Here is a 72,089-nt window from a genome sequence, read left to right on the forward strand (position 1 = left end):
TGCTAGAATTGAGTTTTCAAAAGTATAATGTCCAGACCCTGTTTTTAAGAAGTGCACTAAGGTAGAAAGAAACAGTGAAAATGGTGGCCTGTACTATAATGGATGAATTAGACCAGCGCAGGGGACAGAATTCGAGGGGAGATATTTCTGCAATGTCTCATCTTGAGAGGAAGAATTTATGTGATGAAAATGATTACCCATTTACCATATTTATGTGACAATATTAATTTTAAGATAATAATTGGTTTGCAATTTCAAAATTTTCATCAATAGTCCAGGTCTCTGGAAATTTCTTTTTGGTGTTAGCGACTTGTGTTTTGAAATGGGCTCTTTGTACCTAAACTCAAGGAATGCCTTGAAGGGAATCAGACAAACGGTGTCTTCCTTTGGCTGCTAAATTGCATAAAATAATAAACCAGAGAGTTATGAGGGATTTGCTGTTGTTCGGCAAAGTTAGGATTAGTAGCTGATGAAAATAAAATAAGCACTGACTTGCACAGAGCTACTCCCTCCTCCTGCGGGACTCGGATTCTTGGATGCCCAATCCTGGTCTCCCTAAAGGGAAGGAGCTGTAACTCAAAGCTGAAGTCTATTTATCCCCCAAATAATAATCTGTAATCTTTAAAAACATTTCAAAATGTGTTATATGATACTTTCATTGAAATTCTTATCAAAAGGAAACCTGCCTATGCCAAATGAGACATGTCACCTGTTCCATGTTCTTGGTTTCTTGATTTTTATTAAGACAATGAATTCCAGGGTGATGAAATTACTTGCTCAAGGTTATACAGGTATTTTCTTTTAAAGCAAAAGTTAGAGCACATTTCCCAACACTGAGTCCAGTGTCTTCCCCACTACACTTTGCTTCCTCTCCACATACTGCACTTTGTCATCTTTTTTGAATAAATGGAGCTTGGAAAGGGTCCAAAGGCAAATGCACCTTCAGCTCCATTTCGAGAGTTCATCCTGTAATTGTCACACGTGATCTCTGTCCCAGTGCCTGAACCCAATCACTGGGGATAATTTGAATCGACTCAAGCTCCTTGAGTCTGTGCATGTTGCTGTTGACCCTCCTCATTCAAACGCCACCATTGTGATAGGCAAGGTTGGCCACTGCCACTTTAAATTAGTGGTTTATCTTGAGTCCTGGAGAAAGGAAGTCCTTTCAGGGAGAAAGGATGATGAATCACACAGCAGGGAACAAATGTAACTGTGATTAATGGGACATTACACAGCAACAAAAAAATAGAGCCAACTGTGTGCAGAGATAACTGGAACCACAAAGACCAACTTATTGTCTCAAGTGATGTAATTAACTTCAAGCCCCTCCATAGCTTGGATGGCTGATTCCAGTGAGCCTTGCCATTGTGCTGGTAATAATGACAAGGTTGTGCCTTCTTATTTTAAATACTATCCTATTAAAGACCATTTTTCTCCAATGCATGGCACTGATAAAATGTCAAAGACTAAGATATGGCAATTTGCAGTAGCGCGATTTTAAGCAACTGCAGATTCATTCAACTTTCCTTCTTTCCCACGTAAGACAATGGAAGAAAAGACCAAACGTCTGACTTATGATATATGAGCTTCTTCAAATATTCCCATGCAAAAAGGGCTCACTGATGATCTTTTTCATTTTTTATTTATTTATTTATTTATTTAAGTTGCTCTGGGTAAAGAGAAAAGAAGTTTTCAGAAAATGCTGTATTATAGTAACCATGATGAAGAAAGACTTCTTTTTGCTTCTCACCACCTGATAGGGTAGCTTGTCCTATTCATGCAAGTGCATTTCTCTCATTCATAGAAAATAAAAAATTGCTTGGTCTATTAGATAGAATGGTTGACTTGGATTTTTGTGAAAGTATTATGAATTCAGAAATTGTGCATTTTAAATAGGGAAAATAAGTATTGTGGATATTTTCATCCATTGCAATCTTGTCCACATTCTTCAGTTAGCAAAGTTGGAATGAAAGTCTGAATTTAAAAATGCTTGCCAATCGCTTTGCCAAGTTTGGAGGCTTTCCAAATATTTGATACCTGTTTCATTTCATGTTTTTAGAATCGTTTGGCTACTCCCACAGCTAACGGAATCACAAAAACTTCCTCTAAAATTCTGAGATATGATATATCGGGGATGCCAACTTTGTTCCCAATTGTCAGGTGTGTTTTCCTCTTCCTGACTTTGAAGTAATAATAACATCTTTTATTTTTATAGTGTGTTTATTTTTACAAATAACATTCACCCGCTTGATTCTACTGGGGTAGATGTTAAGATTAGAGACATGCTGTGTGTGAAACTGGGTGGACTCTGGGGTCATCTACAGTATGACTTTCAGCTCATGTAACTATTCACATCGATATTAGATAACTTATTTTCTCCCTCTGAACTTGACTTTTCTTGTCCATTAACACAGGGTAATAATACTTCACACAAGCATGTGAAGAATGACTGTATGTATGTGTGGTGTGCTAGGAAAACACTTAATCACCCTTTCTTTCCACAACTTCTCCTTCTTTAATAGAAGAAAGTATTATGTCCTATTTACATTTGTGCTTCCCAGGAGAGGAGAAAGAAAGGATGTAATATAGGCTTTATTAGAAACCTACCACGATTCATGATCTGTTATAACTCGTTTCAGATACATCAGAGTATTCAGAAGGGATTATCTCAATGTTTGCAAATAAAGGAATCAGATGTTGGGAATATTAAAAACAAAAATGGCTGAGAAATGAAGTGCCCAGGCCAGTGCCTTAGTTTAATAAATACTTTTTGAAGTCAACCATGAAATACAAGTGTGACATCTGAGACATTAGGGGAGAGCATTCTCTAATCTGTACCTCCATCACGCTGCCGTGCTGACCTTCAGAGCAGGCATGAGGCCCTGCATAAGCAGGTGCTCTGGGCACGTGGGTGGTGCCCCCTCCTTAGTTTTACCTGAATCATACGCACTCTCTCCTCTTTTTTCCCTGTATCCGATTCCTCTCTATACTGACTCCACTGCCATCAGTCTTCCTCCTCATTCTTCATCTTCCATACTCACTTGGCTCTTTGCTCTTGACAGTGACCCCCAACCCCTGAGCTATAATTTTTATTCTTATCCATGATTCCAGTCTTCACCAAACTCTCTGCATCAATGACTGCTGTAGACCAGCATCTTTCCAGACTTGAACTGTTTTGACGATCTTCTTAACTTTACTTCTCCTTTAGTTAAGATTCACATCCAATGGATCTTGGCAGTGTAAAAAAGAACTGGTGTCAAAGAAAAATTATTCAGTGGTCCCTGTTAAAGCACAGTTTAGAAGACTTTATTCATCATGGTGGGTATGAGGACAGCTGTGATGGAATTTTACAATGAGTTCGCAGCATGTGCAAGGGGGAAGTCATAGTCAAGGGGCAAAATGAGGGTCAGTGAAGGAAAACTAACAAGAGGAAATTTCAGGGGTAGGGAAGATTCTGGCTCAAGTCATCTAATAGGATTCTTGGTGAAGATAAGCCAGGGTGATCAGATGTTGCCTTGAGAGTGGTGGTGGTGAGGAAGCCCTATTAGACCTTGAGTATGATCAAGTCTTGAGGGTGTGAATTCTGGTTTAACTGGCTCATCGGAATCCTTGCTGCAACTGGACGATGCCAAGAGGAACACAGGAGTCCAAAAGTCAGGACTAGTTGGAAAAGAGTCCAGGGAGCCTGAGTAGAGCCTGGTCAGTGAGAGAAGGTTTGTCACTAGACAGATGAGGAAGCGGCGTGAAATAAGAATGGCTTGCCTCAAGTCGCACACTTAGTTCTGGAATTAGGTCTGGTTTCTGGGGCAACCAGATCTACTGCCATTCCCACTAGACCACTGGTTTTCAGTAGGGGGTGATTTTGTACCTCAGAGGACATTTGGCAATATCTGGGGATATCTTTGGTTGTCATGTTACTGGCATCTATTAGGTAGAGCACGAAGGTGCTGTTAATATCCTGCAGTGCACAGAACCCCTTTCGAACAAAGTATTCCCTGGCCCCAAGTGTCTACGGTGTCACTGTCGACAAACCCTACCCTGGATTAAAGTACTGAATCATGAGGAAGCGGGAAGAAGTCTCCCTCAAGTGACTTTACTGCTTTTCATGCATGTGAGAACAACTTTGTGTAGCCATGATTAAAAATGCAAGTCACGAGTCTAGAGTTTTCTTTACATGTTTACCATTGATTTACTTTGTGGCTTCCTGGTCATCACTTCACCCCCAGCCACAAACATTTGCAGAGAAGCCCATGTGTGTAACTACAAAGAAGGGGTGAGGAAGCAGGGGTGTTCCATATCAGCACTGACCACTTGTGCACCAGGAGACACTATTCACCTCAGTGCTCATTTGACCTTTGTAGATACAAAGCAAAATACATATTCTCTGATTTCCCTTTTACATTAGAGCCATAACATCCACTGAAATAGTATCTAAGTGCTCTATGTGCTATTGGCCAAGTATTAAATAATGCAGTATAAATTAATAATGTATTGTAATAAAATGTTCTTTACCACCATTATATTTATACTCCTTTATTAATCTTTCTTTTGCTGGCTTGCTTTATTCTTTTCTTTCTGCCAGCCACCTGGCCACAAATGTTATTCTGATCACCTGCCAAATCTCAGTTACTATCCCTCACTTCTTTCTACTTGATTTTTCTTTTCTTTTCTCAGTTCCAACTCTCTGTTATCTTAATTTTAAACTGGCATTTTTTGGTGTCTCTTTTATCCCCTCTTCAATTACCGTAGTCCCCTCTTATCTGTGGGGATCCATTCCAAGACCCCCAGTGATGCCTGATGCTGTAGAAAGTACTGAACCCTATAGATACTCTTTTTTTCCCTCTATATGCATAACTATGATCAAGTTTAATTTATAAATTAGGCTCAGTAGATTAAAAATAGCTGATAATAAAATAGAAAAAATTATAAGAATGCACTGCAATAAAAATCACGTGACTGGTTTCTCTCTCCCTCTCAAAATATCTTTTTTTTAATTTATTTTTTTTATTTTAATTTTTTTTATTGTATTATGTTAGTCACCATACAGTACATCCCTATTTTTTGATGTAAAGTTCGATGATTCATTAGTTGCGTATAACACCCAGTGTACCATGCAATACGTGCCCTCCTTACTACCCATCACCAGTCTATCCCATTCCCCCATCCCCTTCCCCTCTGAAGCCCTCAGTTTGTTCTCAGAGTCCATAGTCTCTCATGCTTCAATATCTCATTGCACTGTGTTTGCCCTTCTTTTTGTGCTGATGTGAGATAACAAAATGCCTATGCGAGGAGATACAGCCAAGCAAGGGACACAAGCATTGTGATGCGGTGTTGTGCTCCTTTTGACCTCCTGATGATAGGTCAGAAGGAGAATCATCTGCTTCTGGGTTGTGGTTGATGGTGAGTAACTGAGACCACGAAGAGCACAACTGTGGATAAGGGGTGGGGGCTACTGGAGTCTCCTTTCTCTCCTGTCTTGCTAAGTCTCTTTTCCTCTTATGACAAAATGTCCCCAGAGCAGTTATAAAAGAACAGAGAGAAATGGAAAAAGGGAGATGATGGGCAATCTTGTGGAGCCACTTCCTTCAGCTCTCTTTTGCAGAATTACTGCTGCATTTCCAAGGACTAGACAATGAGGACAACCTGACAGCCCCGACCTTAAGGAAGCAGGGAGGCTTACAGAAACCGTGTTCCCCTCAGGGCATGCAGCAGAAGACTGTGTGGCTGCTAGGTAGGGGACGCCTTGGAGATTCAGTACAACATTGACTAAGGAAAATGTAAACATGAAAGTGGATCTTGCCACTGCGGGGCTCCTCACTGCCTTCGGAATAAGGCTAGTCAAGGTTTGGCTCTTACCTCTTTATTCTACTCACTTCCATTTTAGACCCAAATGCTCTGCAGCCGGAGGAGACGTGTCATTCCTTGAACACATCATGCTGGTTCTGATTCTTTATGTGTTTACCCCCTGTGTTCTTCTCTGTTAGGACCCCCTTTTTCTGGTTCTCTGCCTAGAATTCATTTCTGTTTGTTCGTAACAATTTAGCTCAGAAAGGTCTGCTCCTCCCAATTCATTCTGGCTTAAGCAGGCAGCCTCCATTGTGTTTCCACGTGCCAACTACTTATCTCAATTATATGGATGCATTTGTCTGATGTTTTTTCTTCCTTACCATTTAATGAACTTTTAGTGGGGAATGGGGCAGTGGCTTTCTCCTTTTATCTCTTGTACTAGTTACATGGTTTTGCAAAGTAGATGGACAATAAATAGCTGCTGATCAAATAAATGGATGACAATAAAATGGGTAAAAAAAAAAAAATGCCAAGAAGAAGGGAGGCCCAAATGGGATGCACTCTTGTTGTACAAAATATTGCAGCAATGGAAAAATAACGATATTCATTTCCCGCAAGATATCTTCATGTACCTGGGAAAGCATAATATACCAACTAGCTAGGAATTGTGGAAGGAAACTTCTGTGATTTCATTTTTTTCCCCAACACTTAGACATTTAATGGTTCATTGATTTGTTTTGGTTGAATAAAATCATTGCTTCTTCTAAGATAATTTCTTTATCATTATTAAACATGGGTCTTCTAAAGGGAATTAGAACTTTAACTCTATTTATGTACAATTTATGTATTGTTTGAGCTGGACTTGGTCCTGTGTCACTTTATTCTTTCTCACCCATGTCTTCCCAAAGCAATTTACTGGAGTTGATTTTCTCTCCTTGGATGATATTAAAAGAAAAGAAAAAGTTTTCTGGTTATTTTCAAGCAATGAAAAATAGTCTATTTCTTTCCATTGTATTTAAAAGGAGTCCCTCTCAACATAATATCAAACCATAGATTACTCACCCAATTTTAAAAAAAAATTAAAAATTTAAAGCTTAGGCCTGACTTAAACCAGAAAACTTGGAATGGGGAAGGGTCTGTGGTTTGTTTCTTTCTTTTCCACTCCTTTTCTTCTCTAATCATCAGTTGCTGTTTTGGGTTCCTTCTGAGCAGGAATAAATGAAGAGAGGAGAGTTAAGGGAAAGAAAAAGTCTCTTATGAATTTTTATTTGACCCAAATGTTCAAAATATGTGGCTAATTCCTTCCTTTATGCTGTATTTTAGTGGGGGCTATATGAAGTGCTTACTCATTTGCTCTCAGTTCCAGTTTTCTTCATTTAGGCAATAACTCCTCACAGTCACTGACAACTTGACTCAAGCCCTCACCTCCCATCACCCTTATCATAGTTGGGGGCACCTTAGCCCTCTAGGCTGCCCTCTTGGGTAAACTCCTCAGGACCACTCTGTCTACCCCTACCTCCACAGGGTCCACATCTGGCCCAACCACGAATGCTTTTGCTGTCTTATCTCTTATCACAGACTGTTTGTTCTCAATGTATCCCATGTCTCTTCTATGCTGTTGGCAGAAGGGACTTCTCAAAGCAAGTGTCAAATTCCATTTGCTATATCCCTCCTCTTCCTGACAATATACATCAAGCTTTCTAAATGGTCACTTGGCTGGAGTAACAAGAGTGTTCCTCATCTTCTATTCTGTGTTGGTGTTGGCCAATGGCAGCTGGGCAATGGCACTTTGGTGATTAATTTCAAAGAAATCCTGTTGTCCTAAGTCACTGATGTTCACCATTGGGTGCAAAGGGATGTTTTCTTATTATCAGCTCTACTCTTTAATCTTTTTAGTGAGATGACCTGGCTGCAACAGATCATCCTTTGCTGGTGACCAGAGAGTGGCATATTTTGCATTTCCAGTGGCACTAATGTCAGATTTCAACCTGAGTGGGAGCTGCCATCTTAGAAGGGCATTGTTCCTCTCTTTAGGCTTTTAGTTGGGCAGAGCCTCACATGTTAGTAGTCAATAATCTAGCAAACAAGAACATTTTTTAATAGTGCTGAAGAAGACTGAATATCTACTAGCTCCTGCTACATAACAAACTCCCCTAAAAGTTACGGCTTAACTGAACAACCATTGTTTGGCCCACAATTGTAGATTAGCAATTTGGACTGGGTTTGGCCAGGCCATTTTTCTAGTCCATGGGACTCACTCATGCAGCTCTGATCAGCTACCAGTTTTGTTGTGGCATCTCGATTGGGATGACTCATCTTTGTTCCATGTGACATTGCACCCTCTGGAACACTAGACTGGACTTCTTCTTGTGGTGGGGACAAGAGTCCAAGAGAAAGCAGAAGGAGAATAGATGCATGCCACTCCCCTAGAGCTAACGTTCAAAACTGACACATTGCCCCTTTCCTTGCATTCTCTTGCCCAGTCATAGAGGTAAACTGGATTTTAGGGGAGTGGAACTAGATAGGGCTTTGTGATAGGGTATGGATACAGGAAGGGGAATAATTGCAGCTATTTTGTAAGCAATCTATTACAGACTGTCACAGACTGTCTACAATATCTCCCTTTAGCCTGTCTGGATATCCATATATTCCTTTATCATCGGATATGAAATCTACTGGCCAGAATTATGAATGGGCAAGTAATGTTTTTATATGAGATGTAAAACCCACTCAGATTATCTGAGGGCTCATTTAACAAAAAAGGGAGATAAAAGCTCAAATGGGGGCTGTGATAAGACAATCTCTAATGTTCTGTGGTTATGTTTTCTGTGAGTCTAGTTTTGAAACAATGGATCTTGAATATTGTTTTATGGTTATTATGTGGTTATTTCCATATCTCTCCCTCTAAAATTGTAATTTTCTTACAATTCTCAGATTATGGGAATTGGTTTTACTTGTCCTGAGAAAATGTTCAATACAGTGTAGCTATCAAATATAAGATATCAACATATCTAAGGAGTTTAGCGATTGAAATGTGCCTGTAAGTTATCTTTTTTGTTTCTCTTTACATCTTAGATTAGAAAATCCCCAAATATAGGATTTTACATTCACATTCCTCTGACTGCTCTTTTGTTTAAGAAGATTTCTATATGCATTTTGCATGTACCAAATTCTCCTACGATAACACATCACCAATAAACCACTTACTGGCAATATTTCTGTGCTGTAGTTATTGCATTATTAATTGGCAAAAGATTATAAACATGATTTACGAGTGATTTAAAAAGTATGTCTATTGGCAAGGGAGAAATTTGAATGCAGGTAATGCAAAAATATATATGAGTTCCAGTTTGTGCATGTCATCATTTGGGGAAACTCTCTTTGAAATATATAATGGGTGGAATGACCTTTTACAAGATACAGATATCTGGCACTTTCACTGTATTATGAAAAAACCCTTAGAATTCAAATCATGGTAGAATATTGACAAGTAATGTAAGATTTGTAAGCATATTGCATATTACTTTTCCTATCAAATTAGTAAAGTGTTTTTTAAAACACGAGTTAACAGAAGAGATATAGTGTTCTATTATCAGTGTGTTTATGCTATAAAAGATAGAAAAATAAATTATTCTAGTCTGGAAATATAGAAAAAAATCCTAAGATTACTCTTGATATTGCATTTTGGTTGAAGGAATTACAAATAAAGCTACCCATCTTCTTTACCCATCTTCTTTCTTAACCAACTTAGAAATAAAAGAATGGATTCAACAGATGAGGGACAAGATACTACTCTTACTGTTCTCAAAAGATAGGTTGAAGACATAGTTCATTTGGCTAGGCAGTCAGGATTCTTAATGTTTGCTAATATTGGATTCCAGAATCATAGAATCTTATCAAACTAGTCATAGGTAACAAAGCTTTTCTCTGTAATTGCAGCAGAGGACAAGAATTTATACCAGCCTAGGGCACTGTCCTATCAAAGTTAACTCAGCCCTGGAGCATGGTCAGACAGTGGGAGGCAAGGCCACCAAGCTGACTCCAGTAGACCTATCTTGAAGTGAACCATGATAGGGTGAAATGGCCCTGCAGCAGCAGCTGGGAAAAGATAAGAGCTGGATGGAGGAGATGTCAGACGATAATGTCTATACCTTGCAAAACTGAATCTAGCCTGAAGGCAAGCAAGGCCTGCAGGAATAAGTAGCTGAAAGGAGGAGGATAGAGAAGGTGTCTGAGAGGCTACAAATTTTTTATGCAATAGTTTGAACAAAAAATACATGGGACGTACTGACATGATCAAATTCCCTATGTTTTACTACATTCAGTAATTAAATAATTAATTAATTAAGTAATTAAATAATGATCTTCCAACATATAGATGAGTAGCTTAGAATGGAGCGACAAAAAACTAAACAGCTTACATGTATAAGAACAACAAATTTGAAATATGACTTAAACTTTGGGACCATACTATGCCAGCTTTTTAGAAAGAACATTCCATTAGAAATCAGGAGTCTTATATTTAAAATTTAGTTTATCTACCAAATAGTTGTGTGGTCTTGGGAAATAGCCTTAGTCATAATATTCCAAAGTTGCTCCTCCTCCTTTTTTTTTTTTAAGTAGGGAATTGGCCTAAATGATTTTTAAGGACCTATCTTATAATCCTAGACACTGTTTTTAACATAGCTCTAATATAAGCCCATGCTATAATAGTAAACAGTACTTTCTCATTCACATCGATAATTCTTGTTTATTAAATTGGACCTTTATTTATATCTAATTTATAGTGACCTATATTCAAATAGATGTCAATTTCTAAGTTGGCAACAAATCCATATTTCTGCAAAATATTTCTTCTTGAGAAAATTAAAAATGGTCAAAAGGAGCGTGTCAAAATCTAGACCAAAAGAATCTCTTTTTATTCCTCATGCAATTCTTTCTACTAAATCACTTCTAAACTAACTTGTATACCTATCCTTCTACCTCCAGTGTCCCATGCCCATACACTTAGAAGAGTTAAGTCACGGGAGAACCTCCGTTTAGTAAGTAAAACATACAGTGGACAATTCCAACTATGGCGTTGAAGCTCAATAGCATGCCATTGACTTACTTGGGTGCCTTTTTTTTTTTTAAATACTTAGTATTCTGGGTTATTTATTGCTTTGACCTTAAACAACCAACCCAAACCTCAAACATTCTCTGACCACTGACTCTTGACCATAACCTTCATCCATAAGAATTACTTAGATCCTCAAATGTACTGAAAATCTTAGTGCCATCTGGTTCATAATGCCATTGGGATCTAGATGGTTATCAAGAAGTAATGCTTCCATATTCTTCTCTATTTTGATCCAATTGAGCAGTCCTTAAGAGTTCCTAGAATGCAGAAATGCCATTGATCGACAGTAATTGGGAGAGAGAACACACAAAGGTCTCTTCACAACAAATCCATGGAGAGTCTCTTGGCATGATTCAGCCAGGGAAGGGGATTTTCCAACCGTGTAAACATTTTTTACTAGAATGGAAATTTTGGATCTTCAATGAATGGATAAACTTATTTTGCCTTGCTTAGGACATTAAAGAATGCAATATTCCATAATTCAAAATAAAAAAAAAATAGGCAAGATTGCAAAACAAATATACTTTAAACAAGAGGGTTTCAGATCACAAGTTTTCTACTTTGTTGTACATTTGGAAATGTCTCAGCAACTCTGGCATTCATTCCTAAAGACCAAAGTTTATATTTCGTATGTCTTATTTGACCTTGTGAAAAGGCACAATCATTATACAGTGAGAGGTGTGAGGTTCCATTTGGATACTTTCCCGGATTACTCCATAATATAATATTGAGGTAGACTTTCTTTCTACACAAAGCATTACTTCTCACTTGTGTAAAATTTTGTGCCTCTTAACCTTTAGATGCTTTGGGGAATGTGATACTTTGGGAAACTTGATGGTGCCTCCTTTCATTAGCCTCTTTAATTCCAGTTTTGGAAGATTTGACTTTATCTTGGAGAAATGCAATAAAACTTAGATACAATTACAATTATTAGCAGTAGAGAGGTCCATAAAATTCTCAGCATCATATCAATCTGACAACAACCCCTTTTGAGTGTGCTTGGGTATGTTCATCTAAATGCATTAGCTAATTAGGTTGCATCATTTAGGTAAAGGAACAATTAATTACATTTGCACATAAGGACATTTACTCTGCTCGAGATGTGTTGAACTATGAGTGGGGATAAACTGATAAGACAAGAAAAATTCTATATAGGAATACACAGAAGAATCAAGAGGAAATACTTACATGTGTATCTTTAATTCCAGGTGGTCAGGGATAGGGTATCTAGTTAAATAAAACTTTTCTTTGTCTCTACTGTATCAGAGAAGCTGACAGCATTTTAGATGTTATATTTTACCCCTCCCTCTTTTGCTTGTGTTGCATACCTGAGAAAGCTAAAATGAAAACCCAGGTCCTCCCTCCTTTGGGGCCCATGAGAGATTCAAAGTAGGCAAGCCCCTTCTCACACATGAGGACCCCCGCCTTGCCCACACTCTCTACGTACAATAAAGCACACCCTCATCTCTTGTCCCGATTCTCTCATGCAATTAATTCACCTGTGTGAGAGGCCTCTGCTCTGCCCAGAGACCTCCACTCAGGAAGTTACAAACCTTCTCATACTTCTTCATGCGTGAGTGTAGCACCACCATTCCCAATCTCAGAACCAAACTTCGTGTGGGGATCAATTATGATTTTGCAAAGGTGGATACAAGATCACCCTACGTTGGAACCAACTGGGATTTAGCCACAGGATTCAGATGTACGGAAATCTAAATATCAGCTTTATTCCTGCTAAAATGCTGAGCTGGAAGATGTGTTTAAATATGGGCACAGGAAGGAGTTCCTTGTGCTCTACCCCATGCATCATTCGGGATAGGCTGGCTGTCGCACCGGGCTAAGAAACTGTCTTAACATATATGCCTGGCGATTAAACACTCCCACCTAGTTACAAGTAGACTTGAACAACCACAGGCCTCTGTCATGGAAGGATCTTCACCTAAAAGCAAAGAACAGACTGAAATAATGGAAGAGAAAAGGAGAGAGCCAGATTGAGGGGAGGCGGGCAGGGGAAAAAACCTCCCTCTTCTAAACTAATCAATTAGATAAAAGTCCTTGTCCTGTGGGAAGGAGCAGAGAGAACTGAGTGGAAAGAGACCTCCAGTGTCATTAGCACCAGTGTCAGAGAACCACAGCCCTCAGGCCAATGGAGCCTGCCACCTGCTTTTGTGAATAAAGCTTTACTCAAGCACAGTCAAATGCCTTGATTTATACATTGATTATGGTTGATTTCATGCAACAATGGCAGAGTTGAATAGTTGAGACAGAAATTATGGCCTGCAAAACCAAAATTATCTAATCTCTAGTCTTTTATAGGAAAAGTCTACTGACACCTGGTCTAGCAAATGTCTATCCCTGAGGCTGTGTAAGGAACGAAAATTTAAGTTAAACAATGAGTAATGTCAAAATACAAGGGGAAAAGAAAAAAGTAGAAAAATTATTTTTTGTCACTATTGTTGAGTATATTTGTGAAGACCCTGTTCGGCCTCCCAGGCGTATTTCTAGTACAATACATGGAGGTAAATAAAGCAATACATGGGTTTTAATTCCGTGTCTCCTATTTACATGCTGTGTGGCCTTGGGAAAGTTCATCAGCCTCTCTTAGCATTAATGGAGATAACAAATATGCAGGGCTTAGTACTGTGTTCAACCTGGTGGGTGCTTCTCTCTCATGTGCCTCTGGGTATTTCAGAATCCATTATATAGCCTTTGTGGAAGCTTCCAGTGACATGGAGACGACTTTTCAGCAAGAAGCCACTTTTCTTTTATAATCAGCCCTCTTCCCAAAGAGAAGCACTTATTATTTTTTAAAATTATATTTTTCTTTTTTATAGTCAAATTTAGCCTTAAATTACCTCTCTTTCACCTATTTCCGTGACTATCCTCTGTTATTATAAATGTGTCCCCAATTGTCATCAAAGTTCTGGCACAGGTCTGTGATAAAGTTGTCATTGATCATTAAAAGAAGATGTTTAGATATATTTTATAAAGCAAAATGTGTTCACGAGGACTATCTTTTATTCCAAGGGTATGTAATTCCTATCATTTTCATATTAAAATAACTTTTATTAACACAATGCCAACGTTAAAATAGCATTTAACCTATAACTTTTGATTTAAAATACAATGATTGTATATATTTATGCATAGATAGATAGATAGATAGATGAAGTCACAGCAAAAATTCACACTTGTGACACTTTCCCAGTCCTTTATTTTGTCTCATGCGAATGATTCACAAATCCTAAAACTCAGATCCACTGAAATATACAGTTGAAGGACACCATGCTTCCTTATATATGACTTTCAAATTCTATTTGAAAACAGTGTCATTAGGTATTTCCTCTTTGTCCTTCTGCAGAGAAAACAAGCCCTGTTTTCTCTTGGGCAACTTTGGTAAGGAGTTTTCAGTTCTGTACCACTGCAGCTATCCTTCCTGATTTACATGCCAAGCTCCCACTTCAGCCTCCTGGCTTCTCTCCCTTTGCAAGACGGTGACATCCGTGATTCCTCCCCAGGGGCTGCACTTTCTCTCCTACAGATGTTGGAGCTGCTTGGGGATCCGCCCACCATAGGCTCTGTCCCCCCACCCCAGCTCAATCCCCCAAGTCTTACTAGGCCTCCATTAATAAGACAAATGCCATTGTTCACCTTAGGACTAGCAACAGTACTCTGCCAAATACCGGGTGAGAAAATTCTATACCTGAGACTTTTTCTATCTCCAATCAACCATTTTACAACCAGGAGGAAAGCAACACTTGTAAATTAACTGCCAAGTGCAAACAGCTGGTCCTAGCAGGACGAAGAAGTCCATTTGAGTTTGAGAATCTGAAGCCCGCATTCTGCTCTTTTCTTTGAATCGCCTGAGGGCCTGATGCCTGTTGGGCAGGTTTGCTGAGCAGAAGAAATTAGTTTAGATGTGATATTTGAGCCCATCCTGAAATTGACCTTCTCTCTTAAACCACATCCATCCTTCTTTCTCAACTGAATCAGGGTCAATAGGCGTGTTTTGTTTGCATGCAAGGGAATGCATTTGTACAGAGCTTCCCACCGCTTCTCTGGGGCGGGGACCCTATTTTCTACATTCCAAGCGTCTCTGGTAGTCCTTGGAGCTGAAATCGACCATCCTGTCCTCCTGGGCTCGCAATTTCACACTCTTCATTCATGCTCTCCCCAGCCAGAGCCTGGGTTTTCACAGAATGGGCTTTTAGGTCCCTTTGCATGTCAGTTCCTTTCCGTTTTCTTATCAGTGTACTAGGAAGTCCGCAGAATCCGCCGTTCAGACTGCGTTTTGTTTCCACGGAGGGCAGAGATATAAAATGAGCCATGCAGAAATGTGATTTCCCAGTTAAGCGGAAACGTCAGGAAGAAGCGGACGGAGACAGCAGGACTATCTTTAGTGACTGTGATGTCCTCACAAATCCTTTCAAATTAAAAGAAAATGCAGATCATAAAACTGCTTATACATATTGGAAAATATAGTTAAAAATAAAAAAACAAATATAACCAGGACTGTATTTTATATATTTATATATATAATAGAGTTCATATTATATAATTATGTTATATATTATATAGTCCTGATGAATCATGTTTATATATGTTATGTATGTTTTTACATGGATTTGTACATACTTGTATCCATAACCCTACTAATTAGAACCGTGTTTCCCAGGTGGGGTCTGCCCTCACCTGCATCAAAGGCATCCAGTAGGCTTGTTTAAAAAAGCAGATTCCGGGGCCCCTCTTCAGCTCCACCCATTCAGAAATTTTAGGACTATATACCAGGAATCTGCACTTTAGACAAATGCCTTAGCTGCACTCAAGTTTAAGAACACACGATGTAAAAATATCGGCTTAAAAATGTATTTTGGAGCCTTTCCATCTAGGCTCCTCCATGCATGTTTCTCACAACTAGATCCTGTGTCTATCACCTAACATCGCACAAAAAATTATCCTGTGACTGACAAGTCACTGTAAACACCATTTTAAGGCTGCATAATATAATATGTGGAAATACTCTAATTTAATCATTTTTCATATTTATTCAACAGTTAGATACTTCCAGGTTTTTGCTCTATAAATAATATTGGTGTGAATCTCTCTAAGCATACAATTTTTTCCCACATCAAACTCTTATCTATCTTTTAAACTCTGGTGATTCTTACTCTATCCACAGTGTATTAAAACACCCTTGTTGCTGCATATTTGCCAGAGACAACCGTATTATTTTAACTTATCATCTTTAAATGAATATGTAATTCTTAACATTATCATTAATATTTCTTATTTTATGAACTGTTTGTGATCCATACCAAATGCCTACTGTAATCACTGTTTTCTCTTAATATTTGATCTATGGAGGTATTTATTTATTAGAAATAATTACTCTTGGGCGCCTGCGTGGCTCAGTCGGTTAAGTGTCGGCCTTCTACTCAGGTCATGATCCCAGCATCCTGGGATTGAGTCCTTTCTTGGGCTCCAAGCTCAGCAGGGAGTCTGCTTCTCCCTCTGCCCCCCTCCCCCCTGCTCTTTCTGGCTGGCTCTCTCTCTCAAATAAATACAATCTTAAGAGAAAGGATAATAACTCTTTAACATAAAGGTTTAAAATAAGTGTTGCACCTTTATTTGCTATTTTTTGTCTCTGAGTTTTATTTACTATAAAAGCAAATTTTCTTTGATTTTTTTGGATTTGACTTTTCAGAACACTTCTCCGTTCTTATATTACATTTAACTTGTATTCTGATCCAAGCATTTATTATGTCATTTAATCTTTCAGGTACTTTGTGTATGATTTTTCTTTTCTTTTTCTGTTGAATTCTTCGTGACTTCTCAGTATATTGAAAGGAGGTTGTCAGTGAGTCAGCACTGTTCTGCTGTGGTCCAATGAGGGAAATACAGCCTCCCAATTTGAAGTACTCTTGCCAGACCTTCTCCGGAAATCGGAACCCTAGCCTCGGGCAACCCCGAGGGGTTGGGAACAACAGAGTGCTGGAGTTCCCCAGGTGCGCTGGTCACAGACTTGGATAACATAGAGGATCACATGGAATGTCCACAAGGAGGGAAAAGGTCACGTGGGTCTGGCCCAGTCTCAGGGCAGGCATGGCACTGCCATCCTTAGAAGGTCAAGGGGACGTAGGTTGGGGTAGGGGGAAATAGTCACAACGTAAGATTGTTCCGTTTAAGGATAGAACCACAGAAGTTAGGAACCATGCACAAAACAGAGCATCTGTGATGAGGTTGTTACTGGCATGCTTTCATTGGGTTTGTTTTAGAAGAGCGTATCCTCCTGAAACCGAGTCCCATGCTCCCCCAAGTCAAATGTAAGCAAGTTTCTTTTGAAATTTATTTTTCTCATAAGGGATATTTTCATAAGGAAAATATTTATCAGTATCACATATTATTCAAAAATCTGATTTAAAATGACTCAGTGGGGTTAATAGTACACATCTGTCTAGCAGTATGTGAAATTATGCATACATGCATACCTACTCAAACCTTTATCTTAGCTCGATTGCTGGCACTTGGTAAGTATTTGGAATTGGTTCGCTTCCGCCCAGACTCAGGGGCCAATCACCCCACATCCACCCTAACGGAAAGCCAGTTCGGACTCGTGCCCCACCCACTTACCGATATAAGGAACTTCATTTTTTTTCCCACCATGGATAAAATATTGGGCCAGTTGTAAAGTACGTGAATCTAATTGAGACAAGACAGACAACTTATTTCTATTTAACCGAAGTTTCTGAAGCATAGACCATACAAGTATTTTATGACAATTTTGAAGTATATTTTACCAAACCATGTGTATCCGTATACAAAGATAAGAAAGAAATACGGATGTGAATGCAACTATATTTGGTAGATGAGAATATAAGTGATTACTTTTTTCCTTGTGTTTCAAATATTTTATTCAATCTTGCAATGCTGTTTTTAACATTGAAAAAAACAAAAAATTAAAAAAATATATATATGTAAATAATGACATTTCAGTGACATTACCTCTTTTAAAAGTGAAAGATTTTTTTCCCCTAATAATTTAAAGGTATGTGTAGCCTACTGTTCTGGAATTTCTAATGTTTCTTTTCACCAATTTCCTTAGCCTCCCTCCCACACTCTCCTGCGCCTACAAGCAGACCGCCTCTCTTTTATATAACAGCTCAAGCACTTTTCTGGGAAAAGCTGATATAAGAGCCTTTTTCCACTTTAATTTTTCTCTCTATTTTCTCATTTTAATAGCTTTTTTCCCCATCATTCGTGAAGGTTTCTCAGGTAATGTCTGCCACTGGATTTAAAAACGACTACAGTTTGCCAGACTTTTGAAATGGGTCACATGCAGGATTTGTAATTAAGGGATGGCTGAGAGGCCCTCCTGAGAAGGAATGAAAGCAAGTCTCCGCAGGAAGCTGGTGCAGTTGGGGAGAATAAAGAATTGAACTTTACATCGGACGGAATCTGGGGATGTACTGTATGGTGATTAACATAATATAATAAAAAAAAATTAAAAAAAAAAAAAAAAAGAATTGACGTGGCCAGGAGTGAAGTGTGTGAAAATAAGGATTCTCAAAATCTGTTCTGTAAGCCCTCTGGACCAATCTGCTAGTTACAGGGTACTGGCCCACTCAGACCCTCATCATCATCTGTAAATTGGCGTAAGGTTTTGTGCTTAGACTAACCATGGGGCTATTGTGAGGCTCAAAGAAAAGAAAGCACTGAAAACAGAGCTGTGATCTCCTAAGGACTTCAAAATACAGGAGATAGATCCCTTTCGTTCTAAAGTCCCCCCCCCCCCAAAAAGCCTGACTGCCACATTGGTATGCACACCTGTTGAAGGTTAATGACTCCTGACTTCTATCTCTGCTCAACTGAAAGGAGATAATGAAGAAGAACAGGACTTGGACAGGAGAGAGATTCTTGGAACCAGTTTTATGGGGGCAAGTGAGCCGGCCGATGGCACTACTAGATCTAATTAATTATTGTGTTGACTTCTCTATCAACAAATACAAAATGACGTCTTGCAGCCCAGGCTTATGTCCCTGAGAAACATGCCTATTTTATAATGTGTAAACATCATAGAATACTTGCTTAGTCTAAATCCAGCTGTGGCAAATTCAAACCTCAAAAAAAAAAAATGCTCTTGTAACTTGTTATTGGCTAAATTACAGCTATGTGAACAATATTATCTACGAAAGAGACCTTGTGGAGGAGAATTTAAAAATCCCAATTTTCTTTATATATATTTAAATAAAATGTCTAGTAATACCATCATTCATCACATGCAAACACGACTATTGAGTTTCAGTGAGGAAATCAAATACATGTGCTTCTGGTCAGTGTGTTTGGATTAACTGCTTGTTTGATAAATCAAATGACATCACTTGCTATTTGCCTCACTGATCAGACGTATGACTCCACCTAATTCTTCTTATATGCAATTTTTTAAAAAAGAAAATTGACCTAGACACGTAATTTGAAAATTAAACGGTCAGCTGTTATCAGCACACTCGTGCCATGCTAACACAGTCCTGTGGAATTTGGGCGTGGGGAGCGTTCACGTAACATTCCTTAGAAACCTTCCTTGTGTCAGACATGCAGATCTAAATATCTGGGAAATTTAGCAGGTGCATACAATCTCACTGCATCTCTACATCGCTCTAGACACCTTCCATTCAGTGGCCATGAAACAAGTATTTATTGGACCCTGTTCATTTGTCTATTTACTAGAAATAGAGATTTTTGGCCAGGGGCAGGGTTTGTGTGGTCAGTTCCTTGAAAACGGGGACTGTGGTTGGTCTGCCTTTGCCATTCCTGCATCAAATCGTCAAATCTTTACACAGGATGGGATGATTATTAGTTTAATTAAATTAACAAGGAGGGTCTGATGGAGGCCACGTCGTAAACAGTTTTTCTTTTTTCTTCCCTTTTTTTTTTTTTTTTTAAGGAATAGGGTGCTTTATTAGAAAACTGAAAACTGCTTTTTGTCTTCCGACAGAAAGTATGCTTGTAGAGAGAGACCATGCAAGTCTTAGAGGCAGGAATGGCAGAGTGGAGAAATGTAGCAAGAGGTAAGGAAGAAGGAAGAAGGAAGAAGAGGGTCATCTGTCGAGTGCCCCCCTGTATAGACCCTCAATGGAGCACTCTGTCTCCATCCTTGGCTGATTCCTCACTTGTGTGCCCACACCGCCCCTCACATTGGACATTTGTGGTTTTTTGGCCATGTGTATAAGCTTCTATTGTGCACCAGACTCTGTGTCACATGTTTTTTGTGACCTGGCCCTTGATTATTTCTCCACCTTCACTCTGACTTCTTTCGCCCCTCACAGGTGATCAGCCACCCAGGTATTCCGCCACTCTCTCCGCACTGTGGCCCTTGTTGGGATGTTGGACGTGCTGTTGCATCTTCTTGAAACATAAATTAACAGTAATTTGCAGGATGGTTGTTTTTGCATCTTTTTTTTTCCCCCAGAGAAAGAGAGAGAGAGAGAGACATACACAAGCAGGCTGGGAGGGGCAGAAAAAGATGCAGCTGTGCAGAGCACAAATTGGGGGCTCCATGAGATCGTGACCTGAGCTGAAATCAAGAGTCGGTCGCTTAACTGACTGAGCCACCCAGGTGCCCCTGTGTTTGCATTTTTAGATTTCAGTTAATATGTAATTTCACAGCCAAGAGGTTTTCCATTACTACTGGGAAGTCTGGTAATAATTCCCATAATTCTTTTTTTTTTTTTTTTAAGATTTTATTTATTTATTTGACAGAGAGAGATAGCCAGCAAGAGAGGGAACACAAGCGGCAGGGAGTGGGAGAGGAAGAAGCAGGCTCCCAGTGGAGCAGGGAGCCTGATGCGGGGCTCGATCACAGGACTCTGGGATCACACCCTGAGCCGAAGGCAGATGCCTAACCACTGAAGCACCCAGGTGCCCCAATAATTCCCATAATTCTAGAATAATTCCCCATTTCTCTGTGTCAGAGTTATTAGTTTAATGGCTTTGTGAAAAAACTCACCTAGCAAGCATGTTTCTCTTCTGTACCAGTTTAACTGTTTTTTGCTGGTATTCACTCACACCATGCCCAGTCCGTAAAATGTAAAGCACCATGAGGGCAGGGGTATAAAAGACTTGGTAATGGACATATCGAGGGATAGTCCCTGGCACAAAGTGGAAGTCAATGCATATTGACTGCCTGAGAGAATGGACGCAAGACACTTTAGGTCATAGTCCCTGCTAGCAGAGCTTCCTAATCCACTAGGCTAAGTTACTAGAAAAGCCGCAATAAGCTAATTGTCTGAGAGGTGGAGGGGCCCAGAACCCAGAGCTGAGAAGTCAGGGGTGACCATGCAAGACTGACCTCAGAAGACCGAGGCTGACTTAAATTTTCAAGGAGCACAGGACTAAGGGATAAGAATACATTTCACAGTTTAATGTCAAAAGTACTGCTATGGGGGCGCCTGGGTGGCACAGCGGTTAAACGTCTGCCTTCGGCTCAGGGCGTGATCCGGGCGTTCTGGGATCGAGCCCCACATCAGGCTCTTCTGCTGTGAGCCTGCTTCTTCCTCTCCCACTCCCCCTGCTTGTGTTCCCTCTCTCGCTGGCTGTCTCTATCTCTGTCAAATAAATAAAATCTTTTTTAAAAATAAATAAATAAATTAATTAATTACTAAATCTTAAAAAAAAAATAGTACTGCTATGGCCTGGATTATGCCCCACCCTTCCAAATCCATAAATCAAAACCCTAATCCCCAGTGTGACTATATTGGGAATGAAGGCCTTTACGTGTTAATTAAGGTTAAATGAGGTGACAAGGGTGGGGCCTGAATTCTCTAGAACTGGTGGCCTTATAAGAAAAGGAGAGAACTCCCTCTCTCCTCGCTTCCCTGGAGGAGGAAAGGCCATGTGAGGACAGGTGGCTGTTTGCAAGTCAGGAAGGGAGCTCTCCCCAGACACCAGCCCCTCCAGACCTTGATCTGGGGCTTGCAGCTTGCACAACTGTGAGAAATACATTTCTGCTGTTTAGCCGCCCTGTGGCACTGCGACGGCAGCCAGAGCAGACAAGTGCCAGTATAAACAGGAGAGATTTCTTCATTAAAGTTTCTTCAGTAAAATTTCTTCATCTGTGCTGAGCTTGAATCAGCTTCTTTCTCACCCACTTTTAACTTCCTCTCTTGCTATTCCTTGCTCTTGATATTTTAATCATCTCTCCCATATATCGTTGCCCTATAATGTGCCTCAAATGTCGTTTGGGAACGATTAGGTTATTTATAAATAGGTAAATAATGATAAAGCTTTCCTGGCCTGAACACGAGTAGTCAGCAATTTTTATATATATATTAGCATTTTTAGTCAAAGGAGAAGAATATTCATTGATTGCTGCTTCTCTGTCTTCAGCTTTCTTCCTGCCTCTGGCAATATTAAACCTCTCTCTCTAGACCCGCTGTAATGAGAATTTATTTTACTTGTGTGAGCAGCTGGGTTATGACTAAGTCACCCCTTTGTAGCCGCACCTACTTCTTTACGGCCACTTAACAATTAGCATCAGCATTGTTCAGCTCCTAAAGGTCCATCAGCGAGCGCTGACACTTGGAGGTCTCTCAAATATTTCCCAAATGACAGGAGCAAAGTCTGCATTTCAGTGACACCATCAGGAGGCATAAGAGCAGTATTCTTCCATGTGTGCTTCAAAACCGTAATCCTACTGAGAAATTTTCTAGTAAAATCTCTTTTATAGAGAAAACTGAGGATTATGACGTCAGGTCATGTCTTCAGTTCAACCAGGGATATGGTAACAGAGGAAAGGTGACTTTCCATAACTTTTTTCTCTCATTTCCTCAATACTTTTTTTTTTTTTAATTTTTAGGGGCTCTACACCTTGAGGCAATGTATTCCATAACTGGTAGAGAGAACACAGATTTTTAGGCAGAAGACATAAACAACCAGTTCCTCCTGCTCAGGTTGCTTCCTCTTGCTCAGCCTTATTTCCCATATCCGGAAAGAGAAGATGCTTGTCATACCTTCTGGAAGGGGTGAAGCAATGCATGGGATGATACATGGAACAAGCACAGAGTAGACACTCAAAATGTTCCTATGAATGTTGATAATGTACAAAGAGTCTTGGTTCTGAAATTACTATTAAATTTTTAAGTTGGTTGCCACCAGTGAGATCATTTGTTTATGTGCGTTTCATTCAGTATGTAAGAAGTGGGATTACAAAGCGTGGCCTACATGGGTCTCAGGATCTGAAAAGAAAGTAGTTGGAATGGAACAGTTTGTTAATATAGTGTGGTATTGTGATGCTTAATTTTATAGATCAACCTGGCTGGGCCATAGTGTCCAGATATGTGCTGGAATGATATTCTGGATGTTTCAGTGAGGATGTTTTTGAATGAGATCAGCATTTTCATCCGTGGGCTTTGAGCAGAGAAGATTGTCCTCCAAGATGTAGGTGGGCCTTATCAAATCAACTGAAGTCCAGAATAGAACAAAAGACTGACCTCCCTCAAGCAAGAAGGAATTCTACCCACAGACAACCTGTGGATTTGAACTCTATAGGTTTTGGATTTGCCAGCGTCTGTAACGATGTGAGTTAATTTCTTAAAACACATCTCTTTCTATGTAACTACACACATCCTGTTGGTTTATTTCTCTGGAACACACCAACGAATGCATATATGATTTTATTTAAACTCCAATGAAATATTTTTCAAATACTTAATGTATACAACGCACAATTCTAGGCAACAGGGGTAGAATGATGCACAATAGAGAGAAAATCCTTGACTTCACAGACCTTACACACTGGTGGGGGACAGACACAAATAACACAACAGATGGTTTCGTGTAGTGGCAAGTGTTGTAAATGAAAGGAAACATAGAGGGATGAAAAAGAATGCCTAGGGATGAAATACCGAAACAGAATGTTCTTTGTTTGCCCCTACACATTCACCTGTCTCTATGCTACACTCTCCTTTGGAAGAAAGCTGACTCTGGGAGACTACATCATAGGTGTTCTCATCTTTCTTGACCATTTGGCCTCTAATAGAGACTGGAAGAGGGAGGAAAGTCAAGTCAGAATATTTGTTTCCTCTGCTCCCTCTCTACAGGGTCACCTTGAGCTGGCTCTGTCCCTTGTGTAAAGGTTACTGTTCCTAGGGCTCTATACTACTCTTCATTCCGGCTTTTGGTAACTACTACTGCTTAGGGATCCTGAAATATCTATCCCTTGCTGTTCCCCTTTACCCACATGGTTATAAATAGTCTCCTTGAAAATAAATCCTCAGATTACCCTGCTTTGAGTGTGCTACATGTTTCCTGATGGTATCTGACTGATGTAAAGCCATCACAATCTCCATGAGGGGTGACACTCAGCTGAGACCAGGATGCCGAGGAGTGGGCTATGTGAAAATATTTGAAAGAAAGGCCCAAGTAGGAAGAAGAGCAATGGAAACTGCCCTGGAGACAGCAACAGATAGGATATTTGAAGAGTAGGAAGAGGGCCAATGTGGCTGGTGTGTTGAGTGACAGAGATTGTGGGAGGAGGTCAGAAAAGTAGGTTGTGGCACTTATATCTGCGGGAGTAAACAAGATTAAAACCTTTGAAATGTTTTAAATGGAGGAGTAAAGCAATGTGAAAAGTTCTTTTTATAGAACACCTCTGCTGGGGGCTGAATGAGGGCCCCCCAAAATCTATGTCCACGTCTATCCCCTGACACCCATGAATGTGAGTTTCTTTGGGAAAAGAGCCTTTGCAGGTATAATCACATTAAGGATGTTGAGATGAGATTATCTTTGATTTTCCAGGTGGGCCCTGAATCCAATAACAAGTATCTTTATAAGAGAAAGGCAGGGAGAAATTTGAGACACACAGAGGAGAAGACAGGGGGGAGGATGTGAAGATGGGAGCAGAGATCAGAATGGAGCACCAGGAGCCAAGAATGGAGCCAATGATTGATTGCCCTCAGCACCTGATGACAGGAGAGGCAAGGAGGGAGGGATTCTCCTTTATATCTTGTAGGTTATTACATCTTCACTAACACCTCGATTTCAGACTTCTGGCCTCCAGAACAGGGAGGATAAATTCCTGGTATTTTAAGCAACACCATTCGTTGGTGATTTGTTAAAGCAGCCCCAGGAAGCTAGTCCAACCTCCACATCACTCACTCTGCAGATCGGCCTGACTTTGTTTCACTACTGGCCTCTCTCTGTTGCCCTCAAGCATCTTTCACTCCCAACATTTGATATGGGTGCATACCAAACATCAGTTGTGTTTATCCCCAACCTGTTTATACCAGTTATACATGTTCTTATAATTATTTAATGATGCGGTTCAGCATTGCAGAAACTAATGGAGTATAAATATAGTTTAGTACTTGCATACAAGTATGAGCAGAGTTGAAAACGAACTGGAAACTCATGAAAAAATGTTGTGGGCAAATCACACTGGATTTTCTGGTCTGAGGGATAAAAGAAGGAGGTCAGTGTAATCAGGAGAAGAACAAAACAATAAAATATATAGCAACAGATGACAGAGGAAGGTTCAAGCTTTTGGGCTCCAAGGTTCCCACAAGGGGATGGGTAGTTGTTGGTTGTAACACAGGAATGAAAGAGCAGGTCGTCTGAGAAAAATAAGACCTACTCTAACGCACATAAACCAGGAGCATTTTAGCTTGTGGTAGAGTCTAGATGTTCAACCAAGAGTCTATCATCCAAACCAGGGGCCTCTTACTGTTCTTTAGGTCAGTTTCTCTAGAGCTTCTGTGTTAGGTTCCCCAGAGCTTCTAGAAGTCTAGGTGACAAGCTCTTACTCTTCGAGTTTATCCTGCAGAATTCCAGAAAACGAATGAACCAACCAACTAACCATCAAAGTATAAAACAAACAGCCACAAGAACAAACTCCTGAGTGTCATCATTTTTCTAAAAAAGTAACCTGACTCATAAAAGAAGTGACTACAAAAATATAAATGTCAACTTATATATTAACGAGGTGAAATACATCTGTAAAATACAGAAAAAATAGTTTAAAATTTTGATTAGACGTTATACAAATATTGTTTAGAAAGTGTCTTTACAATTTGATCCACTTTAAAGAAACTCCTAAAATCACAGATTATAGATGATTTACTGTGGCTGTGCCTTACCCAGGAAAGAGGTGGCAGAACGCCAGCAGGAATCTGGGTCTCCAACACAGGACCAGTGAATTCATGTACATTCATTGTTTCAAGTTAAAATAAAAAGTGTGCAAGCTATATGTGTGCCATTTAAATCTTTTCCTCACATTAATAAAACATTTTTGATGAATTCACTAAATATTATTTCTTACCAGATGAAGGCTTGTCCTCTGTCAGGTGCTGACAGAACTTTGGGTTATGAGCACCTGGGGTTTTCTCACCATGAAATGGACCATACTTTTTTTATCCTTGCCTGTTTTCCCCCAGCTTACCACACTAGTTTTCCTCAAGAGGAAAGATACCAATCTTAATTTTGCTAGAGCCCAGCCCCTACCATGCTGCCTGGTGCAAAGTAAGCCCTGGCAAAAGAGTTGTTGCCTTAGACTGGTTTGGGTATTGGCAGCAAATTTGTTAAGTTAGTGATCGCCTCGTTGTTTTACAGTTTGTTTCAGAGAAGGCTTCTTGATCTTTCTTCAGTCAATTTAAAAACAGTACAAGAAAGAGACAAGGCTAGTGAAGAAGACGTATGATCTGGTTAGAAAATACTGATTTTAATTAGCTAATGATAAATCCTAAAACAGGAGGGCAGCATTTTCTGTTTTGCTCATTGTGACTCTAAGGATTAAAATTTAAAGAGTGGATGCAAATAGGTATTTACACTTCCCCACTAAGTTCCCAAAGAGTAAGAGCTGCATCTATTTATTTAATAAATAAATAGAAGTTTGTTAAGTACTTACTGCTTGTCAGGCAGTATGAAAGCGAATGCCAAAGGTAATTTTATTTAATCATTCTGCAAACCCTGAGCACGTCAAAGCGGCATGGACTATGGTGTCGGGGGAAGTCCATGAGGGATTTCACCCCCAATCGTAGTAAAATGTACTGAGCTCAGAACACCTACGGGTACTGTCCTAAGCAATTTACTTGGGTTTCCTTTTCATTCCTCACAACATTTCCACGAGATAGAAAATTCCATTGTACCATTTTCCATGAAAACATATAGACAACAGTAATAATTATTTCTCATATCTAATAACTGACAGTCTTGACTTGAACCTGGCCAGGCTCCAGAGCTTGAGTTTATACATCTGATCTTCTTCCTCCTGGGTGTTATTTTCATGATGCTCCTATGTGGTTTATACTTTCTCAGTTTCTTCAAATGTGAATTTGAACAATGAGCAAGTATTTGCAAATAAAAGAAGCTCCTGCCACAGGCCAGTGAGTAAGTGATAGAGTTCTGCCAAGTCCTCTGTACCATGATGGTTCAATCTTCACATTCCTGAGGGATTAGCGGATGTTATGAATGTGGTACCCGCTCAGTAAACACTGAGGAGATCCAACTATTTAAAGCTGTTCTGATTTTCCAATTCAGGAATTTTTATGTCATTTACATTCCTATGCATTCATATATTCTGAGGTTTGCTCAAAACTGCTTTGTAGTTTTTCCAAATATATGCAAATTTATTAGAAATATGGGACTTCTAAATCAATCTTCAGCCACAGTTGACATTTATGTTGTCACAATATTTATCTTATCCTTTTAGGTTACAATAGTTTTTTTTTTTTTTTTTAATAAACCACAATATAATTGAACTACCCTATGACCCAGCCATTGCACTACTGGGTATTTACCCCAAAGATACAGACGTAGTGAAGAGAAGGGCCATATGCATCCCAATGTTCATAGCAGTATTGTCCACAATAGCTAAATTGTGAAAGGAGCCAAGATGCACTTCAATAGATGACTGGATTAAGAAGCTGTGGTCCATATATACAATGGAATATTATTCACCTATCAAAAAGAATGATTTCTCAACATTTGCTGCAACATGGACGGCACTGGAGGAGATAATGCTAAGTGAAATAAGTCAAGCAGGGAAAGACAATTATCATATGGGTTCTCTCATCTATGGAACATAAGAACTAGGAAGATCAGTAGGAGAAGAACGGGATAAAGAAAGGGGGGGTAATCAGAAGGGGGAATGAAGCATGAGAGACTATGGACTCTGAGAAACAAACTGAGGGCTTCAGAGGGGAGGGGGGTGGGGAATGTGATAGGCTGGTGATGGGTAGTAAGGAGGGCACGTATTGCATGGTGCACTGGGTGTTATACGCAACTAAATGAATCATTGAACTTTACATCAAAAACCAGGGATGTACTGTATGGTGACTAACATAATATAATAAAAAAATATTAAAAAAAATAAACCACAATAACATGAAATCAAGATATTATCTCTGCCTATTTGAAGGCAAGGCCTTATAGCTCTAAGGCCTTTTATTTCCGGCCACTCATCCTCATTTCCAAACTGTATCTTTAAATTTCAGAGCCCTAAAGAAAAGATTAAGGAGTAAAGGGAAAGCCTTAAAGATACGGACGACAGAGTATTTTTTAAAGTGACAAATTGGATAATTTAGTACAGAAAAACAAACCTTGAATACAAAGGCAAAGATTGAGATACCAGAGAAATAAAACAAAACACACACACATACACTTTCAAAAGCACATATAAAAATCAATGCACAAACCTATGAATTAATAACAAGAAATATTTTATTCATGATCATTTTAATAGCTAAATTACTCATAACTGTGTTTCCAATATGGGACTTAGTGAGTTTAAGTAACATTCAAGGCATGCAACTATTCATCATTCATTCATTCATCAAAAAGTTATTGAGTACCTACCTATGCTAGACAGTATTAATTCTGGCAAGGATCCAGTGGTTGTGTGTTTGTTGTGTTTTGGTTGTCCGGAGCAAGGGTCTGCAAAGTGGGTGTGTGTGCTGTAAGTAGTATTTAAGATGGAGTTTAGCACAAGGGATCTGGCTTCGCATGCCAGACACTTTAATGAGGGACTTGAAGTGGATTGAATGACTGGCCCTGATCTTTCAATTTTTTCTGCCTCCCTCCATTTCTGTGGCCTCCTTGAGGGTATTGTACCTACAATATGTCTTGACTCTGGCTTGGACATGGAACTTACTTGGTCAAATGGTATGTGGGTGTGGTGATGGTGTGCAGAGCTGAGTCTAGGTCTGAAGAGGGATTGTGAGTTGCCACTCTCTTTCTTGCCATCACCTCAGGGAGAATGTTCTTTGTGTCTGCTGCCCCAGAATAAATGCACATGGGGCAGAGTCACAGCAGCCCATACAGCAAACCTGTGGGTTGAGGCATAACCACCCAGCACTGCCCATCCTAGATCATCCACAGTTTATCTGAGTTTCAGATCAGTAATGATAAATGACTGCTGCCTTTAGCCACTGAGTTTGGCTGTGTTTTATGACCCATTTTTTCAGGGGCAATGTCCGAGTGATCACTTGTTAGCCTAATGCTTCTTACCTCTTCCCATCCCCTCACTTCTTCTCTTTCAGTGAGGAACTGCCTGATTGTTGAATTTGGAAGAGGAAATTGGAGACAGATTTCTCCTTCCATTATTCTTGGGTGCATGGAGCCTGAAGACATATATGTTCTACTCTACTTTTTGTTTTAAGTTTTATAGAGTGGAAAAAATGCACACACACACACACACACACACACAGAACACACATAGAAAGAATGTTCCAGTTTCAGATGGTCAGGCTGAGTGGGTAAGTCACTTAAATAATTTGAGGTTCAGTATCACCAAGCTCACAGGTGCACAAAAATAAGCCATCCTCCATAATATTAACTTCATCAGTAAAAAAACAAAAACAAAAACAAAAAAAGGTTGGTATTTTGGCCTCATCTTCCTTCCTTATCTTTTTTTGTCAATTTGTTCAGATGTAAGGAGAAAAAGAAGGATGCCAATCATGGATTGTCTTCAAATCTCAGCATCTGCAGCATGGGCCAGATGGACTAGAACAGATGTTCCAAGTCCTAAACGTAATGGTCAAGTCTCCATGATGTTGGTGATGGCAGTGAAAGAGCTGGAGTATGGAGATTGAGTGTGCTTCACTGGGTGCATTAACCTGTAGACTTTGAGAGATAGGCTGAGATTGATTTATATATGTGTGTATGCTTAACGAACACTCATAGAGCACTTGTGTGCTTTATAAACATGAACTCACTTAATCTTTATAGCAACACTATAGCATAGCGTGATCACAGTGTTACCCTCTTTACAATGATAAGGGGGCACCTGAGTGGCTGAATTGGTTGAACATCTGACTCTGTTTCAGCTGGGGTCTTGATCTCAGGATCGTGGGTTCAAGCCCCACCTCGGGCTCCGTGCTGGATGCAGAGTATCCTTGGGATTCTCTCCCTCTCCCCCTGCTCCTCCTTCTCTCTTTATTTCTCTCTTTCAAATAAATAAATGAATTTTTAAAAAAAAATAATGATGAGGGACTTGAGGCACAGAGAAGGGAAGTAAATTGCCAAAGATCACATACCTAGTAAATGGAAGAGCAAGGATTCCAACCCCGGTATTATGTCTTTAATATTAATATTTTTAACACTAAGCTTTATCTTTACAATAGATATTTAGATTAGAAAATAATATGTGGAAACCTTTTGTTGGGTTCAACATGCTTAGTGTCGGGTCTATTGTATGGATACAGCATTTTAAGTTTCATAATTCGTGCAGGCTTATCCTGGGACACAAGCTACTTTTCTTCGGTTGGATTTTAACCACCGCCATCTAAGCACCTAGCTTAGGCCATAGAGCCCATGGGATTTTGAATTTTAATTGAGCTCTACATTATAGGACAATTCTGTGCAAAGACAAGCAGCGTGTTTTACGGAACCACCATACATACAGATTTTTATGTAATAGGGGATTGGGCCTTGTTTGTTTCATGCAAAAGTGAACCTCAGAAAAGATGTGGGCCACACGGTCCAGTCAAACGACAGCCACTAGACTCAGTAATGGAATAGAAGTTCTCGTTCTTCAACAATACCATACCATAATGTCTGGCAAGCAAATATTGGACACATTACCCTCAGAAAAGGTAGAGATTTCAGTAAAGCTCTGGATTGCAGGCTCCGTGGTAGAAGGCATGGGGTGGCTGTTAAATCCTGACAACACACTGCAGAAGCCATGGCCATGGCCCAATGTAGGTTTTGTTGGAAGCCCCAGTCATACACTGCCCACGACAATGGCCCCAGCGGATACTAGCTCTTCGGAGCATTGTCACAAATCAGCTCAAGCTATAAAGTGACCTCGGCAGAGGGGTAGGCCAAATTTCTGTGACTTGATCTCAAGCTATGAAAATGCAGCTTTTCTTGAGTGTGGTTGGCCAAGGCAAACACTTCACCATAAGAGAAAGAGCCTCGTTGACCTTTCTGGTTTTAGAGAACAATATTCTCTGCTTTCAAATGGCACATGTGTTACCCATGAAGTGGATAAAAGTAGTGCAGCTCTGATTTCAAGTGGTTCATGCCACGAGTAGTCATGTGATGTTAGATTAGGGGCTCCAGATTCAATTCTTTTAGGGCCAGGAGCTGACCCTGGATTCATGAACACACCTCTCCGTAAGTGGCTTTATGGTGAAGCTAATAAAATGTAGGCTTCAGGGTCCCCTTGTGCACAGTTTCCCCCCCAAAGCTCTCTGAGGCTTCCCAGCAATGTGTTCATAAGGTCACATGTTTTGTAAAATTGGCAAAAGTTAGATATTTTAGCCACAATCTGTTATGATGTTTGCTATTTAAACTCGGACTCCCCTTCATCTCTCTTCCGCAACTGATGGGTGGGATGGGAGGTGCCATGACATTTTGGGGATCCAATTAAAAGGAAGCTAAAGTGGGGACACATTTAGTTTGGGTTGAGTAGGACACATGTTTGTGGATCACGGTCACTGTCCTGAAGGCCATAGTGTTGTGGGCCGTCCTGGCAGAGGACGTGACTCCAGGAATGTCCCTCCCATCTCTGTGCTAAGGCATCATAGGCTCCACACACAGGAACGGGACCAGAGGGCATAGCTGGCTTTGTAATTGAAATCCCATCTTATTTTGTTTGTCAGAGAATGCCACGAATTGTATAAACTTCAGACCCCACAAAATCTGAATCTGACCCTGTCCACAGATTCATCCTTGCCAGAGGGTCTCAAGTCAGCTCTAGAGTAAGTAATTCCTCATGAGCGTTAAAGCCTGGCTAGGACAAATTCCACAAACTCCCAGCAGTGGGAGCAGGCACTGAGCCAAATGACTTAGAATGGCTAAACAGGAAAGAGTGGACATTATATTGCCAGAAAGACCCTGTGCATCAGCAACTGTATTCAAGGATATAAGGAGAAATGGAAAGTAAGAGGGATAGATATAGACACAGTTATACATATGGATATAGATATATTTATAAATATACACTAGATAGAGACAAACCTATTCAAAGTACCTGGTGACTGGGGTCACTATTATTGCACATTCATAAACCTTGAAAGAAGTTAGTAATAACTCATTTGACATTCTCTGCTCATCAGTGCTGTGATAGGGTGAATTATCTTTAGACTCTCAGAAGTGAAATAACGATTCAACTTACCATGGAACTGAAACAAAGTGAGAGGGAGAGAGAGATAGAGAAGGAGAAAGACAGACAGAGACAGAGACAGAAACACAGAGACAGAGAAACAGAAGGGCTGTTGGCTGCGACAAAAGGGATCCTGACCCAACCAGACATTAAAAGCATCCTGTTGAAACTGAGCCAAATAAGAAGTTGCAAAGATAGATTTTAGACCTGAATTTTCTTTTCTTTTCTTTTTTTTTAAAAGATTTTATTTATTTGACACAGAGACAGCCAGTGAGAGAGACACAAGCAAGGAGAGTGTGAGAGGAAGAAGCAGGCTCCCAGCAGAGGAGCCTGATGTGGGGCTCCATTCCAGAATGCCGGGATCACTCCCTGAGCCAGAGGCAGATGCTTAATGACTGAGCCACCCAGGCGCCCCTACACCTGAATTTTCTTGGACTTCAACTCACAAAGAAGAATTTTATTTTAAACATTAATTCTTTTGGACTTTAACTTGCAAGGTTATTTAATTTTTAATGTTTGGACTTCAATTTTTTCCTGAAATTATGGGACAGAGTTTAAATTAAATTTGGGGACATTTTCATATTGTTGGCATTTTGAGCATCTTAATAGCATTTAATATCATTGCAGAATCATTACTACGATATACTGTCCAATGTCGCTGGACATCATTCAAGATGGAAAGTAGGATATGGAATGAATCCTTAACTTCAGTTTGTAACCATGATGGAATGAAAAAGTGCAGAATTATTGCTCTGCAATATAAACTAAAAAGAAATAGACAAAATATAGGAAATAACATTTTAACATGTTGGACAACATGCAGCAAAAAAAATCCTGATGTCTGAAAACAAAACAAAACCAACCAGGGGAGTCCCGTGATCATCCCAGCTTTCTGACTGAAGGGAATTACAGAATGAAGTATGAGGAAGCCAATCAGAGACCAGAAGTTTCACTGACTAGAAGAGGGAAAGGAGAGAGTAAGGAAAACCATGGCAGTTAGAATACATGGAGGCAGATTGCTCAGGAGAAGGGTGATGTGTAGGAGTCCTAGATGTCTTTACTGGGGTCTTCTTGAGTCTTCAGCTGAATACCAAACTCCCCATGTATAGGATGCAGATAAGATCCCCAGGGGAAAAAAATTACTGGGGAACTATAAGCCAAATAATTCTGAGATCACATAGAATTGGGCACTATTAGAGATCTCTCTAATAATAATCAGTAAAGACAAGGGAGGAACTGTGCTGTAAAAGTAAATATATTTTTTTCTATAATAAATGCTATCCTCAATTCATCCCTTCTGAAAAACTGTCTCTATAGCTTTTAAAAACTAATGCTTATTCTGACTTATTATTATGCTCCACGTTTATTTCATCATATCGCCCAGCGTGGCATAGGCATAAAGTAATTTTTTATTTCCTAGGAATTGTATAGCTTATTAAAAAGTCTGTTTGCTTAACAAGACCAGTTTACCAAGTATTAGATTAAATCTCCATTTACATTCTTCTATGAAGCTTTGGCAAGGACTATGATAACAATAACTTCGGTTGGATGCAGGAAGGCATTTTTCAGTAAATTACCATTATATCTTACTTTAGAGAATAAATACCCCAAATCAAATCTTGATTTAAAAGCACAAGGGAATCAGATAATTTAAAGAAACTTGTAATTTTTTTTTTTAATTTGGGAATCTTTGTGTAAAATAAAGAGTAGTCACTTCTTTTTTGCTTTAAAAAAATCCTTGCATTATTAAACTAGCACAAAAGTAACAAACTACCAGCCAGATAAATCCCAATACTCTGTAAAGTCATAAAATAAAATCTAGCAACCAAAAATACAGCATTCACAAACTCCAGCATTCAATTAAAAATCCCTAGATTATGAGAAAGCAGGAAAATGTGACCCATGGGGAAAATTTTTTTCAGTGGAAACAGATCTTGAAATAACAGAGATGATAGATTAATGGAAAAGATATTAAAACAGATATTATAATATGCTCCAGGTATTTCAATAGGTATTGGGAATCATGATAATGACTTGAAAACTGGAATATATATATATATATATATAAAAAGACTCAAGGGAACATGTAGAGGTGAAAAACAAAATGCCTGAAATAAAAAATACACTGAATAGGATTAATAATAGTTTAGATGCTCATGAAGAAAAGATCAACAAACTTAAAGACACAGCAATAGAAACAACCTAAAATGGAAGAGAGAAAATAAATTCTATATGTAGTGAATCTGAAGGAGTATATATATGGTTGTCAATTTTATGCATCAATGTAGGTGAGTTATGGGTACCAGATACTTGACCACATACTATTCTGGGTCTGTCTGTGAGGGTGTTTTTGAATGAGTTAATCTCTGAGTTGGTAGACTGAGTAAAGCAGATTGTCGTCTTAGTGTCCCACCATCCAATCAATTGAAAGCCTGAACAGAACAAAAAGACTGATCCTCCCTGAACAACTCCTGGCTGACTGGTTGAGATGGAATATCAGTTTTTTCCTGCCTTTGCACGCAAACTGAAACATCAGCTCTTCCTGGGTCTCCAGCCTGCCAACTTTTAGACTGGAACTTACACCATCCACTGTCTTGGGTCTCCAGCTTGCCAATCAACTGCGGGTCTTGGGACTTCTTGGCCTCTATAATCATTTAAGCCAGTTCCCTACAATTAATCTCTCTCTCTTTCTCTTTATCCATATATTTATGTATGGAGATACACATTTTATTGTTTTTTGGAGACCCTGAATAATACACTAATATACTCTTTCTGTGTGTGTATGTCTAATACACACACATATTTGTGTAACATGTACATGTAGGTATATGTATGTACATATATATGTATACACAACTGTGTATGTAGACACAACCAAATATATAGACAATTACATAATTGTTTATAACTGTGCAGACAATTGTATAATTATATAATTGTATGTTATTACATATCTATAATTGTGACCTGTGGGACAATATTAAGTGATGCGGTAAGACATTCAGTTGGAATACAGAGAGGAAGAGGAAAGAAAAACTTTTTGAAGAAATAATGATCAACATAAGTGATAAAGGGAAATTTTAAAACATCCAGGGAAAGCAAGATACATTTTATACAGAGAAACAAAGATAAGGAATAGAGCAGACTTCTTACTTCTTTGTCCTATTTCTCTTTCTGATTCAGGCTAGACAGGGAGACTCTATTTATTAAATCTCCTTGGATCTGACTCACTTAACTGTCAGTGTAATATACAAGGCATAGTAGTGAAGTAGGAAAAACTTTAAAAACTAGAGTTTGCATAAGTCTCCTCCCTTATCGATGTTCCTTCTGCTTATTGTGATCCCAGGAAGTTTGTGCTGGTCCAGTTCAGTGGATTTTTAGTTTATATGATCTAGTTTATGTAAGCTATTTGTCACATGATGAATAAATGGCTGAGAAAGTTCAACAAAGAAGCTGGTAGAGCTAACGTTTCTCTTTTTTCTAATACAAGTTGATATCTAAAATATTCACGTGCATTTATTGGGTGGGTCTACAGCTAAAACAAGCTGGCACCCAGTGACTTCAATTACTCTTGTGAGATCAGAGAGCGCGGGGTTCAAATCGAGATTCTGCCACATACTACTTGAGAAATGTTTTGCAAGCCCCTTAAAATTTTATGCTTATTTTCTGATCTCTATATAAGGAATAATAAAGCACCATGAACAAAGAGAGTTTACCTATCAGTTAAGACTATGTAAACATGTGGGGCGCCTGGGTGGCTCAGTCATTAAGCATCTGCCTTCAGCTCAGGGCATGATCCCAGAGTCCTGAGATCGAGCCCCGCATCAGGGTCCCTGCTACACTGGGAAGCCTGCTTCTTCCTCTCCCACTCCCCCCGCTTGTGTTCCCTCTCTCTCTGGCTGTCTCCTCTCTGTCAAATAAATAAATAAAAACCAAAAAAAAAAAAAAAAAAGACTGTAAACATGTAACTTAGCGTGCTCCCTGGCTCACAGGCTTAGCAGGTGTTACCTTTCATTGGCAATGGTAGTAACATACCTTTTCCTACTGAATGCAAGTTACAGTCTTTCACAATGTTCCTTTCCACTTAAGAACATGCAGACCATTTTCCAAGTCAATAAATAAAATAACAAACCGCATCTTTACACGAATGAAGATAAATTCATTGTTTGGATTTTCCATAAATCAATTGATTATTCCCTGTTGTATGGTATTTAGATTGTTCTTAAGAGTTTAAAATATATGAATGATGTTTTGTAAATACCCCCATTCTTATCCAACGTTCTGATATTTTTGGCCAATTGTTTTAGGCAGCTCAGACGCTGGGTAGTTTAAACAACAGACATTTATTTCTCACAGCTCTGGAGGCTGGGAGTCCAAGGTTGAAGTGCTGGCTGATTTGGTTCCTGGTGAGAGCTCTCCTCTTGGCTTATAGACCTTCTTGCTCTGTGCTCACATGGCAAAGAGAGCTATGGTGTCTCTTCCTTTTCTTATAATGACACTAATTCCATCATGAGTTCTTCATGGTCATGGCCTCATCTAAACCTATTACCTTCTAAAAGCCCCATATGCAAATACCATTACATCGATGATTAGGGCTTCAACTTATGAATTTTGGCAGGGACAAAATTCACTCCATTGCACCAGTAATTTCTTCAGTATAAATGCTTAGGTATTCCATGTTTTCCTAGTATGAATATGTAAGAAAATATCAGAAATCTACCCTCCGAGAAAGTTGTACTGTTACTCTAATACTTTTGCTTATGAAAGTTCTCTATTTCTCCAATGTTAAAAATCATTTACTATTCTTCAACAATATATTAAAATAACATGATAACTTCTTCCTGCATTTTTAAAATTCGGTAGTTAACGGGAAAAAACAATTACGCTCATTGTTTATATTACTCCATTGACTAATTATATACTCTGTCTATTTTAATTGCTTTTAAATTTGTTTCTGTTTGTTTTAGATTTTAAGCTCTCCTGTATCTTATTTATCAAACTTCTTCTATCACATGTTAAATTAATTTTTAATAATTTTGAGCACCATATTTTCATTTGATGATAGCTTACCATAACTTATCAATAGTTTTTGTTTTGTTTTGTTTTAATGTGGAAAGATCAACCAACCCCATTTTGAAGCCTCTATGACTGAAATTTCAATTCTGTCAGCAAGTGATGGAGGTGAAATTTGAACCCCAGGGTTACAATTATGGATTTGTTGCCCTCAATTCCCATGTTATAACACTATGTGACTTTAGGCAAGTAACTTAGCTTCTCTGATTTATGTAAGCGGGGGAGTGGTGGGGGTTGAATAGTAATATGTATATTACAGGGATTGTGAAAGACAGCAAATATAAAATGTAAAGCTTTGAACACATGGGACGTATAGAAAAAAGTCAGTTTCCTTATTAAAAAGCATAAGTAAACTCTTTGTAATTGGAAAGAGCATGCTGCTACCCAGTATACCTTCCACTATTTTGTAACATGAAATTTCAATTAGGATGCCTCATACTTCTTTTTTCTTCCCTCTACATCTGAAGGACCTGATGACAAGGTAGGAGGAATGTAAAAAATGAACCCTTTAAAAAAAAGAAAATCTCTGAGTGTTTGGAGGACAGTTTGCCCATTTGGTGAAGGAAAAGCCCTTCATTAGAGACAGATAATAGCATTCTTCAGCGAGCATTTCACATGAACCGGCCCTATAAAGCAAGCTCTTGTATATGCAGTCACATTACCTGAGCCAACACTCAGCCTCCTGCAAAGCTGGATATTTTACATACTCCAGGAAGCACCAAGCCTGAGCAGACTGCCAATGGAAAAACAGGCTTTAAGCAGTTCCAGGAAACTAAAACAGTAATGTGGAAAGGGACAGTGGAACAATTCATTCCCCAAATTTACAAAAGAGCCCTTGGTGGGGAGGGAGGCAAAATGCTTGCTTTCTTTAAACTGTTGCCATTAAAAATGAAATTTATATTTTACTTAAAAAAAAATCATGGCATTCCAACCTGAAGGCTGTGACATTTGGCCACACACCTTAGTTGTACAAATAAACACATTAATCTCAATGGAACTGTAGATTTGCTTTTTTTGTATTAGGGCCAACCTCAGAACGAGCTCTGATTGCCTGGTTTTAAAGAAAACAGGATGTTAAAATTGAGTGAGGTGAGGCTTGCATGTTAATGTAATTCTTTGGAGTTAATGTTAGAAAATTGCTCTTCTATTTAAGGCAGGACCTGATGGGAGTGTTTTTTGTAGTTTTCCATAAGGTTGTTTTATAAGTAAAACTTGACAAGAGACCTTGATATTCTTTGAGGGAACGGTTGCAACTTATACCTGGTTCCTGTTATATGGTGCTATGAATATTGTTATATGTCACTGAAATTGCAGGTGGGAAAATGCTATTTTCCTCTAGGTTGGGGACAGATTTTTCTAAGAAGGATAAGTCACTCCTGATGTCAGCCCTTTGGGGAGACTGTTGTTTCTCATCGTGGAAACCAGAACTAACAAAGAGCTCTAGGTAGGGGTGGCATTTGTGGTCTTGATGAGAAAGGGGCATGATGACCAAGAGAAGGACAATGAGGACAGGTGTTAGGATGGAGCTAATGTTGGAGTTAATGTTGAGGAAGAGCTGCAAAGTTGGGAAGTTGCCCTCTAATACCTGTGCCCACCAGGGTTCCTGATGGTGGTAATATCCCCATCAATATATAGAAGATGGCGGGTGACCTCAGGGAACTTGGAAAGGTCATTCTTTGAAAATATGTTGCTTATAGTCAATTACAATGACACTCAAGTGGCATAGCCAAGCCCATGAAGCTTAGGTGAAAGCTACTGAATCAGCAAATCTTGACTCCTTGGCCCTCCATTCTTCCTTCCAGAAAATATTGCCTTTCCTATTATTTCCTTTGCCACACTTGGCTAAAGTTCAACTTCCCAGCATGATTTTTCTTTTCTTCCCAACAAGAAGGAACATCATCATAGTTGATTAGTATTCAGTGAGTGTGCTCTTGGTTTCAAACCTACTCCATTGTTTTTCAGAACTACACAAGGAAAGATGGTAGCATTGACAAATTGAGTTTGACACTAAAATAAGGCTCATCTATCAGGCTTTCAGTGTAGGCAGAACAACAGAGATGGGGTGAAGAGGCAGAGTCAGCAAGCACCCCTGGGCACTGGAGCAGGAACTGTCCTTGAGAAATAGTACACACATTCCCTACTGAAATTTGGGGTTGAATAGGAACTAAAGGAACCAATGTGTCTTCTCTAGGTCCAGCGGTTCCTCTTGTGAAAGGGGGCAGAAAATGCAAGAAAGCCACCTTTATTGTCACAAGTGAGGGGAAAATTCAATGCAAGGAGAATGACATTTACATGGTGATCAAATTGACAACTATTAGAATACTGGCCCCTCGGCATCCCAGTAAGTTATTGGTCCTAACTGAACCCCAGCTTCTTAATCAATAAATTGGGGTTAAGAAAAATGCTAAGTGAAATAAGTCAAGCAGAGAAAGACAATTATCATATGATATGTCTCATCTATGGAACATAAGAACTAGGAAGATTGGTAGGGGAAGAAAGGGATAAAGAAAGGGGGGGTAATCAGAAGGGGGAATGAAGCATGAGAGACTATGGACTCTGAGAAACAAACTGAGGGCTCCAGAAGGGAGGGGGTGGGGGAATGGGATGGACTGGTGATGGGTAGTGAGGAGGGCACCTGTTGCATGGTGCACTGGGTGTTATACGTAACTAATGAATCATAGAGCTTTACATCGGAAACCAGGGATGTACTGTATGGTGACTAACATAATGTAATAAAAAAAACATTAAAAAAAAGAGTAATACCTTAGAGTTGTTATAGCTATCAAATGAATTCAACCAGAAGTCATACAGCCCATGGCCAAATCTAGCCACTGCCTTTTTTTGTAAATAGAGTTTTATTAGAATACAACTATGCTCACTTGTTCACATGTCATCTACGGGTAAGATGACAGAATAGGGTAGTGTGATGAAGACTGACTCTGTGGCTTGCAAATACTGAAGTATTTACTCTCTGGCTCTTTACAGAAAATATTTGTTAGCACTTGAACTAGACTACGTACATGAAACTAAGTAAAATACCCATTATCCTGGCGCATAAGCGACACTCACTTTTAAGCAACAATTATTAAAATATATATACATACACATATGTATATATATATATTGAAGATTTTATTTATTTGACAGAGAGAGGGAGACAACACAAGCAGGGGGGAGGGCAGAGGGAGAGGGAGAAGCAGGTTCCTCACTGAGCAGGGAGCCTGAGGCCAGGCTCGATCCCAGGACCCCGAGATCATGACCTGAGCTGAAGACAGATGCTTCACTGACTGAGTCACCTAGGCACATCAAAAATTATTAGTAGTATTATTACTATTATTACCTATAGGTAAAGACTCTATCCAGATGGTGAAAGCAAATGTTATTGTGTTAACTGTTGGCTTAAATTCTAAATCCTAAATCTCAGAGAACTTGATTAGCTTTGCCCCTTTGTACTTAATCCATGACTCATTTAAGTGTGTGGACTAATAATGCTTTTTATTACTATCTAACTTGCAACCCTTTCTTTCTATTAGTTTCCCACTTTCAGGAACAGTACGAGACAATGTGTATTCATGAGGAATAGAATATTTTTAATATTAATATTAGTGGATATTAATATAAGTGAATATTAATATTCAAATATTCTATTCTTAATGAATATTAATATTAATGTCTTTAAGATGTCATTTCTTCTTTCAGCACAAGGTCCACATTTGAGGCCAGTCTGAAAAACATTTTTCTCTATTTCTTACCTTGCCCAAATTTTAGAATGAGTGATGCCTAAGGGATAGTAGCTTCATGTCTCAATCTCCTTGTCACATATTAGTTATTTTTTTTCTTCAAATATTAGTAGCTTGACTACATTGAGATAAGATGGTAATAAGTAAGAACCACAAAAAGGAAGAAATGTTTGACAATTTTTATAATTTCTCTCTCTTTTCCCCCCAGTTTTTACCTTATGTACCAAAGTTGTCAATCATGTCCTTGGGGACACCACGGAGTGACCTCAAGGATTCCACTGGATCTTTGTCTCATAATTTCTCCTCCCTAGTGATGGAGCTCCAAGATGCAGCGGGCTTGATCTGCTCAAGAACTAACCCTGAGGGGGGCGCCTGGGTAGCACAGCGGTTAAGCCTCTGCCTTTGGCTCAGGGCGTGATCCCGGCGTTGTTCCCCCTGCTTGTGTTCCCTCTCTCGCTGGCTGTCTCTATCTCTGTCGAATAAATAAATAAAATCTTAAAAAAAAAAAAAAACTAACCCTGAGGAAGTACACAGCAAATAAGAGCAGTGGAAAACCTGGGGATTTGGAAGTCGAACTTCCCTTATGTCAGAGATGCGGAAACTGAGCTTGAGTGAGTCCCTGCCTTTAGCCACATGGTAGACGATACATACAATTTCAAACTCTGTTCTTTATAGACAGTTAACAACTACATATTATAGTATGTTTTATATGAATGTTAATATGCTACATGTGGGGCAAATTTTTATGACTAAAGGCATTTCCAATAAAGCCTTACCTTTATTTTTACTCACCAACGTTTTAGAGAAGAATGATGTTTATTCATGTCACAGATATCAGGCAATAACCAGAAGGCAGGGGCACAAGAATAAGCAAAACCGACAAAGGCATCTACCCTCATGGAGCTTATATTTTAAACAGAGAAGTTAGGAAATTAGCAAATAAATGAATTAAATGTGCAGTATGCGTGTTAGTGATGAAGTTGTATGATAAAAAGTAAAGCTGGAGGAGGGGAGGGAGCTGCTGGGTCCAAGGTACCTTTCAAAATTAAACAGAGCAGTGGGGCAAAGGCTGGGAGGTGCTTCAGCAAAGGCCTGCAGGGAGGGGTGATTAGGTGGCGCTGATTGAGGGAATGAGATTTGCAGGCCTGGGAAGCATCCGAGAAAGGACCCTGGGGCAAGAGGCTATCTAGTGTTAAGAAAATGTGGCTGGATTAGGATGAATGAGAGTGTAGCCCAATTAGAGAAAAGAAGGATGCAGGGGGAGGTTTGCAGTGTCCTGTAAGCCATTTTTAGTTGGATTTTATTTTGAGTGAAATGGAAGTCATTACAGGTTTGCAAAAGCAAGTGGTCTGACTCAAATTGGCTGCTATTTGAGAATAAATTTAAAGGCAAAAAAGTAGAGCGTGCTGTTCTGTTACAGGAAAAGAAAACAAAGTTCAAAACTCCTACCTGGTCTGAAAGACTTCCCACGATCTGATTCCATCCATACATTCCACGCGACCCTTTCTTCAGCCACACCACCTTTGAACTGTCCCCCAGAGCACCTTTCCAAACTGGGGCTCCCTCTGCCCTGTCTTGTTTCTTCATCTTCTCAGCAAATCCAATGTCTACACAGCTTGTCAAGATTCAGCTCAATGAGTGCTGCCTCTTCTGGTAGGAGATCTTTTTTAGCTCTGTTAGCCGTGGTCATTTTTTCCCAAGGGCTCCAGCAGCACTGGGGGCATCCTTCAACCCCAAGACTTGGTTCAGTGAATGTTCTTGTTTATTCTTATGTCTGCTCCTGCAGCTGGGCTTGGAGCATAGACACAACCAGCCTCAGGCTTGGGGTCACTGTTCGGTGTCTCTGTAGTACATAAATAAGTAAATAATTGACAGAATGAACGAGTATGTTCCAGATCAGCTGTACAATATGGTTCTTATAGTTAAAGGTATGGTGCTGCGCATGTAAAAATTTGCTCCAAGGGTAGATGTCATGTTAAGTGTCCTTAACACACACACACACACACACACACACAAATGGATACAGGGAAACAAAGGTATTGGATAGGTCTATTGTCCTGATTCTGGTGAATGTATCATGAATGGTTGAGTGTGCATTCAGTATGTGCAATTCTTTGTATATCAATTATACTTCAATAAAGCTGTCAAAAATAAAAAAAATGAATGAGGCCAAAGTGTGCTCTTTTCAGCCATCATATTTCCTATTCCCATGACACTGGTATTCTTAACCCCCAGCATGGCATGCTCTCCAGGCTCCCTCTTTTTTCTTTCATTTGCCTCCCTTCTTGATAGCCTTGACTAGGGAGACTCAGTTAATGAGCAAGTGTTTTACTGACATTAAAATGTTTTCCAGAGGCACAAAAGACATAGATCCCATGTGGGAGAGCTGTTTATGTTACCAATACAGATTGTGTTTCTTCTTGAAGAAGCCTGAGCATCTTTGATGAGCTCTGCGTACATACATTTTTATGTCACCTGAGAGTCTTTTCATTTTTTATCTGACGTTAGTTCCTAAGGTACCATTTTGAACTCCATCAAAGGGAGCAGAGAAAGATAAAGAAAAATAAAGATGCATCAAGATGCATCAGCTCATACAGGTTCACTGCCCTCGGCCATTAATTACAAGCAGTGCAATTTGGTGAGTTTGGACACAGTGCAACCACCCATAACAGAGCTACCACCGTAAAGTGACTTCAATAAAACTGCTTAAGAAAAAAATGAAAAAAATTACAATCTGTGCAAATGTCCTTTTCTCCCTCTGTCTCAACCAAAGTAGTCTTCACCCAAACTATCCAGTACTATTTTTGTGGAATTTTCTAAGTACTGTGAGGTCATGAGACCATAGAAGAGCAAGACTAAAATTACATGAAGAGTAGAGGGGGAAAGAAAGAAATAAAAAGTTATTTTATTTGTTAAAGGTCAGTCTAGCTGGGCCCCACACATTGATTTTCTTAGCTGTTACAGTTAAACAAGTCTCAAAAATAAATGCATTATAGGCAATGGTATGTTTGCAACCGTCGAGCTGAGCTTTAATTTGAGAATGCAATCAATAATCCTTTGTGTTTCCATAACAGAACATGAGCAGAAAATCTGTGATGTGGGCATATGTGTTTGTCCAGTTGCTGATATATCAGGCCGATGACTGCTTTGACAAATGATACCCTGCTTCCAATCAATAACTCATAAGCCACAATTTACTTTTTTTTTACCTTGAACTATAACCAAAAGGAGGCAAACATCACTATAATTTCCACTTAAAACATGGGCAAGAGTTGATTGTGTGTGTGCATATATGTGTGTGTATGGCCCAAAGGGCAAACCATGACCACCAAGAACAGTAAATTCTTCCACTGGAAACTGTGTGACAACTCGTAATTGTGGTAGGAAGAAATACTGCTAAAGAAAGTTGGCAATATGCATTGTGTTCTCAAGTACGTACTGTGACTCAGAATTCCATTTCATCTGAGTCTGCTCTGGAAATAACCCATTGATTATAGGGAAGGCAGAATATATACAAAGCTGCTTACTGTAGCTTATTTACAAGGGGAAAAATAAAAGCAATATTCATGGTGAGTATCTCAAGTTGGGTAGCACATAGCCAGTATGTCATAAGAAAATGTTAAAAGAAAAAAAAGTGAAAGGGAACTTTGACACTTGGTATTAGTTCAGATATGTGGAAAAATATACATAGTACAAATGCGGGACGTAAATACACTTACACGTGTCTAGTGATGGTTCTAAGGTATTTGGGACTACAAAGGATATTTTCCCCCATCCTTACGTATTTTCCAAATTTATTATAATGACTAAAATTATTCTTTTTTTCTACATATATATGATTTATGGAGGTATAATTAACATATAACATGATGTTAGATTTAGGTGTGCAACATGATTCAATATATGTATATATTGCAAAATGATCCCCAAAAGAAGTCTCAATAACACCCATCACCACACATAGTTACAATTTTTTTTCTTCTTGTGAGAGCTTTTAAGTTCTACCCTTTAAGCAACTTTCAAATATACAATACAGTATAATGAACGGTAGTCACAATGCTATATATTCATCCCAGGACTTATTTTGTAAATGAAAGTTTGTACCTTTAAGGGTGTGCATTATTCTTAAAATGGAAAGTTTTACTAAATGACTTGACTTTTAAAACACTGACATCAAAGGAAGGAACCACAAAGGAAAGGATAATAAATTTACCTTCTAAACATTGGCAAGGGCAATTTCCTATGCTTTATTATGAATAAAAGCAAAAGTCAAAGGGCAAACTGGAGGTGGGAAAAGGAACATAGATATTAATTTTATTAATATTGAAACATTTAAAAATATTAAGCGAATATTCTCAATATATAAAATATATAATTGTATATTATATAATAAAATTTTAGTAAGTGATTATATATAATTATAAATTATTATAATATATATGTATGTATAATTATATAAATATATAGTTATATACATATTGTATATTACATTTACATTCTTAATATAGCAAACCGGCAAAAGTTAGGACAGGAATTAAACATAAGTTTCCAAAAGAAGAAACACAAATGTTCATATATAAGATATGTATGATATATATGATATATAAGATAATACATATATAAATGTTCAAGATCAATAAAAATTACAGAAATCCTTACCAAACAAAATGGCTACTATGATTTGCCTATCAAATTAAAAAATATAAATATTTGTTATATATACATAAGCTATATATAAATATATGTATTTGTTATATATAATATATATAAAAACATATATGTATATTTGTTCTATATAAACATATATATATTTGTTATATATATAAATATATATATTTGTTAATTTGATAGGCAAATATATATATCAGTAAATGTGTATATATATATATTTTTAAAGATTGATTTATTTTAGAGAAAGAGAGAGAGCAAGTGAGTGTGGTGGGGGGATGCGCAGGAGAGAGAATCTCAAGCAGTCTCCATGCTGATGGAGATCATGACCTGAGCTGAAACAAAGAGTCAGAGCTTAACTGATGTGCCACCAGGCACCCCGATTTTTAATTACAATACTCAGAATTGAAAGAGTAGACTTACAGTGCCTGGCTGATGTCAGCTGGTCCAGTCATTCTGTCACATGCTCTTCTGTGGTCAGGTGTTGTGTCTAGTAGGATGTCAGTGGCTGGTTTCCAAATGGTGGAAAATTCTCTGGCAAGGCATAGCCTTGCCTTAAAACGCTGGAGGTCTCCACTGTGATTCTCCCATGGGGGTTGCTGAAAACTTCCTATGGCAACTTTTCTGATCACAACTGCCTCTAACAGGACAGGGTCTGCTGGATCATATGGCCTAAGTGGCAGGGCTGCTTGTGCTATAAAGTGGACCTCCTGCAGAGTCTTTCTTGTTCTGGGTCCCACACAAGGCTGCCAGTCCTCCATGTCACAGGGCAAGTGATTTGGGCCAGCATTCCCAAGTGTGGACATGCTGCCTTGGAAAGCCAAAGAAGTTTCTTAGGCAGTGGGCTTCTCTTCTAGTAGTGGGAAATATAAGATTTAGCAATTTGTTTTTTGTCTTTACTGATGTGGTAGGACCCAGGATATTTGTTGAGGTTACCTCCTACCATCTGGAGTACATAAATCTCGTCCAAGCTTCCAACACACTTGCCATTTGTTGCTAGTCCAGTTCAATTAACATGATGTCATTGTCATATTAGACCAATATCTTATTTTTCAGAATGTCAATCTCTTCAGGTCCCTTCAGGCTATTATAACAAAGGGGAATTGACACAGTGGGGGAAGAGCACACGTGTGTTTTCTTTCCTATCTTTCCTATCCCTTGTGAATGTGATATACTCTGATCCTCCTTCTTGTACGAGATGGGAAAGGAACACATCTGCTTGGTCACCTGAGGCTTATTCTTTCTAGAGGCTCTGGAGAAATTAAAAGACAATGAGATCTAATGTACCTTGTGGAATATATCAACCCACTGCAGAAAGACCATGAAAGGCTGAGGAGGATTAATAGCCAACTTTAAACAAAATGTGGAAGTAAGGGACCTCCTTGGTGACATATTAATAAATACCCATTTACTGCAGCCAAAGGGTAGATATCAGTGAGTATTAGGCTTAGGACTTCACTAAAAGGGTTGCAGAGTTCCAGAGAAGATTGAATTGTCAACCCCAGAAAGTCCACTACCAAGATTAGGGACAGACTGAGACCCAGGGTGGGGAACTCTGAGTCAATGCACTCAAGAACTTTAAAACCCAACATTCTCCTGATCCTTCTGGGCCTGCAGAAATGACCTGCTTCTTCCTATTAATGGTTAGCACTCCCTACTCGCTTAGAGACAGTGCAGAGGTCTCTGCTTTACAGAACAGCATGCATCTCCCTCAAGATTTACCTCTACCTTCTCACTTGGCCAACAGACCAGTACTTCAGATCAAGTCATTATACAACCTGACCTGGGAAGTGATGAGCCTGGGATAAAGCAAGGGATTCATTGACTTTTAAAGTTAAAGAAACTGATATATAGGAGCTGACATTCACACTCAGAGTGGTTATGACAATTTCACATGGTGAAGTAGAAATAGATCTTGGTTTTCATCTTCAGTTTTAAATTGCTGAGCTAATAATATGTCTACTGAGATTGATAAAAGAACAGAAATACCGCTCCCAAAGGTATCAACAGAATATTTGGAATCTCATGTTCTCTTTTGCTAAGGTTCTTGTCATGATCTGTGATGAAATACATTTTTATTTATGGAATGTCCATGCCGTAAATCACTAACAGTTGAATTTCTAAGGAAATTCAGAACATCACTGTTAAACTTTTACTAGGTAATTATATTGTGTACGATACAATTATGGAACTTAATTTTGTGTTACTTTTATCTCTAAACATGAAGAGGTTACAGTCAATGCTAAAATAACGGAAAACAGATGGGAAAGGAAATTCCGTCAATGTTTGTACGGAATCACATTTATTGTGCCTTGGATCATTTTTTATTGTACTTGTGATTGTTTTTCTTACAATGAGATTTTCCATATGTCCTTCATACTTCCGGGTGGATTCCAGTATCTAGCATGATAACTTTCACATTAAACTTCTGATTTTTGTTCTTTGAACTGATTAGTGACTTGAAGATCAATGACATAATGTGCATTGTGAGATGCAAGCTCAGACACATTCATTTATTCATGAAACATGCCCTGAGTCCTCACTCTATGCCAAGAACCCTGCTAGGTACTGGGTACAACGGGCTGACTAAAGGATAATCTCTGCTCCCAAAGGACTCACAACTTTGAATGCCTTGAAATTGAAAGATGCAACAACCAAAATCTATTTGATAGAAAAGGTCTTCTAAGAATGCTGGCTCCAGGTGCATAATAATAACTTAGCATCCCAATTAAAATCACGGTCTGGTATTAAAATGAGAATTAGATTTCATCATACTCATTGTGACACTAACTTTGCAAAAAAATACAAGAAAATTAATAGTAAACCAATAGTAATTTATGTTATTCAGGTTTAGATTTTACCAAAATTGTTGAAGAATCTGTTACAAACGATAGCAGGCTCTTTTGCCTACATTTTGCAATATATTTAGTGTCCTCTTTCATTTGATCTTTTGTGCAAATGGGTGGTCACACTGTCTGCCTTGTTCCAGTCCTTAGAACACTGCAATGAACAAGGTATTTTCTGTCCTTGATTTGGAAAATAATTAGCCTTCTTTCAAGACCCACCCCACTGTCAGTTCTTCTGTGATGCGTCCCACGATTTCTCTTAAAAATATACACCACTACTCTTCTTTTACTATTATGATTTTTTGTGTCAGACACAAAGAGGGAAGGGAAACAATTAGGAAGAAAAATATCAGAAATATACCGAAGAGGCCTTTTAAATCATGAGGTGAGCATAGTTCAACATATCATTGAGTTCAGTTTTCCTTATTGGAAGAATATCTAATTATTTTTAATAATAACTTTTTAATTTGAAGGTTAATCTCAAAATATATTAGAGAAACATGGATGATATTCTGATGTTTGCTATGCTATGTGTATTATGTATATATCAAATATTTATAGAAAACATAAAATGTCTAGTGTTCACTCAATGATAATGATGTTCAATATTCTTTTTGTTGTTACTGTTATTATTATTGAAATTTGTGTAGAATATTGAGTAAGCACACACTTGTTGGAGTCCCCCAAATTTTTATTCAAGTCATAACTTATCTTAGTAGCCAAGTCACAATGATCTCATCTGCAAAATAGTAATAATATTATTTCACTTCATAAATTTATTGTAAATATTAAATAGAATAAGGCAAACAAAAATCTTAAAATAGTGACTGGCATATAGAAAGCACTTAACAAAAATTGATTTTCATTTTATAACTAATAATCTTAAGGAAGGTGAGCAGCTATTTTCTATATAACGTACTTTATGAAAGTATTTGCTTTATGGAATTTATGGAGAGATACTTACTCCTTTCTAGACCCCATGTATGCTTTTAACTTCATCTTCTGCCTTCTATTAAGTTTTTTGGCTAATTAAAAAATGCATACAAACATAATAGGAGTTGAAATTGATTATAATGGTTGTTATTTTGTAGATGAGATAATGTGGTTAAGGAAAAGTTGTGTAATCTCTCTCTTTTTTTTTTTAAGATTTTTAAAATTTATTTGACAGAGATAGACAGCCAGCGAGAGAGGGAACACAAGCAGGGGGAGTGGGAGAGGAAGAAGCAGGCTCATAGCAGAGGAGCCTGATGTGGGGCTTGATCCCGTAACGCCAGGATCACGCCCTGAGATGAAGGCAGACGCTTAACAACTGTGCCACCCAGGCGCCCCGAGTTGTGTAATCTCTTAAGTCAAATTGTTTGCAAGAAACTTTACCGTGTCCAACAACAATGCTCAAGTATTTTCACAGAAGCTCAAAAATACTCAGCACCACACAAGGTAAAATTCACAATGTCTGGCACCTATTCAAAGTACCAAACACAAAAAACAATCAGGAAGATATACACTATAATGAGAAAAATCAATCAAAAACTGATACAGATATGACACAGATGGAAATTAGATATTAGCAGTCAAGAACACAAAAACAATTAATATACATGCATTTTATATGTTTAAAAAAGATGAGTATAGATAGAAGGTATATAAAAGACCCAGGCTGAACTTCTAGAGATAAAAATTGCTATATCTGAAAGAAAAAAAAATACATTGTGATTATTGACAGAATAGAAATACAGAAGAAAAAATTAGTGAACTTGAAATAGAGCAAGAAAAACTACAATGAAATGCAATGAGAAAAGGGAAAAAAATCAACTGAACAGTAGTGAACTGTGAGAAAACATCATAACTGCTTAAAATCATATAATTTGAGTCTCCAAAAAGAAAAAGAAAAAACTTATGAAAAAAAAAATAAAGATGGAAAAATTTTTAAATTTGATAAATTCTATAAACTATTGAAATCCAAGAAGCTCAATGAACCCAAGTTCATACATGTGCACCCAAGCACGCACACAACATAAAACTATAGCATGGGAAACATAAATCACTCAAAAATCAGTGATAAATTAAAAAAAAAACACAAAAAAACTTAAAACCATCAAGGGAGAGTAAGCAAAACACATACAGGGGAACCAAGATAAAGGTGATGAAGGTTTTCTTGTTCAAAACAGTGCAAGCCAGAAGAGCGGAGAGTATCTTCTAAATTCAGAAAGAAAAACAAAATTTGTCAACTTAGAATTCTATGCCCTGAGAAGATACCTTTAAAAGTAGCATTAAAATAAAGACACTTTTTTTAAGGCAGACAATGGCTGAAAAAAGTTCATCACCATCAAACCCACATTACAGAAAATATTAAAGGAAGTTCTTTAGGAGGAAGGGAAATGATAATGCAACATTAAGGAAAAGAGAGCAAAGGACTTTATAACTACACAGATAAATAATTTTTATTTAAAACACTTAAAAAAACAATTCACCATTCAAATAACTCTAATCTTGTAGCATCGTGTTTCTACCACATGTAATACTAAACTGTGCAGTTGCAATGAATGTGAATGTTGGGAAGAATGCAAGTCTACCATTGTGAGGCTCTTATCCTAGACGTGAGGTAGTCTAGTGTCACTTGGAGGTAGGGAGCAGTGAATGAAAGATGCAAACTAAATCAACCACTAAAATAACAGTTAATAAACCAACATTAATAAAATTAAATTCTAAAAATTATTGACTTAATAAACAGATAAATAGGGCAAAATGAACAAAGATAATATGGGATAAACAGAAAGCAAATAGCAAAATAATTTTTTAAAGGTTTTATTTATTGATTTTTGGGAGAGAGAGAGAGTGCACGAGCAGGGGGAAAGGGCAGAGGGAGAAGCAGACTCCTTGTTGAGCAGGGAGCCCCACATGGGATTTGATCCTAGGACTCTGGGATCATGATCTGAGCCAAAGGCAGACACTTGAGCCACCCAGGCTCCCCAAAATAATATCTTTAAAGCTACCCAGATAAATAATCACATTAAATATAAATAGTCTAAGCAAAATAATTTTCTCAACTAACTCAGTTTATTTCAGTTTTGATAAAAGAGAACAGCCCAACTGCATGCTGTCCACAAAAGTGCATTTTAAATATAAAGAAACAGACGAGTTAAAGGTCAAAGGATAAAACATTATATTCTTTCCTCTGAAAGAGGATTGCAGAGCCAAGAATAATGCTGGATTAAACAAGCACATTTCATAATGATAATGGGGTCAGTTCAACAGCAGAAGATAATAATCCTAAAGTTTTACTTACCTAATAATAGAACCTTAAAATACCTAAGCTAAAGGTAATAAACTTAAAGGAGAAATTGTTAAACCCAAAGTTATAGTCAGAGATTTCAAAGTTCCCTCTCAATTATTGATGGAACAATGAGACAGCAAATCAGTAAGTCTATCAAAGATTTGAAGATTATGACTAACCAAATTGACCTAATTAATATTTATCGAACACTCCACAACAATAGGCTGTTACTGAGATAAACTGAAGAAGACTTAAATAATTGGAAAGATAAATAAGTACCATGTTCATTGGTCAAAAGATTCAATATTGTTAAGATGTCAGTTCTCCCCAAATTGGTGCATGGATTCAATGCAATCATAGTCAATCCTAGTGGACTTTTCTTTTGGGGGGAGGTTACAAATTGACAAGATTATGCTTACATGTGTATGGAAATGCAAAAGTCCTTGAATGATCAAAACAACCTTGAAAAGAGGATAAAAGTTTGAATTCTAACACTATTCTATTTTAAATTGTATTATAAAGTTATAGCAATCAAAATAATGTGGTATGTGTTTAGTGGAATATTAGAGAGTTCAGAAATAGAAGCATACGCACATGGGCTACGGATTTTTGATAAAGATGAACATAATTCAGTAGAGAATTTTTCAACAACTATTTTCAACAAATAGTGCTATAAGGTTATATATTCATATATAAAATTTGAACGTCAGTGTGTGCTTTGTACCATAGTCAAAAATTAAATACAATGTATCATGTACCTAAATGCAAAACCTGGAGATATAAATCTTCTAGGAGAACACTGTTGTGATTTTGGATTAGGCAATCATCTCTTAGCTACAACAACATCAAAAACATGATCAATAAAAGAACAAACTGTTGTTAGACTTCATCAAAATTATGGAATTTTGCACTTCAAAAGACATTGCTAAGAGGATGAAAGGCAAGCCAGATATTGGGAGAACATACTTGGTAACTGCGATGTCTGTTGAACGACTAGTATTCATAATGTATAAATAATTCTCAAAACTCAGTCAATGATCTACTAAACAATCCAGTAAAACTGGGCAAATCTTGGGTGCCTGGGTGTGTCAGTCCACTAAGTGGCTGCATTCGGCTGAGGTCATGATCCTGGAGTCCTGGCATCAAGTCCCCAGTTGAGCTCCCTGCTCAGCAAGGAATCGGCTTCTCTCTCTGTCCCTCACCCCCTCTCGTGCTCTCTCTCACTCTCTCTCAAATAAATAAAATCTTTACAAAAACTGGGCAAATCTTTACACATATTACTTTTTCAGTAAAAAGATGGTAACTATGCATCTAAGAAGATGTTCAATATCATCAGTTATTAGGAAATGCAAATTTAACTTACAACGAGATACAGGCACACACATATTAGAGTGGCTAGCATTAGAAAGATCGAACATACCAAGTGAGATTTATACATGAATGTTCATAGTCACTTTTTTTCATAATAACCCCAAACTAGAAACAACCCAGAGTGTCCATTAACATATGAATAGGTGAACAGTGTCCCTCAGTAACCATACATGGGAAAACTGTTTAGTAATAAAAAGGAATGACTTACTGATATATGCTACAGTATGGATGAATCTCAAATTAACTCTGAGTCATTGAAGCAATGAAAACAAAAGAGAATATGCATATAGTTCTCTTTGTGTAATTCCAAGAAAATGCAAGCTAAATCTCTAGTGACAGGAAGCAGGGTAGTAGTTTCCTGGACGGGGTGGAGGTATAGCAGAAAGGAATCAGTCAGAGAAATTGCAAAGTACATGAAGGAAAATGGGTACATTGCACTCACAATTTTAATTTAGAAAATTAAAAAAAAATTCAGATGGTTAATTAATAAGCCCCAAATGTTAAGGCTTGGCACTATTAAAGTTAATGAAAATCATGTGTTTTATCAAAAGCAATTTCTTTTGTTAATCATTTGATTAAGGATTTAAAAATGATGATATTCAATGGGAACAAAGATAAGGCAGTTGGCCACTTACATAACTTTTAATGGAAATATAAATTAGTGCCTCTTATCTGAAGAGCTACTGGTCTCTGTAGGTAAGCCCTCCCACCAATTTTTCAAGTCAATGCTAAAAAGCTAATCTGAAATGTAGATAAGTATTTCTTTTATTAGAGAGAGAGACAGAGGTAGGAGAAGGGGCAGGAGAGAGACAGAGAATCTTAAGCAGGCTCCACACCCAGCGCAAAGCTGGAATGAGGGGCTCAATCTCATGAACCTGAGATCATGACCTGAGCCGAAATCAAGAGTCAGACTCTTAACCGACTGAACCACTCAGGCGCCCCTAACTATTAAACAATATTAATGTATTTGTATATAACCTTCATAATATGCTAATATGTCTGTATGTGCTGAAGACTTCTACATTAACATCTCTAGTCTTGACTTCTCACTTAGCTCCAAAATTATATATACTTCCTGAAGACATGTGGGTAATTGTTATATGATACATACGTTAGATAACTTATAGTCAAATTGCCATTATATAATGCACACTTGCGCGCACGCGCGCGCGCACACACACACACACACACACACACACTCACACCCTTGCAGAATACTCTAGGGATGGAAGACCTTAATTAGGTTTATTTTGCAAGTAACCTAACATGGCATTTTGCATGTCGTTCATTCCATCAGTATTCTCCTCTCCAGTTAAACTGTCCCAGAAACTTTCTGGGTGGTTAATGTATAAGGAAAATGGTACTGAGCACTTTTACTGTTAATGGACCGGGAAATAAAAATATCAATGGAATCTTAACAATTTTGCACTCTGGTTGGGATGAGAGGCAATAGACAAATGCCTTAAGAGAAAGTTCTTTTTGCACAACATTGTTCTGAGAATACATTGCTTGAGTTTCTATTTTTGAGGAGAGATAGAAATATTGACAAAAACAAAAATAAAGCTGTTTGGCATTAATTGCCATGAAGTATTTGGCAGGGACACTTTGCCTAGCTTAAGGCTTAAACAGGTATTGGGGGAAATCTTTTTATTGCTGCTCTTATTAAGCCTCTAATCATTCCATTAACATTTATGGAGTGCCAGCGTCTGAGCAGCTGCAATCACACCTGCTCTTAGAAGACTTTATTTTTCAAAGTATTTGCTCTATTTAAAGCACTGCATTTTATAAATAAGCTTTATGCACTTAAAAAGAGAACATGCAAAACCCAGATCATCTGTGAGTGGAGTCATTATTGCTACATAATAATGTATAATGTGTTCCATATTAACACCTGTGATTTTTTTCCTTAGCATTTCCTACTCTGTGCCCTTGTGGTTTTCCTCCCCGGAGAACTCAGTGCCAGAGAATCACATTACCATTCACTTGTTAGTCTTTCGCCTGGGGCCTCTGAAAGTAGGCAGAGCTTGTCTTAGGCTAAGAGCCCAGTGGGACCTGGGAGTAGGAAAGTGAGAGTCACTAACTTCGAGGTGCCCCAAGGCTCCTCAGGGCCACTCTACAATGGAGTTTCATGCTGCTTCATCACCAAGAACAGACCAAAGACACCCAGGTCCAGCCCCATTTCTTAACCAAACCTTGACTCTATGCATAATGGGTGTACCGAAGGACTTGGAAGAAAGATCATGATTATTTTTGTAATAAGAAACTTTCTTCTGAATTATGTGTGCATGAGAGATGAACTTTGTCAAAGACCAAACGTACCTCACAGCTGCTAACTGTGACCTTGGGCAGGGTACTCAGTCACTCTGAGACTCAATTTCCTCACCTGCCAAAGGAAGTTGATGATTGCTGCCCTACCTTCTTCTCTGATATGCAGCGATGGTCCAACTCGTTAATTTAGCAGATATGAATGGAGGCTTGGCTTTGTAGTTGCCCAATTCAGTAAAAGGAAGCAAGAGCACAAACATGAATAAAACATGTCTCTATTCTAAGAGTAGTAGCTCTTAGTCTATCAAGAAAGATAAACAAGTGAGTTACTAATGGTGCCGGAGGGTGGGGATGTCATAATAAAGCTACAGGCTATATGTTGTGGGAGACTTCAGTGAGGGAATGATTAATTCTATGGTGAGAGGGAGGAGTATGAGAAAGGATGATTTTTTAGCATCATCTTGAGAAATGAGTAGGAGTTTGCCAGGTAGAGAAGAGTTGAAGGACATTGTACAGAGTGGAAAGCAACCAGTCAAGAAGCCGCGCAGAGGAGAGGTGTATGGGGAGGAGCGTGCATTTCATGACATGGACGCAAGTGCTCCGCCATCTTACCGTGGGTACGGTGGCATTATTGTTAAAACCACATTGAACTCAGTTCTGGTCCCTCCAATGCAAATGGTATAGTTACTGGGCTGGTCTTCCTGGCTTTTCTTGTGTTGTTTTGCTAAATTGCATTCTTGTTAAAGTTAACACATGCACTTAATTTGAGAGAGTCAAGTAGCAATAAAAGTTTTAAAGCGCCCCCCTCCCAACTCCCATTCCTCAAAGGCAAGTGCTTCCAATTATTATAGCGATTCCTCTGGTATCTCTAAGTAATATATCTAGACTATTTCTTTTTGCTTTGAGACATTATATATGGATTTGTTACAAAAGATGCAACGTTAGCTCACTTTGCCCATCATTCTCCATTTACGTGTTGCCACCCTATGTACCCAAAGTAGTTATTTAACAATTATCTATTGGGGCACCTGGGTGGCACAGTCGGTTAAGTATCTGACTCTTGGTTTCAGCTTAGGTCACGATCTCAGGGTCAGGCTCCACACTCAGTGTGGAGTCTGCTTAAGAATCTCTCTCCCTAGCCCTATGCCCCTCCCCCATCTCTAAAATAAATAAATCTTAAAAAAAAAAAACTCAATTACATAGTAAGTAATTTCTTAGCATATATAAATTATAACTACATAAATAGTATTCAAAGCTAAGCCATGCTGTGTACGGTTATGTATTATGATGAATCATTTCCTTCTTTGTGTATTATTTATTTGCTTATTTTACAAATTGCCTTGATTTGGGGGGTTTGACTTTCTGTGTATTCATCCATAATTATCCTCCTTACAAATATCTAACAGAAATGTGAACTTGATTTAAAATAGGGACAAACAAATAAGATAAAACCTTTCTTCTTTGTCCTTTCTCTTTTTTCGGAGGGATGCATCTGCTTTTCCCAATTTGCACTAATTTCTCTTCAGTTCCACTGTGCATCTGCTTAAATAAGAATTTCCTTCAGTATTTTTTTTTTAATGTCAAATGCCTTATTTCTTGAATCACAAGAAGTCCTCTTTCTTGGTTCATGCTCTTGTTTGGGGGATTTTATTCTCAGATCACCTTCCAAGGTTGTGGAGGAAAAATATTATTTTTTAGAAAAGGTATCAAAGATCTGAGAATTTCTTTATTTTTATGCTCATTCTTTTTAAAAAATATTTATTTATTGTAGAGAGAGAGATTTTAGAGAGAGAGAATGAGGGGGGGAGGTAATTTCAAGCAGACTCCCTGCTGAGGGCAGAGCCCAACACAGGGCTGGATCTCTGGACACTGAGATCACACCCTGAGCAGAAACCAAGGGTCGGATGCTAACCGGCTGTGCCATCCAGGCACCCCTTTATTTTTGTTCTCATTCTTGACTGACATTTTGACAGAAGATAGAATTCTGGTTTGTAAACACTTTTCTGACAAACATTATTAAGGAATTTCCTCCACCGTATGCAAGCTTCTGATGTGTGGTGACCATGGAGATACACAGCTCCAATCTTCCTGAGAGAAGGAACTTGAGCTCTAGCCAGTGAGCAAGCACGATGAAATCTTAGGGCTTGACCCTTCCTCCCCAGGGTGGGAGTTCGCTAATGGGCAGTCTTTTGGGGGAGTTCCATTCTGGGTCAGCTGAGATTGTCGGATCTGCATTGTGGTTTGAAACTCTTCCTACCCATAAAAAAAGCTCTTCTTCCCTTCCCCTTTCACAGGTGTCAAATTGACAACATGGTCTTATTATCTATTGTAAAGACTTTTTAGAAAATTCCCTTATTTTTAGCTTCTTGACTTGTTCTGTCCTCCATTTTGCGTGTTGTACTTAAGTCAGGAGGTAGTTAGGGCTCAGCATTGCCCCTGTGCACTTCCAAGTTGGCTACTACATATCTATCAGCTTTTCTTCTTACAAAATATTCTTCATGACTCTTATCTGCTGAGTCATCATAGTGGGACACTGTAGACACTCATTTCCTCTGACTCGCAAGCTGTCATGCAGATGGCTCAAAGGTGGGTTCCCCTCCGCCTAGGGAAGTTGCTCACCAAATTCACACCTCTTTCTGATGGCAGCCTGTATCCAATCATGGGCTAATACTTGGTTGCAAAGACCCCCCCTACCCATGTTTCCCCTAGGGACAATTTATAGAGCTAGATGTTTCCACTGTTTTTTACTTGTAATTTAAACCGCGGTTCAGTCTCTTCCTATGCCAGTCCTTACATATATTATATCACACACACACACACACACACACACACACACACATGTTTATATAATCTTTATTATGAACTCAAAATTTAGCCCAGATCCCTATGCCTTTTTATTTTGGAGATCTGGTGGAAAAATATTCTTTAGGAATGAGACTTTCAGCATCTTCATATTGACCCTACTGGGAGTAGCTGCCCTGTCCTCTTTCCCACAGGCCCTTACTTGAACCTACTTGCTGGGTCCTGCTGACTTCACTGGAAACTGTGAAACTGACTTCAAAAAGGGCAAAGCTCTGGGCCTCTCTGCTCATCATGAAAACATGAGATGAAAGGAGGGGACACAGAGAAACTGTCTTCTCCTGAGGTATATGTATATCCTCTTCTCTCCTTTCCCTAAAATAAATCTTCTAGAGGATTGTCTACCTGAAGAATGTTTAAGACATTCATGTTTCACTTTTCACAAAATTTTATTTACCGCACAGATTACGGAAACATTCTTGATTTTTCCTTTAGGCTAGAAAAGGACAAATGCACAGTTTATATATGCTAGGCCCACTGCTGTTTTGAGAGAGCTAAGTGTAGTCAGCACAGCTCTTGCATTCATCTCAAGCATTTTCTCTAGAATAGGACTGCAGCTTATTCCAGAAGAGAAAGGAATCAGAGTAGATGACAGAGCAGTTATGCCCTCTGAACACGGTGGGCATTGCTTACACCAAAATAGTGTGGCTGGGAAGATGGATATGAACTATTTCCACTTCTTACCACTGCTCCCCCGGGAATGGGTGCCTTATGTAGCAGGAAAGGAATGAATCATTTCAACCCGTGTTGGGTAAGACAGTGCTTCTTTGGTGACATTTTATAAGTGCATTAAATTGATCTAATTCTGTTCAAAAGAAAGCTCAGGTGTCAGATGAACACAAAGTGGGGTTTTGGTTACTTCTTTGCCATTTCTGAATTTCACCTAATCCTTTGTGCCAGAATGAAATGGCGGATGTGTTTAAGAGCTTTGCTATGGAAAGGAAAGGAAGTGAAGGAGCTATATCATTATCTGTCATGTCCTTACCATACCATGCACAGTTATAATGACTCTATCTTGTTTAATTCTTTTTACTGCTTTACAGTTGTGATGATGCAACCTTCCTAAAGATGAAAAAACTTAGGTACAGATAGGTTAAGTAACTCATCAATTATCACACAGCTGGTAAGGAGCAGAACCCAGACTTGAAACACAGGTTGATTGGACACCAAAGTCCATGAGATTTTGCCCAGTTAAAAGCTGATTCTTTTTTCTTTCCTTCCAGCATATTTTGACAGTTTAGTTTTAACGCTTATTTTTATTTTATGAGAAAAATGATGATGGAGAGAATAGAAAATGAGATTTGGATAGCTCTTCCTAATAATTTGTTTCTTTTTCCTTACTTTCATATTCTTTTCACTATTTGTCTTGATAAATTTTTTTTCTATCTCAGCACAGGGAAAGTAAGATAGATAGCTCATCTAAAGAAGAGAAGGAACACAGGCACAAGATAATCTGTCTTGGTGATCATAACCATGACCATTATCCATGAAGGCAAAAGCAGTTTAAACTGTTCTTAGCACCTCCAGGCCTGTCATACATAAGCTCCGAGCTGTATCTGGAGTGTCCATGTGGCACAGACAGGGTTGTTACTTATCATTAGTGAGGGGCTCACAGTACTTCATTCATGAAGAACAGATGGAGGGACCTAAAGTACAAAGCAATTTACAGGAAGAACAGCATTATGGAAGAGCAAGTAGCATTAACCAACCACTAATTCTTGGAGAAATTATGATGGGATCATGTTCTTCTAAGTTCCTGTTATTATTATACTGGATAAATGTTGCCAAAGTTGGGTCTTTTCTCATATAAAATAGGACAGAACGACACAGTGAAATACTTCTATTTTGGAATCAGAAATCCCAAGGTTTAATCTTAGTTCATATGTTTATGCCTTGGGATGGAATCATATCTTGTTGCCTCTCTCAGCCTCAGATTGGATGTCAGACCAGTCTCAACCCTGGATGTGTTCGCAGATGCTGATGGAGATTGACTGTTGCTTTATCCAGGCTCACTGACGATAAACACTCAGGAAAGTGTTACCTGCAGGTGGTCTTCAGAGAGCATGAGGCTAACATTCGCAAACTGTGAGGGAAGGTATGAGAGTATTAAAAGTTCTTAGGGGTAGCCTCAAAACCAGATGGGAATCCCTGTGGCGAGATCCTACTCCCTTCTGTTAATGGGCAGTGTTTCCTCCATCTTATCTCCAGGTTTTCCATTCATGTTTGTCTTTAAAGAAAGACTCTTGAATGTTTTTCAATCACGTTATTGGTTTATCATGTCCAGCATGTGGATTCTAAATTTATTTACCTAAAGATAATGGATGAATTATTATGTCTTACATCACTGAATTCATATTAGGTTTATATTACATATGTGAACATATTTTTTAACCATGGTATTTTTTTTAAGTCTACTTTCTCAAGTGATCAAATAAATAGTTCAACTCTTAAGTGTATTAGAACACCAATAGTAAGGGAATGTTCTCGATGGAATATATTACATTCCACAGATATTACATTTATAAAATCCAGCTTCTGTTCATTTTTTTGCCAAAGATATCCATAATAGTTTGAATTTTTCACCAAGTGCAAGCAAACTATAAAAGTCAATAGAAAAACAAACTATAAAAGTCAATAGAAAAACAAACTATAAAAGTCAATAGAAAAACAATAGATCTAATTTTTTTGTCTTTACCACATACTTTTTTTTTTTTTGAAGACTTATAAGTGTACTGGTTGGGAAAACAAAGGAGTAGAGCACTTTAAAATCATAATTTCATTGGGTAACATGATCTGTTCCTTAACTGGAAATGCTTAATTACCATATATTTCTAAACTCAAATCTGAATATATGATCTGACCAGTTTTTTTTCTTTCAGCTTTTGAGTTTATGTGAAAAGACTTTATTAAGATTCAAGAAATGATTCACGTAAAAATTGGGAGGAAGATGGAAAAAATATATCTACTTGCAGTATAGGAAAATCAGGGACTTGTCTTTCTCATAATTTTCCCCACTCAGATGCTTTTTGAAAGGCAGTAGGTTTACGTTTAAAGAGACATGATTTTTGAAAGTAAAATATCTGAGATCTCAGCCCCACCATTTCCTAGTTGTTTAATCTCTTATAAACTATTAGTCTTAGAAGGAAGTAGTCTTGCTTCATCTGTCCTCCCCCCACCGGACACTCCAACACAACATTGGATTAGCAGTGACCCTCTCCATGCACACCAGGCTCTTACTGATTCACCAACAGGTGAGCATGTGACCAAGACATGCCAATTAGAATTCCCTTCCAGGGATTTTTAAAAATAGGGTTAGGGAAAGCTGTTAGTTAGGTTTAGAAATTGCTGTTTTGGTGAAAAGAATGAAGCCTATGAACCACAATACACAGCGATAGAAAGAATTAACTCTAGAGAGTTTAGTTGTTCTTCAAGTCTACCTATGTGCCTGCTTCTTACATTATTTGCCCTTTCACCCTCTTAGGTCATCTGTGTTTTGTTTAATTACATAATCCAGGGAATTATATTTTTACTTAAATCATTGAGTTTTGTTTCTGACATTTGATAAAGAAGGATTCCTGATATTTAATGCCTGTTTCTCTAATACATTTTGCAAAATATGATGCCAATAGTGAAATCATCATGATGAACGAATGAATTGACAAAAATGCCTGAGGCAGAGTATCATTCCTAATGCTTACCAGTTGACAGGTTCCTTTAACCATTCTCTCCTTAAATAATTTATGTGAGACAGTAACATCAAATTAATGCATTTATTATCAATTTGAAATAAAAAGTGTTGAGTCATGAACAAAAACATAGGTATGGGATTTTGATATAGCATAAATTAAGAGATTTTAGAGAAATGACATTTTAACCTAAGTCCATTACTTTCTAAATGTGTGATTTTGAGCAATTTGCTTCACAATTCAGCATCCAAATTCCCTCATTTATAAAAAAAAGAATGCTAGTTCTCATTTCACATTACCCATCTGAGATATAATGAAAAAAAATGCAGTAAGTATTCAACTGATCTTACTTTCTTTCTCCTTGAAAATGTCTATTCATCTGTAGTCTGACTCCAGCTGTGATCTGAAGTTTATGAATGTCATTTCGTAAAGAGATTCATGATGTCCAACAGCAACTCTATATCATGTATGTTCAAGTGAAAGAATGACCGTCATCAAGAGGAATGAGTCAAATGTACAAAATATGATCCATTTTTTAAAGATTTTAATGGTAGAAAAAAAGAATCCAACCCTTCCTTTGGGTTGGGGTGGAGCTCCTATCGGAAAAGAATCAAGATGTTATTATGTTTTCCCATTCATTTCCAATTTCCTCTTCATATTATGAAGCTGAATTGATTAAGGATCTAGATGTAGGTGGATAAGTAGATGATTTAGGTCCAAACTTCTTTTGGCTTGAACAATTAGATTAGAGAGTGATGTCTTTTACTAAAGTGAATAAATGAAAGAAGAAGATTATTTGCTTAAGGCAGGACATTGAGGGAGATGAGAGTTTCAGTTTTAGAGAATGTATTTAGTTTGAGGTGCCAGTCAATTGTGAGAGGCTCAGTGGAAAAATTCACTGGAGGACAGGACTGGAATGAGACACAGGTTTGGGCTGGAGATAATGACCTGGGGGTGATAACAGGTGACACTCCTCAGGAAGCACACAGAGGGTGTGAGGGAAACCCTAGGGAAACCCTAGAGACACTGATTTAAGAAGAAAGGTTTCTAGAAAGAGCCTGAAAAAGAACAAAGAAAAAAGCAAACAAGCAAAGCTGGAGATAATCTGAAGATAATTTAAACACTGGAGGATTAATGACTGTTGGATATCATGCTAATGGGCATCAAAAGAAAGCTGTGGTGGCAGTCCTTGTATCAGACAAATTAGATTTTAAACCAAAGACTAATAAGAAATGAGGAAGGTCACTATATCATAATTAAAGGGTCTATCCAACAAGAAGATCTAACCATTGTAAATATTTATGCCCCTAACATGGGAGCAGCCAATTATATAAGCCAATTAGTAAAAAAATCAAAGAAACAGATTGATAATAATACAATAATAACTAGGGGACTTTAACACCCCACTCACTGCAATGGAAAGATCGTCTAAGCCGACGATCAATAAGGAAACAAGGGCTTTGAATGACACACTGGACCAGATGGACTTCACACATATATTAAAAACATTCCATCCTAAAGCAACAGAATACACATTCTTCTTGAGTGTGCATGGAACATTCTCTAGAATAGATCATATATTGGGTCACAAATCAGGTCTCAACTGGTACCAAAAGACTGGGATCATTTCCTGCTTATTTTCAGACCACAATGCTTGAAACTTGAACTCCATCACAAGAAGAAATTTGGAAGGAACTCAAACACCTGGAGGCTAAAGAGCAACCTACTAAAGAATGAATGGGTCAACTAGGAAATTAAAGAAGAACTTAAAAAAAATCATAGAAACAAATGAAAATGAAAACATAACTGTTCAAAGCCTTTGGGATGCAGCAAAGGTGATCCTAAGAGGGAAGTATATAGTTATACAAGCCTTTCTCAAGAAACAAGAAAGGCCTCAAATTACAACCTAATCTTACACCTAAAGGAGCTGGGAAAAGAACAGCAAATAAAACTTAAACACAGCAGGAGAAAAGCAATAACAAATCTTAGAGCAGCAATCAATGAAATAGAAGCCAAAAGGACAGTAGAACAGAGCAAAGAAACTAGCAGCTGATTCTTTGAAAGAATTAATAAGATTGATAAACTTCTGGCCACACTTATCAAAAAGAAAAGAGAAAAGACCAAAATTAATAAAATCATGAATGAAAGAGGAGAGATCACAACCAACACTAAAGAAATGCAAACGATTGTAAGAACATATTATGAGCAACTATATGCCAACAAATTAGGCAATCTGGAAAGAATGGATGCATTCCTGGAAATTTATAAACTACCAAAACTGAAACAGGAAGAAATAGAAAATCTGAACAGACCTATAACCAGCAAGGAAATCGAAGAAGTAATCAAAAATCTCCCAGCAAAAAAGAGCCCAGGACCAAGTGGCTTCCTGGGGGAATTCTACCAAACATGTATTTATTTTTATTTTTTTAAAAGATTTAATTTATCTATTTGAGAGACAGAGAGAGATAGCGAGAGAGAGCACAAACAGGAAGGAGAGGAAGAAGATGAGCAGGGAGCTCCATGTGGGGCCTGATCCCTGAGCCCTGAGATCATGATCTGAGCCAAAGGCAGCCGCTTAACAAACTGAGCCACCCAGGTGCCCCTCTATCAAACATTTAAAGAAAAATTAATACCTATGCTTCTGAAGCTGTTTGAAAAAATAGAAATGGAAGGAAAATTTCCAAATTCATTCTATGAAGCCAGCATTACCTTGATCCCAAAACCAGACAAAAACCCCACCAAAAAGGAGAATTACAGATCAATATCCCTGATGAACATGGATGCAAAAATTCTCACCAAAATTCTCGCCAATGGGATCTAACAGTACATTAAAAAGATTATTCACCACGACCAAGTGGGATTTATTCCTGGGCTGCATGAGTGGTTCAAGATCTACAAATCAGGGGCGCCTGGGTGGCACAGCGGTTAAGCATCTGCCTTCAGCTCAGAGCATGATCCCGGCATTATGGGATCGAGCCCCACATCAGGCTCCTCTGCTATGAGCCTGCTTCTTCCTCTCCCACCCCCTGCTTGTGTTCCCTCTCTCGCTGGCTGTCTCTATCTCTGTCGAATAAATAAATAAAATCTTAAAAAAAAAAAAAAGATCTACAAATCAGTCAATGTGATACACTACATAAATAAAATAAAGGACAAGAACCATATGATCCTCTCAATAGATACAGAAAGAACATTTGACAAGGTACAGCATCCTTTCTTGATTAAAACTCTCCACAGTGTAGGGATAGAGGGACCATACCACAATATCATTAAAGCCATATACCAAAGGCCCACAACAAATATCATTCTCAATGGGGAAAAACTGAGAGCTTTTCCCCTAAGGTCAGGAACAAAGCAGGGATGTTCACTCTCACCACTGCTATTCAACATAATACTAGAAGTCCTAACCTCAGCAATCGACAACAAAAAGAAAGAGAAGGCATCTGAAATGGCAAAGAAGTCAAACTCTCAATCTTTGCAGATGACTTGATACTCTATGTGGAAAATCCAAAAGACTCCACCCCAAAATTCTAGAACTCATGTAAGGATTCAACAAAGTGACAGGATATAAAATCGATGCACAGAAATCAGTTGCATATCTATACACTAACAATGAGACAGAAGAAAGAGAAATTAAGGAGTCAATCCCATTTACAATTGCACCCAAAATGGTAAGATACCTAGGAATAAACCTCAGCAAAGAGGTAAAGGGTCTGTATTCAGAAAACTATAGAACACTCATGAAAGAAATTGAGGAAGACACAAAGAAATGGAAAAACATCCCATGCTCATGGATTGGAAGAACAAATAATGTTAAAACATCTATGCTACCTAGACCAATCTACACATTCAGCAATCCCTATGAATATGCCATTCACTTTTTTCCCAGAGCTGGAACAAATAATCCTAAAATCTGTATGGAACCAAAAAAGACCCCAAATAGCCAAAGGAATTCTGAAAAAGTAAACCAAAATTGATGGCATTGCAACTCTGGACGTCAAGCTAAATTACAAAGCTGTGATTATCAAGGCAGTGCAGTACTGGCACAAAAACAGACACATAGATCAATGGAATAGATTGGAGAACCCAAAAATGGGCCCTCAGCTTTGTGGTAATCTAATCTTCCACAAAACAGGCAAGAATATCCACCAGAAAAAAGACAATCTCTTTAACAAATGGTGTTGGGAAAATTGGGCATCCACATGCAGAAGAATGAAACCGGACCATTTCCTTACACATACACAAAAATACACTCAAAATGGATGAAAGACCTAGATGTGAGACAGGAATCCATCAGAATCCTAGAGGAGAACATAGGCAGCAACCTCTGTGACCTCAGCCACACCAACTTCTTGCTAGACACGTCTCCAAAGACAAGAGAAACAAGGGCAAAAATGAACTATTGGGACTTCATTAAGATAAAAAGCTTTTGCACTGCAAGGAAAACGGTTGACAAAACCAGAAGACAACCTACAGAATGGGAGAAGATATTTGCATATGACTCTTCAGACAAAGGGCTAGTCTCCAAGTCTATAAATAACTTACCAAACTGAACACGAAAAGAACAAAATAATCCAGTCAAGAAATGGGCAGAAGACATGAACAGACATTTCTCCAAAGAAGATATCCAAATGCCCAACAGACACATGAAAAAAGGCTCAGCATCACTCGGCATCAAGGAAATACAATCAAAACCACAATGAGATACCGCCTTACACCAGTCAGAATGGCTAAAATTAACAAGTCAGGGAACAACAGATGTTGGCAAGGATGCAGAGAAAGGGAAACCCTGTTACACTGTTGGTGGGATGCAAGGTGGTACAGCCACTCTGGGAAACAGTATAGATGTTCCTCAAAAAGTTGAAAATAGAGCTAGCTTATGACTCAATAATTACACTACTGGGTATTTCCCCCAAAGATACAAATGTAGTGATATGAAGAGACATCTGCACCCCAATGTTTATAGCAGCAATGTCCACAACAGCCAAACTATGGAAAGAGCCCAGATGTGCATTGACAGATGAATGGATAACGAAGATGTCATACACACACACACATACACACACACACACACACACACACACAATGGGATACTACTCAGCCATAAAAAAAATGAAATCTTGGCATTTGCAATGATATGGATGGAACTAGAGGGTATTATGCTAAGCGAAAAAAGGCAGTCAGAGAAAGACAATTATCATATGATCTCACTGATATGTGGAATTTAAGAAACAAAACAGAGGATCATAGGGGAAGAGAGGAAAAAATAAAAGAAGATGAAACCAGAGAGGGAGAGAAACCATAAGAGACTCTTAATCATAGGAAACAAACTGAGGGGTTCTGGAGGGGAGGAAGGTGGGGGGATAGGGTAACTAGGTGATGGACATTAATGAGGGCAGATGATTTAATGGACACTGAGTGTTATATTAGACTAATGAATTTCTGACCTCTACCTCTGAAACCAATGATACATTATATGTTAATTAATTTAAATTGAAAAAAATGGAAAAAAATAAAATATATTTAAAAAAATAAATAATGACTGTTGGAAGTAGCTAGGGATAGGATCCCAAAGTAGAACTGGTGATATTAGCATTCGATCAACCCTCTTTTATGACCGGAGGGAGAGATAAATGGTTGAGTAAAGATAAGAACAGGGATGCAAGTTTGTTGGCATTTAAAGGTACCATGTATGAAACTACACTACTTGTATTTTCTTCCAAGCCAGCACCTTCTACTCTCTCTTTATCTCAGTCGAGGGCACCTCCATTCTTCCAGTGTTTGAGACCAAACATCTCAGTGTCATTTCTGACTCCCGTCTTTATCCCCACATTCAGTCTCTCAGTACATTCTGTGGGCTCCATCATTCACATCTATCCAGAATTAAAAGACTTTTCACCCTTCCGCTGCCCCTTTTGAGGTCAACTACTTTCCTTTCTTGCCTGAATTGTTCCAATTTTCTACTTAGGCTATATTACCTAAGAAAATAATCTAATACATGGAAAAGCATTATCCAGAAATAACAATTATGTTTCAAAGGGCATAAACATACCTCTCTAAATTACATATATATTTAGTTACTTTCTAAAATAGAAGTACCAATTTGTAAGTAACTGCCAGGGTTATTGATGCATTTTATAATGATAAAGAAAAGGGAAGTGTTTACATTTATATTTATTTGATTACCATGACCTCACAGCTTCCCAAAATGTGATGCTTCTGTAACTCTGGCCCCACCTGTTATGACTTCTATCTTCCTCAGTCTTCTGTACCTACATTGCCCTCCACTAAGCTTCCATCAGGAAGGTCATAGTATTAGTTCATGGAATCTAAATATATCTTTCATGAGCAAATTTGGAAAAGGATCAAGACTTTCCTAGGTCTTTGGGAGAATTTAGAGCATCAGATACAAAACTGCTACAAGGTAACCTCACTCTCTCTCTACAGAATGTCTTTATTTTCTTTCACTTTAGACCAACTATGCTCACATATCCTAGCAACCATCACTGACTACAGCTTCCAAACGTCACACATATAGTCTTTTACCTAAATGGATACAGAATAATTTATAGAAGGAAAGGACATTAAAACACAAATGGAATTGAATATTGGTAGGATTTAGAAATAATCTGGTTATGGCTGTGTCATAGACACATTCATTAAATAAGAGAAAATGGGAAAAAATAAAATATAAAATATACCAAAATAAAATATACCCAAAATAAAATATACCTATGTTTTTGTATTCAAGTTTTTATGCTTACCATTATAATAGTTTTACAGGCTATTGCTTAGTTTTACAATCATAATTTCAAATAGCTGCATAATACTTAATCTAGTGTTTATATTGTTTTTTGTGGAATAATTGTTCTATTATTGGACGTTTGGTCTGTAGTAATGCAGCCAGTATAAATTATGTTGCTATAACCATCTTTACATGCATTGGATTACTAGAAAAGATTATCAAGCATTCATTGAATGAAGTAAAATATAGCCAAAAATAATTGTTTCAAATACTTTTAAATGTTGTGCAATTTTCACTTCTTTTTGTTTCACAAGCATTTAGTTGTTATTGGAAAATAATGCTGTTAGGTGTTGAGACAATGTTTGTTTCCTTATCTCCCTGTAGCCAGCTCTGACTTTAAAGGTGATAGATTTCATTCAGGGAACAAATTATGGAAACATAAAGGAATTCTGACACATAACTGATGAATCCTGTTTTTCCTATGTTGGACAAAATGATTTATAGTGTCAAAAGACATCAGTAAGCAGATGGATTTGAAAGCTGCTGAAATTTATAAATAATTTGACTGTATATTAGATTTTATGGTTGCATCCACACACACTGAAAAATGGAGTGTCTAAGAAAAAAACGCTTGAAACTACAGAAGCAATAGTCTAAGATTTCTCCCAATGTTGTTTCTGATGAGGGTGGGGGGCATTTGTTCAAAGGACAGTGAGATGGGGCTGCCAACTCCGTTCGCATAACTGATTGCAATTTTTATCTAATGGTCTGTGGAATCTCATTCCATAGGATTGAGTTGAATTCCATGTCTGATACCTAAAGATTGCAGACTAGGAGTGTACTATTTACCTTTCTAAACTTGAACTTTCTCATTTGTAAATTAGGGGAAATTCCCTTTTCCATGTTTGATACTCAAAATATTAATGATTGGTACAACAGAGGCACTGAGCACCCAGAAAGGATGCTGGTTATAACGCAGTGCAGGTAACTGGAGCCTCAGCTGGGCCAGGCATTTCCTCTTTTTTGTGGATTTCAGGGAGCTCTGGGGAGTGCTAACAGGAAAAGCACATTGGGGATGGCTGCGCAGGGAAGGACAGGACACTAGGCAAGCAGTTACTTCCTATTTGTAATGGAGGCATTTCAATATTTTAACAAAGAATCGCTCTGCTCTACTGTGTATGGCTGGTCATCAATCCTATTTCAAAACGGAAGATTTCATAATTTGCCAGATTGAATGAGCAAATACATTTGAAACATTTTGCATGGTGTTTGCACCATGCTAAGAAGTTGATAAATAATAATAGCAGCATTGGCAAATTTAATAAATCACGTTGTCATAATTCACATGAAAGAGACTATAATGAAATAAAAGCTTTGGAGTATAGGGGGAAATATATAAAGGGATGCTGCAGAAAGATTTCTAGAAACAACCTTTTTTTTGCTTTTTCCACAACAAGTTCTTGAGGAAGTGCAGTCCATCCACAAGCAATTAGATTCAAGTGGGGCTGCCAACCATGTGGCCTTGTCCGCTGTACCCCAGAGATGGCACAGGATCTAAACCAGGCCAAATACGCTTGCAGAAACTTAACCCTTAAATGAAGTGACACAGAACGCTGTTGAATTACTCAATTTTACAAAAATGTCACTCTCCTTCTATTAATCAATACATTTGAAACGAGGTCCAATAAAAGTCTCAATATGCTGTGACATCTAATTTATCAAGTGCATTTAAAGTTAATATTAAAAACCAAGGTTTAAATATGCTTTGATAATTCTAGAGGAAAGGGGAAAATACAAAAATAATGAACTTGCATTCCCAAACACTAAGATCTTTGAAGCTGTATGATTCAGGGCAATGTAGTGGCATTTGCAAAGTGATAGTTCTACGCAGACAGACACAGATTCTAGAGACAGAGCTCAAGCATTTATGGTCACTTCAAATCTGCTAGACATAGCCTTGGGGAATAGACAGACTACCGTTTACTTAATATATAGCCTTTAGATAAATGTGCTTTTGCCTCTGCAATAATAACATAATTAAGTGATATTACATCCCGAGATAAATTCTACATGGATTAAACCCATACACACTCATTTATACACGTATTTCAAAAATTATAGCACATCTTTAAGATACCAGAACAGGGAAGGACTTTTTAAGACAAGAGTGGGGACACCGTTGAGTGTAGCAGACTCGGAGCACCCAGTGTGCCCTGTTGCAAGGGACACATGAAATGATCACTGGGCCAGGTCAGGGCTGCGAAGGTGATGACGGACTGGATATTCTGGACACGTCCTCACATCCGCGCTGGTGACCAACCATGAAACCATCAAAATCAGGAAGCGGGGCCTCTTCCTCCTGAACTGTCCCTCCAGCGCCCTCTACTGGGAAAGCTTAACATCGTGCTCTACCATTTCCTCTGCAGAACCCCGTCTGCAGTAAGAGCTTTCACGATGAAGGAAAAATGCCTAAAAGGACTGTGAGTAGTTTTGGAGGGGTAAGTTAGGAACCGAGAGACAAGAAACGAATAACTGGAATAGTGTTTAATTAGCTCCCATGTCTGAGTGTTGGTGTTTTCGGCTGGGCTCAGTGTGGCGTTTTTTTTGTTTTTGTTTTCCTGGTCTGACGTGGGCTTGCTTTTTTATCTGTGGTTTGGCTAGTTTGGGGATGATCCCAGATGGCACTGAGCGTGGTGTGTCTGGTTGTCTCCATGTGATTCATTTTCCAACGGGTTCAGTAAGGTCTGTTTTCACGGTGATCATAGAGAACAAGGAAAATAGCCGATACACGCAGAGTATTTGAGTTGAGTTTGGAAACGGGCACGCCATTGCTTGTAAAGCATTCTGTTAACCAAAGCAAAGCCACGAAGCCAGCCCAGATTCAAGGGACAGGGGAGTAGACTACACAATTCCAGATAAGAACTGCAAAGCAGCAAAAAACAAACAAACAAGCAAACATGGAAATAGGAAGTGTAGAGTAATTTGGTCCATCGATGCAATCAATCACCACACCGTTATTGCTTCCCTGTGCATATCTACACATTCCGTTGTCTGAAGTCTGCAT

The 72,089-nt window shown here is 38.3% G+C and overlaps 1 long non-coding RNA gene across 1 annotated transcript; it reads right to left on the reverse strand.

The window, feature by feature from the left end:
* Window positions 1-14,127: 14,127 nt before the first annotated feature.
* Window positions 14,128-43,101, reverse strand: LOC117804318. The gene is made up of 3 exons (XR_004628656.1): window positions 42,764-43,101; window positions 17,537-17,605; window positions 14,128-15,329 (listed from the first exon to the last, which is right to left on the reverse strand). It is a non-coding gene; the product is annotated as an uncharacterized LOC117804318 (long non-coding RNA).
* Between the last annotated feature and the right edge of the window lie 28,988 nt (window positions 43,102-72,089).

This window comes from Ailuropoda melanoleuca, chromosome 11 (genome assembly GCF_002007445.2).
Source record: "Ailuropoda melanoleuca isolate Jingjing chromosome 11, ASM200744v2, whole genome shotgun sequence".
Classification (NCBI taxonomy): domain Eukaryota; kingdom Metazoa; phylum Chordata; class Mammalia; order Carnivora; family Ursidae; genus Ailuropoda; species Ailuropoda melanoleuca.